The sequence below is a fragment of the Jaculus jaculus genome, chromosome 22 (genome assembly GCF_020740685.1).
Source record: "Jaculus jaculus isolate mJacJac1 chromosome 22, mJacJac1.mat.Y.cur, whole genome shotgun sequence".
NCBI lineage: Eukaryota > Metazoa > Chordata > Mammalia > Rodentia > Dipodidae > Jaculus > Jaculus jaculus.
Genome location: NC_059123.1, coordinates 8,728,058 through 8,789,733, shown reverse-complemented (window position 1 = coordinate 8,789,733; position 61,676 = coordinate 8,728,058). Strand labels below are relative to the sequence as shown.

General features: G+C 43.5%; 1 protein-coding gene across 1 annotated transcript; it reads left to right on the top strand.

Annotated features, from left to right (window-relative positions):
• The first annotated feature begins 1,397 nt into the window (after window positions 1–1,397).
• On the top strand, window positions 1,398–31,022 carry Ints13 (integrator complex subunit 13). The gene is made up of 14 exons (XM_045139488.1): window positions 1,398–1,603; window positions 3,080–3,160; window positions 7,190–7,280; window positions 9,976–10,104; window positions 11,640–11,724; window positions 13,683–13,772; window positions 13,957–14,046; window positions 16,607–16,785; window positions 17,722–17,892; window positions 18,168–18,322; window positions 18,632–18,862; window positions 19,476–19,615; window positions 28,419–28,554; window positions 30,742–31,022. The coding sequence occupies exons 1-14, from the start codon at window positions 1,404–1,406 to the stop codon at window positions 30,779–30,781; spliced, it is 1,818 nt and encodes a 605-aa protein (XP_044995423.1). The 5' UTR covers window positions 1,398–1,403; the 3' UTR covers window positions 30,782–31,022.
• Window positions 31,023–61,676: the final 30,654 nt, after the last annotated feature.

Here is a 61,676-nt window from a genome sequence, read left to right as displayed (position 1 = left end):
CATTTCTCCAGTGCCTTTTGTAGTATTTTTAAATAATGTTAATCCCCCTTTGTTCTTTTTTGAGATTGTTTGGCTATTCTGGATTCCTTGCAGAATCAGCTTTATAGACATACAGAGAAGTCAGCTGAGGGCCAGAGAGATAGCTCAGTGCTTAAGAGTACTTCCTCTGCAAACATGAGGGCCTGAAGAGGCTCGAGGGACTATCTCAGAAGCAGTTTAGAGGAGCAGACATCCAGGAATCTCTGGACCTCATGGAACAAAAAGCAAACTTTGGGATTATTAAGGGGCTCTGGCTCAAATAAAAGCACTTGTTGCAGGGGGAACCACAAGGGGACATACACATGCAGATACCACTTACACACACACACGTGAGTTCAAGACCACCATGAGACTACATAATGAATTCCAAGTCAGCCTGGGCTACAGAGAGACCCTACCTTGAAAAATAAAACAAAAAAAGAAGAAAGAAAGAAAATTTATGGAAGTGTCTTGGATCGGTTTCAGAAGTTCAGTGTTTATGGAGGTTACTGTGTGATTTTTTTGTTTGTTTGTTTTTTATTCTATCAACATAATATCTTTTTTGGGGGGTGGGGTTTCAAGGTAGGGTCTCTCTCTGGTCCAGGCTGACCTGGAATCCACTGTGGAGTCTCAGAGTGGCCTTGAACTCACTGCAACATCCTCCTACCTCTGCCTCCCAAGTGCTGGGACTAAAGGCATGCACCACCACTCCCAGCTATCAAAATATCTTCCATTGATTTTTGGATATTAAACCGTCTTTGCATTCCTGACCTAAGTCTCCATGGTCGTGGCATGTGATTTGTTTTCTGTATCTTGCTGCATTTGCTTTGGAGACAGGGTATTATGTAGCTCAGAGTGGCTTTGAACCTGCTATATAGCTGAGATTGATCTCTTGATCCTCCTGCCTGCGTCCACTTCCTAAGTGCTGGGATGATCGGCAGGCACAACACTCCCAACTTCTGTGATTCTAGGAATGAAACCCAGGGCTTTGTGTATGCTGGGCAAGCACTCCACCAACTGAGCTACATCCCAGCCCATGTTTTTTAATATTTTATTTACTTAATTATTTGAGAGAGAGAAAGAGGCAAACAGAGAATGAGTATGGGCATACCAGGGCTTCCTGCCACTGTAAACGAACTCCAGACCCATGCACCATTTAGCACATCGGGCTTGATGAGGGCACAGGCTGTCAGGCTTTGCAAGCCAGCATCTTTAACCACTGAGCCATCTCTCCAGCCCTCAGCCCACATTTTTAAGAAACCCATCCTTTCTTTTTCCCTCCCTCCCAACCTCCCTTTCAGTTTAAAGCTCTCTTACACGGTTTTGTCTAACTTGTCACCTTTGTATACCAGTCGTCACTGCCGTTGTTGTTCTTGCTTTAGCTGATGGCAGCACTAGCTTCGGTGGGACCTCCGAACCCCAGGGCAGACCCGGAGTGCTGCAGCATCCTACACGGCCTTGTCGCTGCCGTGGAGACGCTCTGCAAAATTACCGAGTACCAGCACGAGGCGCGCACGCTGCTTATGGAAAATGCAGAACGTGTTGGAAATAGAGGGCGCATAATCTGCATTACAAATGCAAAAAGGTGGGCTAATAATCACAGTAATTTTTTCCCTGAGGGAAATTAATTAGCATTATGTTTTTATTTATTTTTGTATGTGTGATGTGTGTGCGCATAGCATAGTGCATGCATTCATATGTGTTGATGCAACACCTCACCATGTGCACTCACTCAGCACCGGAGGACAATATTGGGTGACCTCTGCCATCACTTACCCACCTGCCTGATTACCAAGCTTGACATTAGTTCAGGAATCCCAGTGATTCTCAAGGATCTGCTCCTCGCAGGCCTCGGGTTACACATGTGCACGATCAAGCCCAGGTGTTTAATGGGTGATCTCAGGCCCCTTTAGGCCCTTATGCTTGCACAGATATGCACTTAGCTGCTGAGCTATCTGTCTAGCCTTTTATTTTAAAAAGCAGGAAGAGCATAAGCATTTAAGCATATTGCAAGTGGTCTCTCTGATTTTTATTTTATTTTATTTATTTATTTTTTTGTGGTGCGTGTGTGTCTCTTCAATATAGAGGCTGTGTTTATTCAATTTTAAATAAAGACCTAACTGGCTTGGTGAGCCAAGTGTGATGGCATACATTTGTAATCCCAGTACTTGGAAGGCACAGACAGGAGGATTTCCCTGAGTTCAAGATGAGCCTATGTAGTAAGTTCAAGGCTAATTATGATTACATAGCATAACCCTGTCTGAAAGATTCAAAACAAAAAAACCACCTTGGTAGCAAGGTGTGGTGGCACACGCCTTTAATCCCAGTACTTGGGAGGCAGAGGTAGGAGGATCACTGTGAATTGGAGGCCACATAGTGAATTCCAGGTCAGCCTGGGCTACTGAGACCCTATCTCGAAAAACCAAAAAAAAAAACACCTTGGTGAAAGCTGTTCAGATTTGATGTAAATTGACCTGACTTTTTCCTCACTAGCTTCTCAGCTAGTAGTTTGGGTTTTAAGAAAGCACATTCAAAAATTCTTTGCTAAATTAATTTAAAATGTTGACACCAACAATACATCTGCATAGTATTTCTTCTTCCTTTTTTTTTTTTTTTTTTTCTTATTAAGGTATGGTTCCTGATGTAATCCACACTGACCCACAATTCACTATGTAGTTTCAGTGTGGCCTCAAACTCACAGCGATATTCTTACCTCTGCCTCCCAAGTGATGGGATCAAAGGCATGCAGCACCATGCTCGGCCTTGCATAGTGTTTAAAAAAATTTTTTTTTGATATATTTTATTTATTTATTTGAGAGAACAAAAAGGAGAGAGAAAGAGAGTAAGTAGGTGTGCCAGGGTCTTCAGCCACTGTAAATGAACTCCAGATGCATGCGTCTCCTTGTGCATCTGGCTTACATGGGCCCTGGGGAATCAAACCAGGGTCATTGGCTTTGAAGGCAAATGCCTTAACCATGAAGCCATCTTCTCTAGCCCTAAAGTTACTTTTTTTTTTTTTATGTTTATTTCCTTAAGTTAGCTATGTTTTTTTATATCACAGTGATAGTCATGTACGAATGCTTGAAGACTGTGTCCAAGAAACAATTCATGAACATAACAAGCTTGCTGCAAATTCAGATCAGTAAGTATAATCCAGAGATAAATTTTTGTCTTTAGCTTGTAATATGTATTTCATTATAATTACTTATAGTAATTTTAATGAATTTCTGTAGTAGTACCTCTAATTTTCTACTGATGAAACAAATTAGTCTACATCTGTAAGTTTGTTTTATTTTTCGAGGGAAAGCCTCACTTTAGCTCAGGCTGACCTGGAGTCCACTCTGTAGTCTCAGGATGGCCTCGAACTCACAGGATCTTCCTACCTCTGCCTCCTTAGTGCTGGGATTAAAGGCGTGCACCACCTTGAACAATTAAAACTGTAAGTTATATCAGAAGCGTTTTTCCATTTTCCCTTGTACTTTGGAACTCACAGGAAAGATGATCGGAATGATAAAATAATAGATAAGCCATCAATACATATTTGTATTGATGGCTAATTCTCATAGTCTGTGCTACAAATTTATTTTTGTTTTGTTTTGTTTTTGTTTTTCGAAGTAGGGTCTCACTGTAGCCCAGGCTGACCTGGTATTCACTATGGAGTCTCAGGGTGGCTTCGATCTCAAGGCGATCCTCCTACCTCTGCCTCCCAAGTGCTGGGATTAAAGGCGTGCACCACCACGCCCGGCTTACAAATTTATTAAATGTGCCTATTGAGAGTGGCATTATTCAATATGTACCAGTTCAAAATATATTAGCTCATTGCATCGTGTGACTTTTTTAAGAAGAAAGCCATTGAAAAGGAAAACATTTTCCTTCTCCATACACATTAGTATTTACTGTTTGATTTTTTTTTTTCCAGTGCTGAGGCCTGAACCCAGGGCCTTGAGCTTGCTATGCAAGTGCTCAGCCACTGAGTTAAATCCCTAACCCCAACACATGATTATTTATATACGATCAAATTATGAGTTCCCCTCCCACACACACTGAACCGTCTTCAATGCTGTGGCATCTGAAGTTCCCCTAAGGCTCTAACTTGCTGAAGTTGGTGCAGACCTGCAAACTCAGAGCTCTGTTCCTCAGAACTGCATGCTTCCTTCCCTTCACACATCATCATCTCTCTCTCTCTCTCTCTTTCTTTTTGTGTGTGTGAGAGAATTGGTGCACCAGGGCCTCTAGCCATTTCAGTCAAAACTCCAGATGCATGTGTCACCTTGTGCACATGCATCCCTTTGTGCATCTGGCTTACATGGGCTCTGGGAAGTCAGACCTGGGTCCTTAATGCTTTAACCCATAAGCCATCTCTCCAGCCCCATTTTCTTTTCTTTCCTAAGGTATATTTTATTTATTAGAGAGCGAAAGACAGCACATGAGAATGGGCATGCCAGGGCCTCCAGCCACTGCAAATAAATTCCAGATGTACTTGCCATCTTGTGCATCTTGCTTATGTGGATTCTAGGGAATCGAACCTGGGTCCTTAGGCTTTGCAGGCAGATACCTTAATCTCTAAGCCATCTTTCCAGCCCTACCATTTTCTTTTTTTAACTTTCTTTTTTTTTTTTTTTTTCTGATTTTTCGAGGTAGGCTCTCACTCTAGATCAGGCTGACCTGGAATTCACTGTATTCTCAGGGTGACCTTGAATTTATGGCATTCTTCCTGCCTCAGCCTTCCGAGTACTGGGATTAAAGGTATGAGCCACCACACCCAATCTCATACACTATTTTTTTTTTTTTCCAAGGTAGGTTCTCTGCTCCAGGCTGACCTGGAATTAACTATGGAGTCTCAGGGTAGCCTTGAACTCAAGGCAATCCTCCTACCTCTGCCTCCTGAGTGCTAGAATTAAAAGCATGTACCACCACACCAGGCATCATATACCATTTTCAATCCTAATGATTCCCCAGGTTACTCCTACTATCTGTCCCAATTAGTTAATTTCCAAATGTTCCCACAACCTACTTTTTTTGTTCAAGAGTTTGCTAAGGTGGCTCACAGACTAAGAGGCCACATAAGTCTACTTATATGGCTTATTATGAAGAATGTAGATGAGTAGTCAGATAAAGAGGTGGATAGGGAGGGAGTCCTGAAGGGTCTCAACACAGGAGTTTCTAACCCTCTGGAGTGGAGTGTGCTGTATTCTCAGCATAGGGATGTTTTTATCATCCCAGAAGCTCTCTGAGCCCTTTCCTCTATGACTTTTTTTTTTTTTTTCCTCAGGTAGGGTCTTGCTCTAGCCCAGTCTGACATGGAATTTACTGTGTAGTCTCAGGCTGGCCTTGAACTTGCATCAAACCCCTGCCTCCTGAGTACTGGGATTAAAGGCATGCACCAGCATGAACAGTCCTCTGGAACTTTTCTGGCAGAGAAGGCTCCTGTAAATATGATTGATTGCTATTTTCTGACACCTCTTCCTTCATAGAAAATAAGGATGAGGGCTGGACAGATGGCTTAGTGGGTAAAGGCACTTGCCTGCAAAGCCAAAGGACCCAGGTTTGATTTCTCCAGGACCCACATAAGCCAGATTCACAAGGTGGCACATACATCTGGAGTTCGTTTGCAGTGGCTGGAGGCCCTGGTGTGCCCATTCTCTCTGTCTGTGCCTCTTTCTCTCAAATAAATAAATAAAAGAATAACACCTCTTTAAAAAAAAGATAAGGATGATAGGGTAGGGCTGAATGTAAGAGTTTAGTCACTGTCATGAAAGATCCTGTCACGCAGGAAATTCCAAGGGACAAAAGATACTGTTAGCCGGGCGTGGTGGCACATGCCTTTAATCCCAGCACTCGGGAGGCAGAGGTAGGAGGATTGCCATGAATTCAAGGCCACCCTGAGATGACAGAGTTAATTCCAGGTCAGCCTGGACCAGAGTGAGACCCTACCTTGAAAAAAAAATCTCCTGTTATGTCACAGCCAGTAAGGACATATTTGGGACAAAAGTAATTATACTATAATATAGATTGAGTTATTTTTTCTTAGATAGGTATTATTGCTGTGAGTGTGCTCAAGTATTGAAGAGTGTCTTTTACAACTTGCAAGTGGCTCAGTAAGAAGAAGAGGTATTCAAGCCAGGCATGGTGGCACACACCTTTGATCCCAGCACTCTGAGAGATAGGAGGACCACTGAGGCCACCCTGAGAGTACATACTGAATTCCAGGTCAGCCTGGGATAGAGTGAGACCCTACCTCAAAAACAAACAAACAAAAAAACCAAAAAAACAAAAAAGAGGTATACATCTACTTCAGTGTCTAGAGAAAGCAAATATAGTGAACAGTACATGATGTATGTAAGGCAAAATGTAGGATATAGTTTTCCATGAATATAATACTTTCACATTTTCTATAGTCCAAAAATTTCAGAATAAAAGCTGGAGGAAATGTTTAGCACTTTCAATCTTGTATTCTTAGAAATGATCAGTTACAAGTAATGGTTAGTGTTACTTGCAATTTTCCTTAATAAATAAGGAAAGTCAGTATACATATTCATTCTCTTTGTGACAATTAAAAAATTATACCTATTTATAAATAGAATTTTTCCTTTCCTTTTATTCTTTAAACACATAGAAAATTAGTTTTCATGTTTCATTTAAATTTATTTATTTATAGCTGGGTGTGGTGGCACATGCCTTTAGTCCCAGCACTTCTGGAGGCCAAGGTAGAATTGCTGTGAATTCAAGGTCAGCCTGAAACTACATAGTCAATTCCAGATTAGCCTGAGCTAGAGTAAGAACCTACCTCAAAGAAAAAAATCAAATTAAATTCATGTCATTGTTCATTAAATGTTCAAGTATAGTAATTATACAGTGTAACCAGTTACTATTTAGAGTGTTGGCAGTAAATATTTGATTATAGTCATAAACTATTTTAGTATCGCAGGTTTCAATAGCTTCAATTCTAAGGTAAATGTTTGTTTATTTGTTCTTCAAGGTAGGGTCTCACCCTAGCCTAGGCTGACCTGGAGTTCACTCTGTAGTCTCAGGGTAGCCTTGAACTCACAGTGATCCTCCTACCTCTGCCTCCTAAATGCTGGAATTAAAGGCGTGTGCCACAACACCTGGCTTTATGCTAAATTCTTTACAGTCTGTGTTCTTACATTTTAAGGGAAGAATTTCTTTTAAGTCTCATGCAGATTCAGAACTGTGAGCTAGTTTTGATTCACACCTACCCAGTTGGTGAAGACAGCCTTGTGTCTGATCGTCCTAAAAAAGAAGTAAGTATATTGAAAGAAAAGATCTTTTTGAGTTATAAATTGGTGCTGAGAATGGTTAGCGTTAAAATGATCACATTGCCAATATTTTATGACCCCCCCAAAAAAAAAACACTTTAAGATTTCAAAGCAGTCCTGTGTGTCTAGCATGTAGTGGTCAAACCTATAGACTGCTGTCACTGTAGGTTTCGGAGTGTTTCTGTCCTGCTGCACTGTTGACTTAACGTTGATAAAATGTGTCGCAAACCTGTACAGGTTATGCTCTTCCGCAGCACTTCAGTGTGAGCTTCAGTTATTTTAATAACCTTATGAATTTCCCCCATCTGGGCAGTACACTTTAATAAAAAATATCCTCTAAAGACAAACTAATTTTGTATATCCAGAAAAAAACTTCCTAATCTCTACTCTTTACTTTTTAAACAAATTTAAATACAAAGATGATTCTGTTGATTAATAAGTGGATTCATTTCACATCATTCTGTCAGTAGACTTATATTTAGAAACATATTTATCTGTTTATGTGGTTAGAGTAAATACTTATGATCTAGGTTTCTATTTTGTACTTTTTTTTTTTGGTTTTTCGAGGTGGGGTCTCACTCTGGTCCAGGCTGAACTGGAATTAACTCTGTCATCTCAGGGTGGCCTTGAACACATGGCAGTCCTTCTACCTCTGCCTCCTGAGTGCTGGGATTAAAGGCACACGCCACCACGCCCGGCTTATTTTGTACTTTTAAAATATGACCATATCCACTCTTGTATTATTTTGTGACTTGTTATATTTAAGTGGTATGTTAAGGTTCTCTGCTTTTTAAAATTTATTTGTTTGAGAGAGGAGAGAGAATATGACTACACCAAGGCTTCTTGCCATACTGCAGACTAACTCCAGATACATGCACCACTTTTGTGCATGTGGCTTTACGTAGGTACTAGGAAATTGAACCTGGGCCATCAGGCTTTAAACATCTGTAATGGCTGAGCCATCACTCTACCTCCTTTCCAACATTTATAAAAAATACTTTTATTAATTTATTTGCTAGGAGACAAAGAGAGAAAGAGAGAATGGGCACTCTGGGCCTGTAGCCACTACAAATGAATTCCAGATGCATGTTACCACCTTGTACATCTGTCTTTGCATGGGTACTGGGGAATTGAACCCGGGTGCTTTGGCTTTTCAGGCACGTGCCTTAACTGCTGACCATCCCTCCAGTCCTGCTTTTTGTTTTTTGGTGTTTTTCTAGAGGCAGTGTCTCACTCTAGCCCTAGCTCCCTGTGAAGACCCAAGCTAGCCTCAAACTCACAACAGTCCTATTCAGCCTCAGAATGCTGGGATTAAAGGTGCATACCACCCGGCTTTTTATATTTTAGGGAGTTTTCAAGCCTACTGTTTATTTTCTGACTCTTTATGGTATGAAAACATGTTGTCTTACTTTGTGATAAGTAAGAAATTAGTACCAATATTGCCCTGGAATAGCAAAATCTTATTATTTTATTGTAAATAACTTTTTGCCTCCTTATCACACATATTAGTGATGAAATAAGATGCTTTTGGTAATATCCACAGTCCTTAATTTCTGTTTGCAGGGTTTTAGTCTTTACAAAATAAATTATCTTTTTCTACAGTCTGTGAGAGACTTGAAACCCATTTTGCATATAGATAAACAGAAGTGAAAAAGTATTTAAGAGCTGGAGAGATGGCTTAGTGGCTAATATGTTTGCCCGTGAAGCCTGAGGACCCAGGTTTGATTCCCTAGTACCTACGTAGAGCCAGATGGACAACGTGGCACGTACATTTGGAGTTCTGTTTGCAGTGGCCAGAGGCCCTGGCATGACCACTCCCTCTCTCTCTCTTAAATAAATAGGTAAAAAAATTTTAAATGAGTGTTTAAAAAAATTAAAAAAAAAACACATTATTTCACCCTTAGTGACAGTGACTAGATCTGTTCTGTGTTTTTAGTGCCCAATGGCCACCCAGTTTCTGACCTCTAGTATATTAAACTGATTAGTACATGTTTTGAAAGAATGAATAGGTGAGAATTTATTGCCAAAATAATTATTATGTTTAGTTTCTAGACTCTCTCTACCCAAAAGTTCTTCAAAATAAAGCTACTTAATTCTCATGGGTTTTTTTATGTATATAAATTTTTTTGGGCTGGAGAGATAGATGGCTTAGCGGTTAAGCGCTTGCCTGTGAAGCCTAAGGACCCCGGTTCAAGGCTCGGTTCCCCAGGTCCCACGTTAGCCAGATGCACAAGGGGGCGCACGCGTCTGGAGTTCATTTGCAGAGGCTGGAAGCCCTGGTGCGCCCATTCTCTCTCTCTCCCTCTATCTGTCTTTCTCTCTGTGTCTGTCGCTCTCAAATAAATAAATAAAAAATGAACAAAAAATTAAAAAAAAATTTTTTTTTCTTTTCTTTTTTATTTACTTAGTTTTTAATTTTTATTTATTTATTTGCAATCAGAGAGAGAGAGAATGGGTGCGCCAGGACCTCTAGCCACTACAAACGAACTCCAGATGTATGTGCCCTTTGTGCATTTGGCTTACGTGGGTCCTGGGGACCTGGGTTCTTTGGCTTCGCAGGCAAATGCCTTAACCACTAAGCCATTTCTCCATCCCCCTCATGGGTTAATAGTAAAATATTTGGTGCTAGTTTTTCATGAAGTGATGTTCTGTGGGTTTTTTCATGCATCCTTTTCTGCAGTTGTCTCCAGTTTTAACCAGTGAGGTTCACAGTGTTCGCGCAGGGCGGCACCTGGCTACCAAGCTCAACGTTCTAGTGCAGCAGCATTTTGACCTGGCTTCCACGACCATCACGAACATCCCCATGAAGGTAGGCATTCGCAGACACCGCGGAAAGCTGACTTGCCTTTTGAAGTTTTTGTTTGACATGCATTACTCATTTTAATTCAACCTTTGCTTTTTCTTCCCATGTTATATTTTCTGTTTTGCTAGCCCACACTCAGTGTCTTTGACCAGGTCAGTAAATCCTGAGAATGAACACGAAAAGATCACAGATCACATGCTGTATTATAATTTCTAATAAGAATATGTCATATGAAATTCTCTAAAACCTGTTTTTTGTGTTTTTATCAAAATATAGTATGTATTTTAAATTATTTCTCTGTGATTCTTTTCCTGGGAGCTGTGATATGAGATTTTACTTGCTTTGTGTTGCTTAGTGGATCTTTTATTTTCTACGTTTTTATTCCAGCTGCCCTCTATCAAGAAATATGTAACTTACAGATTGACTGGGGAGATATAGTTCATAGTAGCTTCCAGTGGGTTTGTTATTCTATGAATGAACAAGCCTAGATAGCAACTCTAATTTACCATTACGTTTTCTTAGGAATTGATTGCTTTCTGTTCATTTTCATGTTATCAATAAGGTATCTAGGACCAGAAGAAGTCCTGGCCCATAGTAAGGTTGGGTGGGTTGTCATTGACCAGGATTGAATACATTGTAATGATGATGTCTAAAACATAGGGTAGCCACTGTATATAAAATTAATACTGAGCTTCATATGGTCCATTTTCTACTTTTTTTTGAGATAGGGTCTCACTTTGTTTAAGGCTGACCTGAAAGTTGTAATTCTCTTGCCTCAGCCTCCCAAATGCCATAATTACAGGTTTGAGTCACTGTGCACAGCCTACTTTTCAGTTTTTTCCCCAATTGCATCATGAACACTAAATTGCTTGAGAAGTGTATCTTCTTTGTTAATTTCCTCCTACTTCTGTTGACTGGTTCTTTACTGGGCATTTCAGGCTTGCCCTTTAGACTCTTTTCCCAGCAGAAGCCGTATAAGTGAAGTCATATACTGGGTATAGCATAGTGCATTCAGAGAAATGCCGTGAGAGTGAAAAGATGACTTGTTCATGAAACTGGAAATGCGTGTGCTCTGTGTGAATATCTTTAATCTTTGGGTTTTTTTTGGTAAATGGGTCATGTTGAAAACAAGTCATTAAACTTGTTTATAGTTTTTGCTTGTCTTAAATTATTGGTGTTCACTAATTGATTGCACACATTTAAAGATGCTTTTTTTAAAACAACTATTTCATTTCAACTTATAAATTATTTCAATTACTTTATATATGTTTATGTATAAAAAGTATTGGAAAATCAGTCTATTGGAATGAAAATAAAAACCCAAAATTTCTGAATTAGTCATTCATGTTAATTCTGACATGATATGGGAAATTCATTACACTGTGGCCTCTAATTTAATGGGGTTCATAATGTTGTTGAAAGTGATGCATCTTTAAACAGATTTGACTACTGAACAAACTTAACTAGTTATGGTTGAATGCATTTGGCCTCACTCGAAGCAAAACACAAAATTAAATAATTGATGTCTCACTCTCTTAAAGGAAGAGCAGCATGCTAATACGTCTGCCAATTATGATGTGGAACTGCTTCATCACAAAGATGCCCACGTAGATTTCCTCAAAAGTGGTGAGAGTCCAGTCTTTCTTCAGATACGACAAGTAAAGCATATTTCAGTATATCAGCTTGAAGGCCCTGAACTCTTCTTTCTCCAAACTGTAACCAACAGGATCATAATGTTCTAGAACTCATGCTTTATAGAAGTTACTTTTGAAAGAACTAAGCTTGTGGGCATCACTGGGAAGGGTTACCAAGTCTATCTCAGACTAGTGAGCGTTTTTGAACTTAGAGCAGTCATACTTCCCCTCCTGTCTGCAAATGTAACCTTCCAAAGTAAAACCAGGAGCAGACTTGAAAGAAGGACAGGCTTGCATGTGCCTAGAGAACATCCTTGAGATTTAATTTTTGTTTCCTTTAGAAATTGTTTCAATTAGTAGCATGTTAATTTTCTTATTCAGCATCCCATGGTAGCCTTCTAAATGGTGTGTGCCCACTCCTCCCCCTCTGAAGTGTGAAGTGTTGACACTGACCATGTTCTTCTAAGTGGTGTGTATCCACTCCTCCCCCTCTGAAGTGTGAAGTGTCAGCACTGACCGTGTCCTCCTAAGTGGTGTGTGTCCACTCCTCACCCTCTGAAATGTAGGCACTGACCATGTACCTCAGCTTCGTTCTTGCAGTCCCCGCCTTGCTTGATCCTGTTTCCCCCACATCTCATAGCTCCCACGTTAGCCTTGCACAGCTCATGGTCTTCACTTTCCTTCCTGGGATGACATCTTGACACTTGCTCTTCCACTCATGATCCTAGAACTTTCATGAATCTTCACTTCTCAGCAAAGCTTTCCCTTGTGTCTTGGGATAGGTCGGGTCTCTGCTAGAGGTGCTTATGGCACTGTATGTGTTGTCTTCAGGGTTTTGTCACCTTTGTGCTTTCACACTTGTTCCTTATACTTCACATCTGTGGATGCCACCGCAGGCTCCATCAAGGCAAAGTTGCCTTATTCTGCCATCTTAACTCCTTACAGCTTTACTTCCAGATCTTTTAGTGTGGTGTTGTTCCTCTGAATAAATTTACTAGGATTCAATATAATTTGTGCAATTTAGATTCCTAATTCTTTTTGTTTGTTTGTTTGTTTGTTTATTTTTATTTATTTATTTGAGAGCGACAGGCAGAGAGAGACAGAGAGAGAGAGAGAATGGGCACGCCAGGGCCTCCAGCCACTGCAAATGAACTCCAGATGCATGTGCCCCCTTGCACATCTGGCTAACGTGGGTCCTGGGGAATCGAGTCTTGAACCAGGGTCCTTAGGCTTCACAGGCAAGTGCTTAACCACTAAGCCATCTCTCCAGCCCTCTTTTTTTTTTTTTTTTTTTTGAGTTACTTGTTGATGTGGGCAAGGAGGGGCTACTGTAGATGTTTGAAATTAGAAAAATGCTTATTGGTTATTATGCAGTGATCTAAATCATTAAATTAATTAATAAAAATGTAAAGGGGGTCCTGGAGAGATGGCTTAGCGGTTAAGGTGCTTGTCTGCAAAGGACCCAGGTTTGAGTCCCCAGGACCCACGTAAGCCAGATGCACATATCTGGAGCTCGTTTGCAGTGGCTAGAGGACCAGGAGCACCCATTCTTTCTCTCTCACTCTCCCTGCCTGTTTCTGTATCTCTCTCTCAAATTAATAAATAAAAATAAAAATATTTTTAAAATGCAGAGGGAGGTGGCTGGGAGATGATTCAGCAGTTAAAAGTGCTTGCAGATTCTGCTGGCCCAAGTTCGGTTCCCCAAATACCCTGTAAAGCTAGATAGGCATTTGTTTGTAGAGGCACAAGACACTGGTGTACACACACACACACACACACACACACAGAGCAAATAAATCAAAAGTGAAGGGAAATTATGTATTTTGTTTAACCATAGCTATATCCATATTCTACTTGGTATTTTTTCTACACTTTTATCAAAATGATGTTCTCATAGAGGTCTGTGACAGGGTTTTAGTAATGTCAGTGTTTCTGTAACGTATTTTCAAGGTGATGCCCACTTAGGTGGCAGCAGTAGAGAAGGCCCGTTTAAAGAGACGGTCACACTGAAGTGGTGCACTCCCAGGACCAATCACATTGGTGAGTACCTGACCCTGACAGGCACAGAACCAGTCAACGGCTCCTAGAGTGTTACCTGAGGATCAGTTGGTTTCTCTCTGAGCTTTTGTTTTTCATTATTTTAGGGACTCATTAAGCCAGTTTTTCTCTTCATTGTGGGGATGTTTCTTTATATTCTTTCAGGTCCGTGTTTTCTCTATTTCAGAATTACACTACTGTACTGGAGCTTACCGCATCTCCCCTGTGGATGTGAACAGCAGGCCTTCTTCCTGCCTGACTAACTTCCTTCTCAACGGTAACTACTGTCCTTCCGTGCTCCTAGCTGCGTGCGCGTGAGTGACACCGTGAACTCTGAAAAGCTAACTGTGTCAGTAGTCTTATTTGCCAAAACTGTTAACTTACATTATTTTTTTCTTTAAGTTTAGAGAGACTTTATTAGATCTTTAGCTCTCCCCCCCCCCTTTTATTTATTTTTCAAGGTAGGGTCTCACTCTAGCTCAGGCTGACCTGGAATTCACTATGTAGTCTCAGGCTAGCCTCAAATGCTCAGTGATCCTCCTGCCTCTGCCTCCTGAATTTTGGGATTAATGACATGCACTGCCACACCCAGCTAATTTTTGTTTGTTTTTCAGTTTTTCAAAGTAGGTCTGGCTTTAGCCCAAGCTAACCTGAAATTCACTATGTACTCTTAGGCTGGTCTCAAACTGATGGTGATCCTCCCACCTCTCCTCCCAAGGGTTGGGATTAACAACATGTGCCACCACACCTGACAGATACTAAGTTTTTTGGGGGGGGCTTCAAGGTAGGGTCTCACTCAAGCCCAGGCTGACCTGGAATTCAGTATATAGTGTCAGGGTGGCCTTGTACTCACGGCCATCCTCCTACCTCTGCCTTGCAAGCTGTTTGTTTGTTTGTTTGAGGTAGGGTCTCACTGTAGCTCAGGCTGACCTAGAATTCACTATATAATCTCAGGGTGGCCTTGAATTTACTATGATCCTCCTACCTTATTTGAGAGAGAGAGAGAATGAACATGCCAGAGCCTCCAGCCACTGCAAACTAACTTCATATGCATGTACCACCTTGTGCATCTAGGTTCTGGGGAATTGAACTGAGATCCTTTGCCTTTGCAGGCAAGTGCCTTAACCACTAAGCCATCTCTCCAGCCACCACCCCACCCCCTGCCCTTTTTTTTTTTTTTTTTTGTTCCTGTAATTTTAATTAGGAAAAAATTTTCAGGGCTGAAGAGATGGCTTATCACTTAAGGCACTTGCCTGCAAAGCCAAAGAATCCAGGTTTGATTCCCCAGGATCCATGTAAGCGAGATCCACAAGGTGGTACATGTGTCTGAAGTTGATTTACAGTGACTAGAGGACTTGGTTTGCCCATTCTCTATCTTCCTCTTTCTCCCTTTCCCCCAAATCAATACATTAAAAAGTTTTAAAAGAGAAGATAAGAAAAAGAAAAATTTTCCAGGCATGGTGGTGCATGCCTTTAGTCCCAGCACTCAGGAGGCAGACATAGAAGGATCACTATGAGTTCAAGACCAGCCTGGGCTAGAGTGAGACATACCTCAAAAAAACAAAAACAAACAAAAAAAATTTTTTCAGGTTTTTAAAAAATATGTTATTTATTTATTAGAGAGAGAGAGAAGATGCAGACAGAGAGAATGGCTATGCCAGGGCCTCCAGCCTCTGCTAATGAACTCCAGATGCATGTACCACCTTGTGCTTCTAGCTTACATGGGTCCTGGGGAATCGAACTTGGGTCCTTAGGCTTAGCAGACAAGTACCTTAACTACTAAGTCATCTCTCCAACCCAAAACTTGAGTTTTATTGTCTAACTTCATGTTTCTTTATTGGAAGCCATAGTAATACATGCCTTTATGTTGGCTTTCTGAATTTTGAATTACAGATATGTGCCTAATGACTTGGCTTTTAATACTTCACCTTTATCATGTATAAATATTATATTTTCAATATTACTACATATATTCTTATCTGTGATCTTTTGTATATGTATGTTTTACAAGTTTCAGTTGGTTTTCTCTTCTGAATCTAATTTTTTTGAATTTTACTTATTTATAAAAGAGAGGAGGAAGAGAGATAGTCTCATGGACACTCCAGGGCCTCTAAGCCATTGGAAACAAACTCCAGATGTGTGTGCCACTTTGTGCATCTGACTTTACGTGGGTAATGGGGACTTGATCCCAGGCTGTCAGGCTTTGCAAGCAAGCGCCTTTAATAACTGTTGTGCTATCCTCCATCTCTAAATCTAAGTTCTCAAAGCTTTTTGGTAATCTTTATGGTTGCCTATTTTTTTGAACCATTGATATAAAAAGTGAGTGTGCTTTTATTAAAAAGTTCATTTCACTATTACTTTTACAATTTGATCTGATTGTATAAAAATCCAGATTTAAAAGCATTTGTACATATAAAATAAAAAGTAGTTATAATAACTATATCAGTCCTGACACAGTATTATGAAAAAGAATTGAGATGATGCCTTCTCCATAAATATTTTGTAGTATTAGTAGCTTGAAGATTTTCCAGAAGTTGTCTCACATTTATTTTGAATGTTCAGAACCCAAACTTTGTGGTCTTGAAATTGAATACAGCATGCCAACAAACACCATTGTTGTTGTTTCTGGAAAACTATCCAGGTTACTGTGTAAGCTTGGGAATTTCTCAGAGTAAGAAGAATTCATATGTTTAGGAATTGAAGAATACTAAATTGGCAGTGTTGGTTAACTTACAAAGATCACTAAGTGAAATGACAGAATCTAGGCATAAAGCTTAGTGAGGTGAGTAAGAGCCCACTTGGAGTGCCCTTACTGACAGCTCATCTTACTGTTACAGGTCGTTCTGTTTTACTGGAACAGCCACGGAAGTCAGGTTCCAAAGTCATTAGCCATATGCTCAGCAGCCATGGAGGAGAAATTTTTTTGCATGTCCTTAGCAGTTCTCGGTCCATTCTAGAGGACCCGCCTTCGATTAGTGAAGGATGTGGTGGAAGAGTCACAGACTACAGGATCACAGTAAGACTTCGTTATCAACTAGCAAGTCATTATTGGATTCTTTTTATGTGCTAAGACATGGAAGCGTGGTTTGGAAGAAGTTGACAGTTACTTCAAGTAGGCCTGTCTGTCAGTGTTCCTGTCTGTGTTATATATTGAGCACTTACTGACACGCTCTGGGCTGCACTGAGGCAGTAAAGTTAAACAGTGTGGAAGGACACTGAGCCAGTATTCTGGGTAGAGTTTAATTGTGCTACTTCAGGTGGCAAATAGCCACCTTTGAATGTTTGGGTGGCCTCTCCTTTAACATTTGTATTGACAGGCTCATACACTGAAGTTGGGTGCCTTTTTGAGAAATTCTGTTGTTCTGATTTTAATTTTCCATCATCACCTTTCACGTGTAGTGTTCAAGTGTATGTGGAAATTGGATGTGGTTTATCCATAAACCACAAAGTATGACACAGTTAAGTACCTGTCCCTCGACTAGGCTCATCTTTTCATATAGTCATTTTAATGGCCAAACCAATCAGGATTCATTTTGGCAAAGTGAGAGCATGCCAACATTTTAGAAACGAAATGAAAGCATTAAATGACTGAAATTCCATCATTCAAAGATGAGCACTGTTAACATTTTGATGTTTTATCAAAGTAATTTTAAATAATCGAATTGGATTTCCAATGTGATTAACTTGTGTTTTTATATGATAGGAAATAGTGATTGCAGGAGTGAGATGAAAAGAGTGGTGCTGGGCATTCATTCCGTGGGTGGGGGTGTGTTGGGGCATTTTTCATGGCCATGCATGAAAGCTGATAGGCTTCAAGTTCAAATGAGGGAGGACAGGGGTGGGGGCACTGCCAGGGAACCGCAGGACTGAGACAGCAGGCAGACTGTTACATGTGACCCACACTGAAACATTAGAAATAGTGTCTAACTTTATCTTATTTGGTTATCATTAGGATTTTGGTGAATTTATGAGGGAAAACAGATTAACTCCTTTTCTAGACCCCAGATATAAAATCGATGGAAGCCTTGAGATCCCTTTGGAGCGAGCAAAAGATCAGTTAGAAAAACACACCCGTTATTGGCCTATGATTATTTCACAAACCACCATTTTCAACATGCAAGCGGTAAGTGTGGAATAGCTTCACTTTTCTTCTACATTATTTGAAGATTTGTATATATACTTGTAGAAGAAAATTTAAGTCTTTAAGTTATGTAATTTTTCAAGCAAGGAAATAGGGGTTTACTCCAGGTAAAGAATGAGTAGTTGAGAACTGAAGTAATAGTTGCAGATTCTCCTGACTGTGGTGATCTGTAGTCAGTCAAGTTCTTCCCTAATGCTTTGACATCTTTCAAGACAGATTTTCTTTCTTTCTTTTTTTTTTTTTAAATGACCTAACAGGTAGTTCCATTAGCCAGTGTAATTGTGAAAGAATCTTTGACAGAAGAAGATGTGTTAAACTGTCAAAAAACTATCTACAACTTAGTTGACATGGAAAGAAAAAATGATCCTCTGCCTATTTCCACAGTTGGAACGAGAGGAAAGGGCCCTAAAAGGTAGCGTTTTTTTTCTTGATTCCTTCTACATCACATGTACCTGATACAGATTGCTTAAGATGACTTACCCTGTGTGGAATCCGTGTGAGGGTGTGTACATATACATGTGTACGTATGATGGACAGCAGATAGTGGACATGGATACTTGCAACTTAGAATTCTACCAGTAACTGTCCAGTAAAAGGAAAGAGTTGCATATTAATTTCCTTCTACTTTACAGTAAGGAGTGACACTTGAATACTGTTTATCGCTTAGGTATGCAAACATAGAAGAGCATTTCTGAGAATGCTGTTGTAATCTTTGCTGCAGAGATGAACAGTACCGTATCATGTGGAATGAACTAGAAACCCTTGTCCGAGCCCATATCAACAACTCCGAGAAACATCAGAGAGTTTTGGAGTGTCTGATGGCATGCAGGAGTAAACCACCTGAGGAGGAGGAGCGGAAGAAGCGAGGAAGAAAGAGGGAGGACAAAGAGGACAAGTCAGAGAAAGCAGCAAAGGATTACGAGCAGGACAGACCATGGCAGGATTCAGAGAGGTGACTTTTGGTGCCGTGTCACCAGGGTGCTCTGCATACCATATTCTGCTTATAGCCCTTCATTTAACACGTGCTTATTCATCCTTTTGTTGTTTTTTGGGGGGGAGGGTTGAAGTAGAGTCTTGCTTTAGCCCAGGCTGACCTGGAATTCACTGTGTAGTCTCAAGCTGGCCTCCAACTCATAATGATCCTCTTACCTCTGTCTCCCAAATGCTGGGATTACAGGTGTGCGCCACCATGCCTGCTTTGGACCCTTTTGCTTAGCGGGCAAGTACTGTACAGGCTGAGCGGTCTCCTCAGCCCTTATTAAATGCACTTACTTGGTTTTAGATAGAACTTTATGGTTAGTCTCTAGGTTTGTTTTGTGGTGTCAGATATGTTTTGTAAACAAGGTATGGTGCCATATACCTGTAATCCTAGCACACATTAGGTGAAGGCCAGGTGACCAGAGGTTTAAGGTCATTTTGCCTATAGAGGGAATTTGAAAACAGTTTGCATTATGTGAGATCCTGTCTCAAAAACCAACAAAAAATTGTTGTTCAAAGATAATTTAATAATTGAAGCACTTGAAGACGTGAAAGCTTAACTCATTTTCTCACTGTCCCTCTACAAGATTGAAAGGGATCTTAGAACGTGGAAAGGAAGAGTTGGCTGAAGCCGAGATTATAAAGGATTCTCCTGACTCCCCAGAGCCTCCAAATAAAAAGCCTTTCATGGAAATGGATGAGACTCCACAAGTGGAGAAATCAAAAGGTGAGGAAGGCACAGCCTTGGCAGCTGAGCTCACAGATCCCACTAAGCTCGTCTGCAGGGGTACTGCTCCGTGTCTGTGAGCCAGAGTTTCTACATGTCCTTGCAGTTCCCCTCACAGCCTTCAAAGAGCTAGGACAAGTAAAGCCTCTGCTTGAACTGCAAATCTCCTGGTACTCCATCAAGTGCCGCATTACTGGTGACAGACTTTTACTTTTTTTTTTTTTTTTTTTTTGAGGTAGGGTCTCCTAGCCCAGGCTTACCTGGACTTCTCTATGTAGTCCCAGGCTAGCTTTGAACTCACAGTGATCCTACCACCTCTGCCTCCCAAGTACTGGGATTAAAGGCAGTACTACTGTTTTCAGTTATGAAAATTTCCACGCATATAAATCATTGTGCCTTGCTGATAGTCCTCCCTCACCACCCTCTCCTGTTCTTCCTTCTCTCACATGTTCCTCGTCGTGCTCTTACCTGTCACAAATATATGTGGACACATATGTTTGTGTGTATGTACAACTACTGCTGATTAAGATACAGTATGTGATGTCTTTGTTATTTTTCCCAACTCTTATTTATAGACTGAAAGTTTTAATTTTATCTCAGAGTTCTAGGCATAAAAGATAGGATTTGGGGATGTCATTCTTGGCCTCAGTGTCCTTGAAGGTCATCTGGATTCTGTCTAGGACACATGTGGGAAGTCATCAGATTGATTGGTATTTTTACCCCCCCCCTTTTTGAGTAAAACAAAGAAGATTTATTGAGGGAAAAGGTGGTAAACCCTCAAAGTGTTATTTTGATTAGCACCCAAAGAAGAAAAAGGAAAAAGAGAGAAGTTACACTTTCTGAGATAGAAGATAGAACTCACAAAAGCAGGTAAACTCTAGTGAGGGTCCGGGAGCAACTGCCCTGATGAGTGTCTTGCTGTGGTGCCTTTCCTGAGGCAGCAAGACCCCCATGCTGGCCAGATGGCCCTCACTAGTAGCCCCCCAGGGAGGAGGAAGTGGCTTGCTCCTTACGTATGTGGGTCAGTGTGCATAGCGTGGTACGTTCATGCCACGGGTGCACACTGATGTGCTCTTCAGCCCACTAGTTTCCTTGACATTAGAGATCGGGTCACACTGAGATAGTCTTCCCACTTTTTGCCTATCTGCATTGATCAGAGTATTGAGAATCATCGGATTTAAGTAAATGGCTATTGGTAAATTATTGTTGCCTTTCATATGTGAGGGTACTACTATGGATTAGAAATTGAGGTATGCCTTAAGACAATGTATTAGCACCGGTTGAAAAATAGAAACAAGGGCTGGAGAGATGGCTTAGCGGTTAAGCACTTGCCTGTGAAGCCTAAGGACCCCGGTTCAAGGCTCAGTTCCCCAGGTCCCACGTTAGCCAGATGCACAAGGGGGCGCATGCGTCTGGAGTTCGTTTGCAGAGGCTGGAAGCCCTGGCGCGCCCATTCTCTCTCCCTCCCTCTATCTGTTTTTCTCTCTCAAATAAATAAATAAAAAATGAACAACAACAAAAAAATTTTTCAAAAGAAAAATAGAAACAAAAAGTAGCATTTATATAGGCAAAATTGCAGATACCCTAAGAAACATGTGGTCTATAGAATGGAGTATATTTAGCGCAGGAATAATTATTGTCCCAACTGCCCACTCTTTCTCTTGGAATTCTTATATGCCCCTCAGGTTTCATCTTAAATGACAACTTTTCCAAGAAGAAGATCCCTGACCGCCTACACAGGCTGCGTGCTGCTGGTTCGCACTTCCTCCACGCCCCCGGCCTGCCGTTCTGGCAGCACGGGGCTCGCGGCACTATCGTCTCTCTGCCGCTCTTGATCTCCGCCATGCTAACTGCCTGCACGATCACTACCACCCAGCACAGTCCCTGCTCTACTGCTCTGAGTTCAGTTCTCTTCTGAATGAAGGAGTAAATGAGTAAATATATGTATGAATGTTTAGAGCCGAGCGTGGTAGCCCACGCTTTTAATCCCAGCACTCAGGAGGCAGAGGAGGGAGGATCACCTCGAGGTTGAGGCCACACTGAGGCTACATAGTAAATTCCAGGCCAGCCTGGGCTAGAGTTGAAACCCTAAGTCAAAAAACAAACAAGTTTAGAAAGAGAGCAGGAGAGATGGATGAGTGATTAATATGCCCATCCATGTTTGATTCCCCAGATCTCATATAAGCCAGATACATGTGGTGATGCATACACAAGGTGGTGTACATGTCTGGAGTTCAATTACAGTGGCTGGAGGCCTGGCCTGCCAATTCTTTTTATATATTTATATTTTTTTATATAAATCATTTTTATTTATTTATTTGAGAGTGACAGAGAGAGAGGGAAAGAAACACAAAGAGAGAATGGGCGCGCCAGGGCTTCCAGCCACTGCAAATGAATTCCAGACTCTTGCGCCCCCTTGTGCATCTGGCTAACGTGGGTCCTGGGGAATCGAGCCTCGAACCGGAGTCGTTAGGTTTCACAGTCAAGCACTTAACCGCTAAGCCATCTCTCCAGCTCCTGCCAATTCTTTTTCTGTCTCTCTAAAAAAAAAAAAAAAAAAAAAAAAAAAAAAGTTTAGGTGCTAGAGAGGTGGCTTAGCAGTTAGGTGCTTGCCTGGCAAGCCTAAGGACCCAGTTCAAGGCTCGATTACCCACGACCCACATTAGCCAGATGCACAAGGGGTGCACATGTCTGGAGATCCTTTGCAGTGGCTAGAGGCCCTGGCGTTCCCATTCTGTACCTATCTGCCTCTTTCTCTGTCTGTTGCTCTCAAACAAATAAACAAATAAAAGAAAAAAATATTCCTTTAGCCTGCTTTTGTTGTGGAATGTCCTTGTTTCTCCGTCTATTTGAATGGATAGCTTTGCAGGATAAAGTAACATTGGTTGACAGTTGTTATCTTTCAGAACTTGGAATATGTCACTCCAAGCCCTTCTGTCCTTTAAAGTTTGTGTTGAGTAATCTGTGATCCTGATGGGCTTGCCTTTGTAGATAACTTGGTTTTTCTCTCTAACTGCTTTCACTAATTCTCTGGTTTGTACGTTTGGTAGGTTACTTATAATATGGCGAGAAGTTCTTTCCAGGTTTTGTCTGGTTGGTGTTCTAAAGGATTCCTATGTCTGCATTGGCACCTCTTTCCCAATTTGGGTGAAGTTTTCTTCTATGATTTTGTTTAAAACGCCTACTATGCCTTTGGAGTGAAAGTCTTCTTCTACTATGCCCTAAATTCTTATGTTTGATCTTTTGTAGTGTCCCAAATATCTTGAAATTCCCATACATACTTTCCTATTAGTTTGGCTTTCTCTTTTCTGGACTGTATTAGATCTGCCACCTGGTCTTCTAGCTTAGATATTCTGTCCTCTCTTTCATCCATTCTACTGGTGAGATTTTCTCCAGAGTTTTTATTTCATTAAGTGTGTTCTTCATTGCTAGTACTTCTGACTGATTTTTCTTTATTATTTCTATTTCCTTATTTATGTCTTGTATTGACCTCCTTATTTCATTAAATTGGTGTCCTGTGTCATCTTTGATTCCTTTGATTTCCTCTTTCATTCCTTTGTTTTCCTCTTTGACTTCTTTGAGCATATTTATAATCATTCTTTTGAAATCTTTCTCAAGCATTGCCTCCAATTCATTCTCACTGGAGGTCATTTCTGATGCATTAATACTTTTTGGTGGATTTATATTGTCTTGATTTTTGGTGTTTCTTGTATTATAATGTATATATTTTTGCATCTTGGATTAATTTAATGCTTGGATTTTCTAGTTAGCTGCAGTATTATTAGATGTATTAATCAATCTGATGTTATATATGTTCAGGGTTGGAGCTTAAGGTGCTAGGTTTGGATCTCCATAGTATCTACAAAAGTGACCCTAGGTTTGCCTGCTATGAGAGTATTCAAGTAGGCTGAGTGGAACAAAATACAGGCAGATTCTAAAATTTAAACAATGTACACATTCAATGAAAAACAGCACAGAGTATTTATGCAAGAGTAGGTATTATGACCACCAGATCCTCTAACAAAGTCACTGTCCCTTAGGATGTGTGGTGTCCCACACCCTTAATCCTGTCAACAAGGAGGTTAAGATTTCTGGTCTGTCGAGTGTTCCAAGTCAGCTTGTGACCAAGTGAGACCCTTCCCTAATGTACAACAGAAGAGGAAACAAAGCCACTATAAATCAAGAAGCAACAAATAACTAGCCCAAAATATAGCTTATTGAAGAATGGCAAATCCGACCAACTTAACTGGAAGTCTAATTTCACTTTTATTTAAACAAATCATACACATAGAAACCAGCTGGCACTTGGTGAAATATGAGCTGTTAGTGAATTAAGACACTGACACTTCCCTGAAGACATTGGCATGGTATGAGGATAATCAGTTTGATTATAAACCATTATCTGTCCTTACAGCTTCCTCATATACTTGAAAAATGTTTGCTTTCTTTTCCAGTCTATTTTATAACCTATTATTTCTAAATCTTCATCTCTCTCTCTCTCTCTTTTTGAGGTAGGGTTTCACTCTAGTCCAGGTTGACCTGGAATTCACTATGTTCACTCAGGGTGGCCTTAAACTCAAAGTGATCCTCTCTGGTGGCTTGATTCAGGTGTCCCCCATAAACTTAGGTGTTCTGAATGCTGGGTTGCCAGCCGATGGGAGATTTGGGAATTAACGCCTCCCAGAGGCAGTGTATTGTTAGGGGCAGGCTTAAGGGAACTATAGCCAGTGTCCCCTTGCCAATGTTTAGCACATTCTCCTATTGCTGTTGTCCACCTTATGTTGGCCAAGGGGTGATGTCCACCCTCTGCTCATGCCTTTGTTTTCCCGTGCCATCATGGAGCTTCCCCTTGAGCCTGTAAACCAAAGTAAACTTTTTTTCCCATACATATTGCTGTTGGTCAAGTGTTTCCTGGCAGCAGTGTAAACCTGACTGCAACATCCTCCCACTTCTGCCTCTTGAGTGCTGGGATAAAAGGCATGCACCACCATGCCGGGCTTCATGTCTCTCTCTCTCTCTTTTTTTTTTTTTTTCCGAGGTAGGGTCTCACTTTAGCACAGGCTGACCTGGAATTCACTATGTGGTCTCAGGGTGGCCTTGAACTCACAACAATCCTCCTACCTCTGCCTCCGAGTGCTGGGATTAAAGGCATGCGCCACCACAACTGGTTTTTATGTCTCTTTTTGATCAGCATCTTACCTGAGCTTTTATCAGACTTGAGTTTCATGTGGGTTGGATGTGACCTCCCTGGACTCTCCCCCAGTCCACTTTGCATTTGCTTTCCTGCTGCCTTCAAAGCTGGCTTGTTTTCAGTGTGCCTCTGCATTTGTGGAAATGTGCTTCACTTTCTGGGAACGAAAATGCAGGAACAGAGAAACCAAATAGTCATTTTGTTGACAAGTTGGCATTGAGTAAAAGATAAAAATACTTAGGAGAGTTTTTAGAGCAGTACCATTTTGGGTGATTTTAATTGTTCCTTTATGATTTGGGCTGCTGTTCAATTTTTTATTAATGACAATTTATTAGTTCTATTAAAAGAAACAAAATTTGGGGCCTGGGGAGCAGGCTTAGTGCCCGCAGAAGTGTGAGGACCTGAGTGGACACTCAGCACTCACGTCAGGAACAGATGTGGGGGGCGAGCCCGTGATCCCAGTGCTGGGGGACAGACGAGAGGGTCCGCGGGGCTTTTGGGGATGGTAGTCTAGCTGGATCGGTGAGCTCCAGGTTTAGTGAGAGACCCTGTCTTGAAAACACAAGGTAGGGCCGGCAAGATGGATCTGTGGTTAAAGGCCCTTGTGTACAAAGGCTGACAGCTGGGTTTGCTTCTCAGTACCCATTAAGGAACATGCACACACTGGCACACGCTCTGCAGTCGGTTTGTAGTAAAGAGGCCCTGGCACACACATTTGTTTTCTTTCTCTGCAAATAAGTAAATAAAATCATTCAAAAAATAAATAAATATGTGGCACAGAAAAAAAATCATAAAATTTGAAACTTGTTTATACAGCATTAGTAACTCTTTTTTACTTTTATTTATTTATTTATTTATTTGAGAGAGAGAGGAGACAGAGGGAGAATGGGCATCCAGCCACTGCAAACGAGCTCCAGATGCATGTGCCCCCTTATGCATTTGACTTACGTGGGTCCTGGGGAATTGAACCAAGGTCCTTTGGCTTTGCAAACAAGTGCCTTAGCCTCTAAGCCATCTCTCTAGCCCCTTAGTAACTCTTTCTGATAAACTGTTCTGTGAGTTTAGACACTGCATGAAGTGAATTTACCACCCAGTTATTCCTCTGCTTTGGCCCTCTGTAGTCGCCCTGTACTCAGTCTCAGTGCTCCTGTGGTTCTGCCTTTCTCGAGTGTCTTACCACTGCGGTTAAGTACTAGGCTGTCTTCTGCAGTGAGCCTCTTTCACAGGCAGTGTGCTTGAGAGCCATCTGTGTTTCGTGTGCACTGGTAATTGTTCTTTTTACTCTGCGGCTAACTTGTTTTTTGTAGCCTGTTACTCCAGAGTGGCTGTACAGTTTATATTCTGGTTGATCGGCATCCTTGTTAGTACTTGTGTTAGTAGCCACCCCCCGGGTCTGTGTGGCCTGTGGCTTCCTCTTCCTCCTTGGCTTCCTCTTCCTCCTTGGCTTCCTCTTCCTCCTCACTGGCGCTGCTGTCAGGGTTGTTTTTTCCATTTTCTCAAGGTAAGGTCTCACTTTAGCACAGGCTGACCTGGAATTCACTATGTAGTCTCAGGGTGGCCTTGAACTCACAGCAATCCTCCTACCTCAGCCTCCTGAGTGCTGGGATCAAAGGCATGCGCCAGCACACCCAGCTTCAGGGTTATTCTTGTTGTTTTAGCCATTTTTCTAGGTCTGTGTAGTTGCTTCATGATCTCATCTTTCTCCTCACTGCTGGTGAGCCTTTTTTCATTTGCTCAGTTGTCATTTTCTGTTCGGTTTGTTTTTTTTTCAAGGCAGGGTCTCTAGCTCAGGCTGACCTGGAACTCAGGGATCTTCCTACCTCTGCCTGCCTAATTCTGGGATGACAGGTGTGTGCCACCATGTCCAGCCCAGTTCTCATTTTCTCTTTTAAAAGAATAAATATTTATTTATTTAAGAGTGAGAGAGGGAATGAATGAACATTCCAGGGCTTGTAGCCATTGCAGATGAACTCCAAACGCATGTACCACCTTGAGCATCTGGTTTATGGGGGTACTGGAGAATTGAACATGGGTCCTTAGGCTTCATGGGCATATATGCCTTAACCACTGAGCCACCTCTCCAACCCTCAGTGGTCGCTTTCTGTGTTTTCTTAGCTAAAGAATCCATTCACATATCTTTCCCATTTTCAGATTATTCGTTTTCTTTTTGTTGATGTTTAATGATTTTCTTAGCTGATATGTGAGTTGGAGACACTCTCCTACTGTGTTGCCTTTCCTTCTGTCGATGGTGGAGCTGAAAAGCAGAAGTAGCTAATTTTGGCAAAATCAAATATATCAGTTTTTGCTTTTGTGGTATTGGTAAGAAATGTAACCCAAGGTCTTGTTTCCTTTTAAGGAACTTAAGGCTTTAAGCTATATATATATTTTTTCTGGTGCTGAGGACCAACCAGGGCCTCTGCCACAGGCCTACATGGTAGCCTTCGTTACTTCTGACTCCAGTGCGAAGGCTCCAGGACTCGTCCTTTGTGTGCAGCGGCACTTGTTGAAAAGACAAGTGTTTTCACTGGCTTGTCCTGCGTGTTTCTCTCAAGTCAGTTGACTCTACATGAGTGCTTCTGGCTCCCTTTATTTCTGTTCTGTGTCTCTGTCCTTTCACCAGGGCTGCTGTCACAGGCACTGCGATGACTGTCTGTCCTGGAGTCTGGCAGTGAAGGGTTCTCCGACCCTTTTCTTTCCCAGGGTTGTTTTGGCTCTTTAATTCTTTTGCTTTCTGTTGTGCAGGAAAAGTTAACATGGTGCTCTGGTCATCACAAAGACTGCCCTTTGCTGGTACCTTAGAACTTGGATTTTGAGACTCTTCCTAGATAGTGAAGTCATACTACCTACCTGACATTTGAAATTGTCACCAGCTTTCCTTCTGGAAGTGCGACATGTTGGTTATGAAGTTGCCTATATAGATAGCTCCGATAAAAACTCTTGAGTCTTAGACTCCTAAGTCTGTCTGTGTGTCTTTCTCTCTCTCACACACACCCTTGCATTTTTGCCTCTAGAGGAAGCATGTGCTCTGTGGGACCCTCAACAGAGACAGAGCTGGGGAAGTGGGCGCTTCTGCCATGTTTCCCCTCAGTTGATCTGACCATGTATCTTCACTATGGTGCTGAAGTAATCCTTTTTTTTAAGGTTTTTTTGTTGTTGTTGTTGTTCATTTTTTATTTATTTATTTGAGAGCAACAGAGAAATAGGGAGAGAGAGAATAGGTGTGCCAGGGCCTCCAGCCACTGGAAATGAACACCAGACACGTGCACCCCCTTGTGCATATGGCTAATGTGGGTCCTGGGGAATCGAACCTTGAACCGGGGTCCTTAGGATTCACAGGCAAGTGCTTAAACTCTAAGCCATCACTCCAGCCTGTGCTGAAGTAATTCTTTGTCATGAGTACAACTTTTGTCAGGTGACTCCTCCAGCAAATCACTGAACTGGTCATGAATTTTGGGGATCCTGATAAATATGTACATTGTAGAATCAGGACAGTGTGATGGCCTAAGCTGTATAAAATGAACAGTAGAGCTAAAGGAAGAGTTGTTGAATTTGTAAACTTAGAGGTAATAAACTTTTTTCCACCCTTTTCCCTCTTCTTTCTGATGTACACAGGCCCAGTGTCCTTGTTATCCTTGTGGAGTAACAGAATCAACACTGCCAACTCCAGGAAGCATCAGGAGTTTGCTGGACGTTTGAACTCTGTCAACAACAGAGCTGAGTTATATCAACACCTTAAGGAGGAAAACGGGTCTGTGCTCTTTATTATGGAACCTGGTTGTGTTCGTGTACCTTGAGAACCTGCCTATTTGTGTGGTCAGCAATTTCTTACTACTGTTAGGCACTAATTTAACCTGTGGCCTATCGGAGGGACAATTAACTTGTTTCATTCTTGGTATATTACTGATAATTGCCATGAAAGTATTTACTCCATGTACTATTCTATGTTAGTTTTCAATGCTTTCTAGCATGATAGAGGGAAAAAAAATCAGAGAGCATTGAATCTCCATAGCAAAGGAAATATTTTCCTGCCAGGTAATAACAGTCTTAAGATGTAGGTTATAACATTTTAGGCCTTTTAGAAGAAATCCCAAATGCATTTGCTAAAGGGATAAGAAATGGACCTTCTTTAATATTCTTTTTTTTTTTAATTTATTTTTATTTGAGACAGAGAGAGTGGGTACACCAGGGCTTCTAGCTACCACAAACGAACTCCAGATGCATGTGTCACCTTGTGCATCTAGCTTATGTGGGACCTGGAGGATTAAACCTGGGTTCTTAGGCTTCGCAGGGAAGCGCGTTAACCGCTAAGCCATCTCTCCAGCCCTAAACAAAAAAAACATTAACTTAATTTTACATTCATCATCATGTCTTTATTTAAAAAGGCATCCTTGTTTCACACAATTATTTTTCTGCTAGTCTTGATTTTTAAATGAGGAAAACTTCTGAGATTTCTTTTTGCTAATTTTAAAGCTCATGCAAGACTAAAAATGATCAAGCATGCAGAAGATGTAATTAGAAAAGTAATGTGTACTTTAATGTGTGTGGTGCTGGCAGCCAGTGGATAGTCCTTATATTGCTATGCTTTCTTACTTGTTTTTCATCATTATAATATGGTTACTGGGCTGGAGAGATGGATTAGTGGTTAAGGTGCTTGTCTGCAAAGCCTAAGGACCCCAGGTTTGATTCCCCAGAACCCACATAAACCAGATGCACAAGGTGCACTTGGATCTGGAGTTCATTTGCAATAGCTAGAGGCAGTGGCATGCCCCCCCACCCCGTCTCTGTGTGTGTGTCTCCTAAATGAATAAATAAATAAATTACTATAAAAATAAAAAAACATGGTTACTGATGCAAAGATCCTGGCCTGGGTGCCCTGATGTCATAGTCTCCTATCAAAAGGTGGAAATGCTGCTCTCTAGGAAATGTATCTTTGAATAGATTTTTTTTCTTATTTTTTTTTAAAGCCTAAATTATATACTCAAATCAATACAACTTATTTTTTATTTTTATTTACTTATTTGACAGAGAAAGGGGGGAGGAGAGAGAATATGGGCATGCTAGGCTCTACAGCCACTACAAACAAACTCCAGATGCGTGTGCCCCCTTGTGCATCTGGCTAACATGGGTTCTGGGGAATTGAACCTAGGTCCTTTGGCTTTGCAGGTGAATGCCTTAACTGCTAAGCCATCTCTCCAGCCCTTTTTCTTATTTTTCTTAGAGAAGGAAGAGAGGATAACAAAATAAATCTGTGACCTAAAAATTTTTTTTTAAATATTTTATTTTTGCCAGTCATGGTGGTGTACTCCTTTAATCCCAGCACTTGGAAGGCAGAGGTAGGAGGATCACTGTGAGTTCGAGGCCACCCAGAGACTACATAGTGAATTCCAGCTTGGCTTGGGCCAGAGCAAGACCCTACCTTGAAAAACCAAAAAAAAAAATATATATATAGATAGATAGATAGATAGATAGATAGATAGATATAGATATAGATATAGATATAGATATAGATATAGATATAGATATAGATATAGATATGGGGGTGTAAAGAGAATGGGCATGCCAGGGTCTTTAGCTACTGCAAGCAAACTCCAGATGCATGCACCATCTAGTGTGTCTGGCTTTGTGTGGTTACTGGGGAATCAAACCTGGGTCCTTAGGCTTTGCAGGCTGGCGCCTTAACCACTAAGCCATCTCTCCAGCCCTGAAATAGTCTTAAAGAAGTCCACTCACTCTCCAGGTTCAGTTCTCTTACTTCTGCAGATGAGGAAGTTGGATTAGCTAGAGCCCCCTCCTTAGCTCCCCCCACACACACACACACTCATGTTCTTCTAGGCTGTGAGTATATTAGGGGTTAGCCCTCAGCTGTAAAGTTGATCATAATATGGACAGTTAGTGAATGTCTTAATATGTCAACTCATTTCCCCTTTTTTTCCAGGATGGAGACAACAGAAAATGGAAAAGCCAGCCGCCAGTGAAGAGTGACTTGAAAACCACACTTAGTATATTACAAGAGTATTTTGGGCAGAATTTGATATAAGTACTTTATAGCAAGATTGTATAGCTATGTTGCCTGGACTGGTTTTTACATTTTTAAATATTTCCACAAAATATCTTCTTTTGTATAATAATATTGGCAAAGTCAAAAATACACACTTGAGATTTGTCCTCCCAAATCATACATGTTTATTTTATAATAAAAGGTGTTCCCTCTGGAAATGTTTTTTTTTAATTCTTAGGTTTCTCTTTGCCAAATAAAACTATGAAACTATATGAAATAAAAATATTTGGAGTGTTATTTTAGAACAGAGATATTGTTCATTAAATAACTTATGGCCGTGTTCAATCATTTTAAATATTTGATGAGGACTAGAGAGATGGCTTAGTGGTTAAAGCACTTACCTGCAAAGCCTAAAGACCCAGGTTCAGTTCCTTGGTACCCACTGAAGTCAGTGTGCATATGTCTGGAGTTTGTAGTAGATAGAGAACCTGGCGTACCCATTCTCATTGTCTTTCTCTCTCAAGTTAAATAATTTTTTTAAAAAATCAGCCTGGACAGTACACAGTTTGACTTGGGGACCATCAGCAGCTGTTGAACTCTTCAGTGTTACACCTGTCTTCCTGATTGATAACGAACAAAGGTGTTCTTGTTTCAGATCAAACACTACAGCATTTTGTTTAGATTGATTTATGAGGTGTTCAGTTACTTGCTTTGTTATTTCTGACATGTCAGTTAAATCATCAATATAAATGCAAAGCTGTAGGATACAAAAGCATCTAAATGCTGCTTTCTTAGGGAAGTGTGGGCAAAGTAAGCCAATCTAGAAATTCCCACAAATAAAGATTTGAAGCATTAGACTTAATTTAAGAGCTTGCAGTGTCTGAATTTGCACTTGTAACTCTATGATCTCTCAGTGCCTTACAGGAGCATATTAGATTGAGCCATAGAGAATTACTACTTTATATGCCAAAGATAATTGAATATTGGCAACTTGGTAGGGTTCCAATTTTGCATGTATATTCTGTCTGAATATTCAGTAGGAACTAAATGTTTGTAAACAAGATCCTCCTGGACAGGCTGCTAACTTAATTTGTGTTTGAGGAAAAGTTTTCTTACCTGTAACGTTTAAAATGATCTGTCTGGGTCTAAGGGATGGCTCAGCAGTTAAGGCCCTTGCCTGCAAAACCTAAGGACATGAATTTGATTCCCCAGGACCCATACGAAGCCAGATACACAGGTGGTGCGTGCATCTGGAGTTCGTTTGCAGTGAGTAGAGGCCCTGGCGCATCCACGTTCTCCCTCCCTCCCTCCCTCCCTCTCTCTCTCTCTCCACCCCCGTCATTCTCTCTCAAATAAATAAAATTTTAAAAGTGAATTGTATAGCCGGTCTCAATCATGAGCAAATGAAGAGGTGCAGGGGATAGAAGGTGATGCTAAGTTGCATGCTCCTCTTACTGTTTTTGTTGTGGTTTTGATCAGAGAGGGCTAATAACCATGAGCTGTCTAGATAGAATTCGAGGTGAACACAGCTATTCTGTATCCTTCCTGCTTTTCCTGGTTATTCTATCCGGCACACCCCACCCCCCAGTCCCTGGGGTAGAGCTGCCCACTTTCAGGGTGAATCTTCCCCTTCAGTTAATCCTCTCTGCAAATACTCTGAAAGACACACCCAGGAGGTGAGCCTCCGCAGTCTCCTGCGTGACCCTGAATGCAGTCAAGTTGACAAGGTTAGCCGGCACACCTAGCAGCGCAGCCTGAAAAGCCAGAGGTGGGTGAAGCTGGAGGCAGGCTGCTGTGTTCAGTCAAGGCCCGTCGCCTGCCTTGAGCGAGGCCAGCTCTGCCGGCCTCACTCCACTGCGCCAGCTCTGTGCTGGCGGCATCACGGTGTGGTTTACATGCTTGGGAGCCCTCTTTGGAACATTTCTTAACTTTCTGTCTGGATACCATTTCAAAGAACTGCTGGTAGCTAAACAGAAGTCTCTTATGCCTGAATATTATATACCTATATTGTAACGGAAAATAAGTCTCTCATGCCTGGATACAATGGCGGACCCTGGGTCCAGGTTAGTTAGTATCAGCCAACAATGCTACAGTCTAGTCAGTGAGCTTAGCAAAACAAAACGCCCCAATCCTCTCTTACAGCTGAGAAAGAAACCCTTTTGTACGTGTAAGGGGCCCACGAGTGCTGGGCATCTTCAGCTGTTGAGCAGCGCGTGAGCAGCCAGGCCGTGGCACCAGTGGCACAAAGAGAACCTTGGGAAGCCAATTCCAGGGTAAGCGCTGCTTTGTGAGCCTGACGGCGATCCGCTCGGTGATTGACTTGCAACCACTGCGCTGCCCTCTTTCCGATGGCCACGTGCTTCTGGAGGGACTGGGGGATGAAATCTGCCTATTGCTGTTACCAGCTGGGTTGGATGATGACCTGGCAAGTTGTTGGGTTGCCCTAGAAGGAGGAAGCACACCCTTTATTCTACTGTTCACCATTAGCTTTCGAAGTGGCTTGTTTCCCCCAGGTTCACTTTTTTTTTTTTTTTTTAATTTTGACCTCTCTATGTAGTTCCCTAACCAGCAGACACTGCATGGCGCTGTTGGCCCTCCTGATATCGGATGCCACATATGACTTGGGGAAGTGAAAGGCTGTCTTCTCTCGTGGTTTTCTGCCCTTTAGCTATTTATTAGAAAGAGGGAAAAGGAAAGCGAGAGAGAATGGGCACGCCAGGATCTCTTGCCACTGCAAGGGAACTCCATTTGCATATACCACTTTGTGCATCTGGCATGATTTTAATTAGGGGAGACTTCATCCCTTCAGGGGTTAACTTGACCTCAAGTGCTGTCTGGCCTTCAGCTTTCTCCCTCTTCCAGCTCTGAGATGCCCTTGTAACCTGCGTGGAGGTGGCTAGATTCTAAGTTCTAAACTAGTCCTTCATATCTTTCTATTTATTTATTTTACTGACAACTTCCATAATTGTAGATAATATCCCATGGTAATTCCCTCCCCCACCCCACTTTCCCCTTTGAAACGCCACTCTCCAACATACCCCTTTCCCCTCTCAGTCAGCCTCTCTTTTACTTTGATGTCTTGATCTTTTCTTCCTATTATGGTCTTGTATAGGTAGTGTCAAGCACTGTGAGGTCATGGATATCCAGGCCATTTTGTGTCTTCAGGAACATGTTGTAAGGAAGGAGTCTACCCTTCCTTTGACTCTTACATTCTTTCTGCTGCCTCTTCCTCAATGGACCCTGAGCCTTGGAAGGTATGATAGAGATATTTCAGTGCTGAGCACTCCTCTGTCGCTTCTCAGCACCATGGTGCCTTCTGAGTCATCCCAACGTCACTGCCATCTGAAAAGAGAAGCTTCTCTAACCAAAAGTGAGAGTAGCATTAATATATGACTATGAACATTAAGAGAAGTGTTACTGGGCAGTTTGGTGAGCATAGTATATACATTTAGCCATACAGCAGCAGACATTACACTCCTAGGGCTCATGACTACTCCTCTCGCAGGTTTTCAGTGTCGGGGATGTGTTCCCTCCCATGGAGCGGGCCTCCAGTCCAATTAGAGGGTGGTTGGTTTCCCCCATAACAGACAGGCCACTATTGTACCTGTCAGCTCATTTGGCCTGGCTGGCCAAACTTAAGGCTTGTCCACTGTTGAGTATCTCCACTGGTGATTTCTCTCCCATTGAACTGCATGCAGTGTAACATTTTCCAGCTTTCTGTCAGCTAGTCTACACGGAGGAGGTTTTCAGCTCAGCTCATTAGTAGTGTGCCTAGTCTCCAAGTCTGGACTAGAAGACTTTTGGAGGAAACTTTTTTTTTAGTATCTGTTGGCTTAAAGCTCAACAGGAGGTTAAGGGTGAGTAATAGATAAAGTACTTGCTCTGCAACTCTTGGATCCCCAGACCCTATGTAATAGCTGGAAGCTCTACGGGGCTTCTGTCATCTTAGCCTGCGGTGAGAAGGGCGCTGGAGACAGGAAAATTCCTCAGATGTTCACAGAAGCAGTGAAGAAGGAAAGAGCCTCAAATTGACGTAGAAGTTGACCTCTGACCACTCAGGTGCCTGCACTTATACACAAGCTCACAAACAAAAATAAAATTTAAAAATAAACACCTGAGGGTCAGGGCTGGAGAGATGGCTTAGTGGTTAAGCACTTGCCTGTGAAGACTAAGAATCCTGGTTCGAGGCTCAATTCTCCAGGACCCACGTAAGCCAGATGCACAAGGGGGCGCACGAGTCTGGAGTTGGTTTGCATTGGCTGGAGGGCCCTGATGCGCCCATTCTGTCTATCTCTTTTTGCCTCTTTCTCCCTTTGTCTGTTGCTTATACATAAATAAAAAATTTAAAAAATCTGAAAGGGCACAAATGCACAGCCTGACAGAAACAATAATGAACTGGTGCTCAAATTTCCACCCATATGGTTTTATTAAATTTTTTATTCATTATTTGTCACGCACAGAATGAGAATGGGAACTCCAGGCCTCCAGCAACTGCAAATGAATTCCAGATGCATGTGCCACCTTGTGCATCTGACTTATGAGAGACCTGGGGAATTGAACTGGGGTCCTTAGGCTTCGCAGGCATGCGCCTTAACTGCTAAACCATCTCTGCAGCCCCAGATGCTGAGTGCTTAATCACCATAATGCCATGAGGTAGACAGGGTCAGTTAAAGATAGTCTTAAGGTTAGCAGTAGAAAATACATGTTGGCAAGCATTTGGTGGTCCATGAGCTTACAACAGGTGGGAAGTGTCTTTCTGAGGTACTGCAGCCATGATGGCTTCAAGTTCCAGTTTTGGGAATCTGAGATAGACCTGAATTGTTAATTTAATGTGTGTGGGTCACAAAATGGGTACTGTGTTTTGAGGTATTTTATTTTATTTTTGTTTTTTTCCAAGGTAGGGTCTAACTCTAGCCCAGGCTGACCTGGAATTCACTATGGAGTCTCAGGGTGGCCTTGAACTCACAGTGATCCTCCTACCTCTGCCTCCCAAGTGCTGGGATTAAAGGCGTGCGCCACCATGCCCGGCTTGTGGGATTTTCTTGAATGTAAATTTTTTCTCTCCCATTCACTCATTGTAAGAATAATGGAAAGTACAGAAAAGGATAGTAATGGGAGCAAGTGTTTAAGCTTTCATGATAGTTACACTAGGCATCCTTAATCTTTCAGTTGTTTACACCTTGAATCATTGAAAACTAAAGAACCACTACAAAGTTATTACTGGTAAATATAAAAAATAGTTTCATATTTCATCAATAAGCTTTTGGACAAGGGTGGGTAACTCCCAAGCTTTGTGGTAGAATACAGGCCGCACAGAGTTATATGGGTAACATTGGCGAGTTCTTGAGGATTTTCTGAAAACCAACTAGTTCCGTGCTGAGAACTGGTCCCTAAAAAGACATCTGATACGGGACGCTGTCATCCATTCAGGTAATGTGAATGGATTAAAACTTCGAACAAGTAATTCAGAGAAGTCATGTACCTCAGCCGACGATAAGTCTCTAGAAGGAGCCTGGGTTTTCATGGCGTCCTGCGTCTCTGGGAACGGGGAGTCTCTTGAAGGAGTCTGGGTTTACATGGCCTCGTGCGTCCAGGGAATGGGGAGTCTTTAGAATGAGGTTTGGTCATGGTGTCGTGTGGCTCAGGGAATGGTGAGTTTCATTAGAATGACCTTGGGGTTTCATTGTCGGTTTACACGATACTTTATCTGGAATAGTGCTAAAGGGATGTGAGATGAGTCAGATGCATCGTCTACAGAGAGTATGTGTGTTTGTACCAGCAGTTGAAACTGCAGATGGCTATACAGTAGATCTGTTTAGAAACGTAAGCACTTTCTGATGTGTGATTAAGAAGCTCTTGGTGGCCCTGTGGATATAACCGGCCAGATGAGTGTCGTGGACTGAACTCATAGTTTCATTGGGATGCTGATAGTGTTTCCCTTGGTGTCAGGACACATGACTGCAAAGGTTTCCAGAGGCCTTTCTTCAGAAAAAGTCTGTCATAGAAGGCCAGGCACTGGATACGTGGCTCCATCTGTAACTGCCTCAGATGGGACAGCTTTGCAAAGGAGAGTGCTGGTTAGTGAAAGGAGGGTTTGTGAGTACCATGCCTGACTGACTTGGTGTGCAGCAAGGCCAGGTCAGGGAGGAGGTTCGAGTTTCTTTATGGTTTCCGGTGTGCCTCTGTACAGTACAGCCCGCAGAGCCTGGGTTTCCCCACAACAGTTACTGTCAGTTCTCCCTGAGGCAAGCCAGAAACCTGTGAAAGGAGCAGTTGTTCCCACCGTGGAGGGCCTCAGCACAGCTGGAGGCTAGGACAGGTTTGCTGTCAGGGACATTTGGTGACAGATTGATTCAGTGGCACTCCTATGAGCTGTAATCTTCTGCAGTTAAGGCACTTGGGGTGTTTGAGATAGTCGTGAGCAGGCTTAGGAACGACCTTGCTTAAAGAAGCTGATGCCCTTCGGACTGAGACACTTGTCTTTTGATGTCTGAGTTGGGTAAGGCAACAGAAAGGCTGCCTTAGTTGTGTGGTCCTTTTAGCTCGCTCTGCTGAGGTAGAGGTCACAATTTCCCTTCACTTGCTGGGACATCTTTGAGAATATTGAATCAGTCTCTTGCCTTCCCTCTGATGTCCTAAATTGCCAGCGGGGCATGCAAACTCAGTTTGCCATTGAGCAACCTGCAGTCCTGTAGAGACCTATTCCTAGCTGGTGCCTCCTACATAGCTACCTAGTAAAGTAAATGGCATGTGTGCACGCTTCAGGAAGGTTCCACTGGTGGTGATGAATGGACTCACCGTCAGTAAGAAGGACACAGGTGGTAGTTTGACAGCATGTGCACCAGAAAGACACTCTTCCATACTCAAGAGTTTTGGCAGCTGCTCTAAGTGATTTCATGTACAGAGGCATGACATGCTATGTATGTTGCAGTGGTTTGAATCAAATGTCCCCCATAAACTCGTATGTCCTGAACCCTTGGTCCCTAGCTGGTGGCAGTTTGGGAGGTGGAGCCTTGCTGGGGGAGGGCTTAGAGGTGTTCTAGCCAGTTCCCCCTTGCTAAAGTTTGGTTCACTCTCCTGCCATTGGTTTCCACCCACTGTGGCACAGGTGACGTCCAGCCTCTGCTCGTGTCCTGCTTTCCCCTGCCCTCACGAAGCTTTCCCCTTAAAACTGTAAGCCAATACGGTTAAGGCAGTTGCCTGTAAAGCCAAAGGATCCTGGTTCAATTCTCCAGAACCCACGTAAGCCAGATGCATAAGGGGGCACAGGCATCTGGAGTTCGTTTGCAGTGGCTGGAGCCTCTGGCACGCCCATACACCCATTCTTTCTCTTTCTCCCTCTTTATCTCTCCCAAATAGATAAATTAATTAAATATATTTTTTAATACTGTAAGCCAAAATTTAAAAAAAAAAAACCTTCCTGCCATCAGCTGTTTTTGGTTGGGCGCTCTATCCTAGCAATGAGAAGATACCTACAACATATGTGAAAGTATTTTATATATTTTGAGTTGCTGTGCATGCACAATTGTTTTGATGTTTTAAAAATTAAAGGCAACTTTCTAGACTAAAACTTTCAAATTTTTAGACTGAGAAAGATAGTAAATGTAAGATAGCAAATGACATGGCAGATGGCGTACATATAGACCACATACAGTACACACACAAAGAAAAATGAAAAAGAAAGAAAGAAAGAAAGAGAGAGAGAAAGAAAGAAAGGAGGGACTGGACAGGTGGTTCAGCAATTACAGGCACTTGCTTGCAAAGCCTGATGACCTGGGTGCAATTCCTCAGTATCTATATGAAGCCTGATGCACAAGTGGCACATGCATCTGGAGTTCATTTACAGTAGCAAGAGGCCATGGTGTGCCCATTCTCTCTCTTTCTGCAAATAAATAAGTGAAAATATTTTTTTTTTAAACTTAACCAAGCTAGTCATAGAAATGAAAGAATTGAAAAAAAAAAAAAAAGTTAAGATTCACGGTGACTGACTGTGGCCAATCAAGAGACACAAACCATCCAGCAAATTGAACAGAGAGGGTTCAATATGAAGTATTAAACCAGGACTGGGACTATAAAGGAGGCTAAGAAAGGTATCTTGGGGCGAGAATGCAGCTCAGTGCTAGGGAGCTTTCCCAGCATGCACAGGGCTCTGGGTCTCATCCTCAGCTAATGGAGAATACCCAAGGAAAAAAAGGTTTGAGGAGGGCTCAATACTGGTAGGTGGGACTTACGCTTTGTGCATTTGGCTTTTCATGGATCCTGGGGAACGGAACCTGGGTCCTTTGGCTTTGCTGGCAAGTGTCTTAACCACTAAGCCATCTCTCCAGTCCCAATTACACTTTGTATTAGTTCCTTTTTGTTGCTGGGACCAAGTACCTGACGAAAAGCAACTGAAGTAGAAAGGAGGTATCTTGGTTCACAGTTTGAGAGGACAGAGGCAGCGCCTGCAGGGAAGGCATGGCGGGCGGGCGGAGCACCTCTTGGTTTGTGCATGATCGGGAAGCAGAACCAGGAATGGGAGCCCGGGCCAGCTACCCGGCTCCTGAGATTCCATAAGCTCCCCAGACTGCCACATGCTGGGGACCACGTGTTGATACGCAGGAGCCTGTAGCACCCACGTGGCAGACGTGTCTTCTGAGTGGCCTGAGCCATAGCTGGACATCAAGCTTGAGGGACAAGCCCTGAAGAATCAGTGAGCCACGGCAGATAGGAAACCAAATATCACTGTCAGCATGGAGTCTGGAACATGTCCATATCCAAGCCTTCATGGCAGGATGACCTCTATTTTCTATCCCTCGTTCACTCCCTCTCCTTCCTCTCCCTCCTTCGCCCTCTTCCCTCCTTAGCCGTTCGCTCCCTCCTTTCTTCCTTAGGCTTTCTCTCCCTCCCTCCCTCTCTTTTCCATACCACCATCCTACCCTCTCCTTATCTTCACCCCTCCCAACCTCTCCTTTCTTACACTCCTTCCCCCTCTCCTTCCCTCCCTCTGCTTGTCTTCCTTCCTCCCTCCCTTTCTCTCCCACCTTTATTCCCTCTCTTTTTCTCCTTCCCTCCCTCTGCTTGTCTTCCTTCCTCCCTCCCTTTCTCTCCCACCTTTATTCCCTCTCTTTTTCTCCTTCCCTCCCTCTACCTTCTATCTTTCCTTCCCTCCCTCTCCTTTCTCGCCGCCTCCCTCTCTCTCCTTTCTCTCCCTCCCTCTTCCCTCTCTTTTTTGTCTCCCCCTCCCTCCTTTCTCTCCCTCCCTCCTCTCCTTTCTCTCCTTCCTCCTCCTCCTCCTCTCCCTTTCACTCCCAGCCAGCTTTACTGTGGTATGCATTCATTAGATCTGACTTCTGCACGGGCCTCAGAACAATGGCGCCCAACCAAGGCTGAAGGTGCTGAATCGAAGTAAGCCTTCCCTAGTTTGAGCTGCTTTTTGAAGTATTCTCTTCTGGAATCCTAACTAGACCTCACCCTTCTAATCCTAACTAGACCTCACCCTTCTAACCCTGACTAGACCTCACCTTTCTAACCTGTTCTTTTTTTATTTAATTATTTATTGGCGAGAGAGAAAGAGAAGGAAAGAGATAGTTATATATAGAGGGAATGGGTACATCAGGGCCTCTAGCCACTACAAACCAATTCCAGATGCTTGCGCCACCTTGTGCATCTGGCTTATGTGGATCCTGGAGAATCGAATCTTGGGTCCTTTGGCTTTCCAGGCAAGTGCCCTAAAAGCTAAGCCATTTCTCCAGCCCCCTTCTAACCTGTTTCTTATTTGTCATCACTAGCTGGGAAAGTTTCTGAATTTCTTGGGGATTATCGCCGTTGATATTTCCTTCAGGCATTTGGTGCTACACATGACACACGGAACGAACACTTGCTGGCTTCCAGGCTTGGCTGTAACCCAGGCTCTCTGTCATTGGCCCTGAAGCAGGAGAAGTATACTTTCAGAGAGACTGGGATGAAATCCCTCCTAGTAACTTCACGCTTATAAACAAGTCATGCTGATGTCCCTTGGTGCCGTCTAGGCATGGCTGGAACTTGGTACAGGAGAGCAAGGCATTGCTCTCTCACTGCTGGACAGAGCAGCTGCCCACGCTGATGTCCAGAGAGAACGCAGTTCCTGGCCTCCCCACCCACTGCCCGTCTAGTTGTCCATGGGGACAAACAGGCATTGTTTTCCGAGAACATTTCTGGAAAGTAATTCACTTTGGATGTGCATGTGAACATTCTACTCTTCCTGACAGATGATAAATATACAAGGTTCCCAGAAAAGAGACACAAGGACGTGTGTAAGAGTGAACTCCTGGACCAAGCCAACCACGAGAGGGAACTCCTATCAGATTCTGCTTCCTGTGTCCCACACAGACCCACTCATTTTTTTTCTGTACTCAAAATGCTGTCATCACTGGGCTGGAGAGATGGCTTAGCAGTTAAAAGCCAAAGGACCCTGATGCACAAGGTGGCACATGCATCTGGAGTTCGTTTGCAGCAGCTGGAGGCTCTGACTCGCTCATTCTCCCTCTATCTGACTCTCTCTCTCTCTCCCTTCCTCTTTTTCTCTTTCAGATAAAATAAATAAATGAATGAATTTTTTGTTTGTTTTGAGTAGGGTTTCACTCTAGCCCAGGCTGACCTGGGATTCACTATGTAGTCTCAGAGTGGCCTCGAACTCATGGCGATCCGCCTACCTCTGCTTCCCAAGTGCTGGGATTAAAGGCGTGTGCCACCATGCCAAGCTTAAATAAATAATACATTTTCTAAAAATAAATAAAAAATAAAAATAAATAACAATGGTGTCATCCCTAGCGTGCATGAGGTCCCAATCCCAGCACCACATAAACAATACGAGAACAAGGCACCACTCCTGTGGCTTACTGTAGCCAGCTAACAGATACCCCACCATGCCTGGGAAGGAGCTGAGTGGCTCATCCTTTTAAGGGTGAGTGATGATGGTCAGTGATGAAAGCACCCTTCCTCACAAGTCCCGCTCAAGTGGCCATCTGAATGTTGGGCATACAGAGGCAAGCAAGATTTTAGAAGGCCGGACTAAAAGCTCTCACAAGGGCGGGATCGGTGACTTAGTGGTTAAGGCACATGCCTACAAAGCCAAAGGACCCAGGTTCAATTCGCCAGGACCCATGGAAGCCAGATGCACAAGGAGGCGCATGTGTCTGGAGTTTGTCCCACATGCTCATTGTCTTTCTATCTGCCCCTCTCTCTCCCCAACGAATAAAATAAGTAAAAATTAAAAAAAAAAAGCTCTCACAAGCAGCACCTTAATTAAAAGTTTAAAGGTGTTTACTGGTGGCGCACTATGGTCTAACTGCTGGAGGCAGGGCAGCGGACGAGCCACGCCCCCACGTGCACTGGTCCTCGACTCCTGGAGGAGGAAAGAGGCATTCTCTCAGTGAAGCGCAAGTGAGTCCACGGCACTGAGAGGACTGACGGCTGGTTACCCTTTATAGTTTTAGTCCGAATTGCATCATGCACACGTCGCTGTGAAGCGTGTGCAGCGGTCTTTGTAGCATAAGAAAAGATAGAAGCTGGTATGAGGTCATAACGAATGATTCTGGTGGAAGTGTCCTAAATCATTGACTCCTTTAGACGCTTCAGACAGGTTTCAATTTTTTTTTTTTTTTTTGGTTTTGACTATGTTAACAAGCTGTTTAATAAAGGACACATTGGTACATTGGTATATTTCCTTTTTTTTTTTTTTGAGGTAGGGTCTCACTCTAGCCCAGGCTGACCTGGAATTCACTATGGAGCCCCAGGGTGGCCTTGAACTCACGGCGATCCTCCTACCTCTGCCTCCCAAGTGCTGGGATTAAAGGCGTGTGTCACCACGCTCGGCTCACATTGGTATATTTTATATATATATATATGGAAAAAAAATCCTGGGGAACTCTAGTCAAAGCTACTTATTGGAATATCGCCTGTAGACAGCATGCTGCATGCCTGGGATTGGTCCACTTTGGTAAAGGTGAAGTAGGATCAATCTGGTCTCTATCACTCTGGGCAAAATTGGCACCGTTCATTAAAAGGTAATTTTCTGAGTCACCAGCAGGGGGACCTAGCTGTTTAGAGTTAAATGACCATCTTTGAAGTCTTACCTGTGGGAAGAGCCCCTGACTGGCTTTCTGTATTGACTTGGGGAAGTCTGCTTTTCCCGCAGTTTTTTTCCTCTTGTGTGTGCGTGTATGTATGTGTGTGTGTGTGGGGGGGGTGCATGCGTATGTGCCTGTGACACACTCCCTGGCTCTCCTGCAGCAGGGTGTGTTCACAGGTGTGTGTGTGGGGGGGGGGTCAGAGCTGAACATCAGGGGTGCAGGGGTTGCAGATGTGCACGGCCACGCCCACATGTTTATGTGCTCCTGAGGATTGAGCTCAAGAGGTCTATGAGGCCTCCTCAGCCTTTATGCTTGCTGAGCTGTCCTCCGAGCCATCTCTGGGCTACATGGAACCTTGTTTTGAAAACAATGAGCGTGGTGGAGCAAATTATGAGGTGCAATGACGTGGATTCAATCCCCATGTTCATGTGTGAACATATATGTTATATACTATTTTTATAACATATTTATATATAAATTCAGTCAAAATTTATTTTTGAATTCTTTATTCTTAGATGTATTTTCATGTAAAATTGAGTGATATCAAGACTATGATAGACCAGTTAAAAAGAGTTTTAGGGGCCTAGATAGATAGCTCAGCGATTAAGTCACTTGCCTACAAAGCCTAATGAGCAAAGTTCGATTCCCCAGTACCCATGTAAAGCCAGATTCACAAAGTGGTGCATGCATTTGGAGTTTGTTTATAGTGGCTCAAGTCCCTGACATGCCCATTCCCTCCCTCTCTCTCTCTCTCTCTCTCTCTCTCTCTCTCTCTCTCTCTCTGTTCTCTCTCTTTCTGCTTGCTTTTTATTTCTCTGTTTTTCATTTATAAATAAATAAATAGTTTTAGCATCTGTGACAATCGTAGATTATTCCTCAGCTTACAATGGACCTGAGGCCCCTAGTCTGCCAATGTCTGAAGCAGATATAGGTAAGCTGTTACTGAGTTTTCCCCTGTAGTCCCTTAACTAAATTAGAAAGCCATTCAAGAGTTCCTCTAACCCAACCCTCATACTTTGATCCATTTTTTGGGGTACAGGAATTCTTTTATCAGCTGTCAGCTCCTCCCTCTGGGGTCTTGACTGAAATGACCTCTATTCTCCAGTTTTACCATGTCTTCATTCCTTTTACAGATGCCACCCCCCCCCAAGAACATTGACACTGAAGGCATTTTATAGTTATTAGGAATTATATTAAAATAAACAGATAGTGCGACTGGAGAGGTGCCTAAGCAGTTAAAGTGCTTGCCTGCAAAGCCTAAGGACCCATGTTTGATTCTCCAGATCCTAAGAAAGTACAAAGGTGAGGCAAGCGCAAGGTCGCACATGCCCACTAGGTGGTGTAAGCCTCTGGAGTTAGGATACAATGGCTGAGGCCCTGGAATGCCAATTTTCTCTCCCTCCCTCCCTCTCTCTCTCTCTCTCTCTCTCTCTCTCTCTCTCTCTGTGTGTGTGTGTGTGTGTGTGTGTGTGTGTGTGTGTGTGTGTGTGTGTGTATCTCTGTCTTGCTCTCTCTAAAAATAAAAAAAAAAGAAAGAAAAAATAGAGTAAAAATAAAAACATTGGCAAGTGACTGAATTTAAGAAGAATGAAAGCATCATTTGATTGCTAGTGTTCAGCGGGACTTGTTTCACAGGTGTCAATAGTTGGGCCAAGAAGTGTTATGATTCAAAGGAGACTGGAGACTGCTCCAACTAAGCACCATGGACATATTTGTTACAGAGCTTCTCAGAGCCTTTAATATGTAATATTGACTTTGCAAGAAAGATTTTAGGCTCCCGTGCTCCTAACTTTTCTGACATGTATGCATACACAGATATACACAGCTATAGCGTTTCATATGATTACTATCCCAGGACAGTTGTAAACAGCGCAAGGTCTGATCTGTGGTTGGTTCAGTTTCTTCAACTCATGCTCACTTGTAGTCATTTCATTTTTTTCCATGGTAGGGTTTTGCTCTAACCCAGGCTTATCTGGAACTCACTCTGTAGCCCCAGGCTGGCCTTGAACTCACGGTGATACTCCTACCTCAGCCTCCTGAGTGCTGGGATGAAAGGCGTATGTGTGCCACCATGCCTGGCCTTTAACCTGTAACAGGTATTACTTACTCTCCTCTCCCAAATCCACCCCTCTTCTCTTTTCTTTTTCTTTTAAATTTACTTATTTGCAAGCAGAGAGAGAGAGACAGACTGACTGACAAAGAGAGAGAGAATGAGCATGCCAGAGCCTCCAGCCACTGCAAACAAACTCCAGATGCATGTGCCACTTTGTGCATCTGGCTTTATGTGGGTACAGGGAACTGAACCCAGGTTGTTAGGCTTTGCAGGCAAGTGCCTTAACTGCTGAGCCATCTCTACAGCCCTCCAGCCCATGTTTTGTTCCCTCCTTCCCTTCCTCTCCCTTTTTTCCCTTTCTTCCTTTCCCTCCCGCTCTCTCTCATGCCGAGGGACCACATCCAAACATCTAGTGTCTCTTGCCTACTGGACAAATGCCGTGTCCCCGAGCTACACGCCAAGCTTCTCTCCTCCCTTCCCACATTTTCTGGGGCAGGTTTTTCCTGCTTTCCTAAGAAAGGCTTGGCCTTGGTTCTTTGGGCTGTTAAACCTCCAATGAGTCAAGCAAGAATGTTTTCTCTTCATGACCACTCTCTGGTTTGTGACTTATCCTTGGGTCACAGGGAAGCCGGGAGACTGGAGATGGCCTGAATCACGATGGAGGTGCTGGCTGGCCTGACGTAAAAAGGACTAAGCTCCTGGGCATAGGGAGACCTTATGCAAAGGACCCCAACTTCTACTTCAGACTAAACCAGCCCCAGAGAAAAAAATTTTGTTTCCTATGATCAGAGTCACTGAGGCTTACAAACACAAAGCCACGTGACTCAGTAGCATGTGGGAATTTTCAGATAAAACTAAATTTGGGGCTACGGACACTAGCAAGGTGATGTCAGTAAAAATGATACTGTGAAATGCAAGGGCCAAGTTAAAAGGGACACTTCATTTCATCCTTTTGTTTTGTTTTGTTTTCCCAAGGTAGGGTCTTGCTCTAAACTCAGGCTGACTTGGAATTTACTCTGTAGTCTCAGGTTGGCCTCAAACTCACAGCAATCCTATTTCGGCCTCCCGAGTGCTGGGATTACTGGCGGGCGCCACCACGCCCGGCCTTGAGGTATAATTTTGCTACGGCAAAGCACATGTCTTAAAAGTTCAGTGAGTTTGATAGCTTAATGGCATCAAGTTATCTGTGGATCAAACAAGTCTGCACTGGCAGTGCCAGGATTTAAACCCCTATTGGTCTTGTCTCCAATGTGATTATTAATTTAGGGAGCTAGAGATACAGAGAGGGGAGAGAGAAAGAGAGAATATGGACATGCCAGGCCTTTTTATGGCTGCAAACAAACTCCAGGTACATGTGCTGCTTTGTATGACTGGCTTTATGTGGGTACTGGAGAATCAAACCCGGGCCATCAGGCTTTGCAAGCAAGTGACTTTAATTGCTGAGCCATCTATTAAATCCTGAACTTGGTTTTTTGGTTTTGGTTTTTTGAGGTAGGGTTTCACTCTAGTCCAGGCTGACCTGGAATTCACTATGTAGTCTCGGGGTGGTCTTGAACTCTCAGTGATCCTCCTACTTCTGCCTCCTGAGTGCTGGGATTAAAGGCATGTTGTTCCACCATGTCTGGCCTGAACTTGATTTTTTTTTAAATTTTTTTTGTTTATTTTTATTTATTTATTTGAGAGTGACAGAGAGGGAGAGAGAGAATGGGTGCGTCAGGGCTTCTAGTCACTGCAAACGAACTCCAGACGTGATCGCCCCCTTGTGCATCTGGCTATGTGGGTCCTGGGGAATCGAGCCTCGAACCGGGGTCCTTAGGCTTCACAGGCAAGCGCTTAACCACTAAGCCATCTCTCCAGCCCCTGAACTTGATTTTTAAGAAATATTTTTATTTATTTGTGAGGAGAAAGAGAGAATGAGAATGGGTGCACCAGGGCCTTATACCACTGCAAATGAACCCCAGATGCATGCTCCATTTTGTGCACCTGGCTTTACATGGATACCGGAAAACTAAACCCAGTCAGGCAGGCTTTTGCAAACAAGTACCTTTAACCACTGAGCCATCTCCCCAGCCTCTTGATTTTTATTATTATTATTTTAATTTTGGGAGCCTGGCAGCCTGACCCAGCCCTCACGTAGGCTGGCTGCTCCATCCAACACTGTGGACATCCTGGTGGAGAGAGGCTGATCGAGGCCTTGAGGCACCTGAAGCTTTTCAGAAACAGAGCCCTCTCTGTTCCTGGCAGACTTGGTCATATCTTTCAAGACTGGTAGGAAAAGCAGGTGGAGCAATTTCAGCCATAACAATCGCTAACCCTTAGACAGCATCTAGTCTGCAACCTGTACTGCTCTGAATAGTGGCTTTTCTAAAAAATATATTGATTGATTTGCAAGCATAGAGGGGTAACGGGTCTGCCACAGCTTCCTGCCACTGCGAACAAACTCCAGATGTGCCACTTTGTGCATCTGGCTTTACACGAGTACTGGGAAATTAAACCCAGGCCTTCAGGCTTTGCAAGCAAGTGCCTTAAGCCCTGTGCCATCTCTCCAGCCTTGAACAATGTTTTTATGTTTTCATTTATGTAATCCTCACTGCAACCCTGTGAGGTGTGCTCAGCTCATCGAGAGACACACAGACGACTTCTGAAGAGTTTAAGAGTCACAGTCAGGCAGATTCAAGCAAACCCGCCAGAGACGGGCAAAGGTTCCTACCCCTAGGCAGAAAGGCAGACTGATGAGATGGTATCAGTGATACCTGATGGAACCTACTTCTGGAAAGAGCTGCTCTAAGAATCCTGTGATGACCGAGGGTATGACCCAGGGTGTGACCAGAGGGCCTGGCCAGAGGGTGGGGTGTGGCATGAGCAGAGGGCAAAGTGAGCAGCTGAAGGTCAAAATGTTCCCTCCTTAACCCAGGCCCAGAAAGCCAAGCACCACATGTTCTCCCTCATATGTGGATCCTAGCTACAGATGATTGGGCTTCTGCGGGAGAAGGAAAATACTTAGTAGCAGAGGCCAGTAAGTTAAAAAGGAGATATAAAGGGAAGAGGGGCTGGAGAGATGGCTTAGCGGTTAAGCGCTTGCCTGTGAAGCCTGAGGACCCTGGTTCAAGGCTCGGTTCCCCAGGTCCCACGTTAGCCAGATGCACAAGGGGGCACACGCGTCTGGAGTTCGTTTGCAGAGGCTGGAAGCCCTGGCACGCCCATTCTCTCTCTCTCTCTGTCTTTCTCTCTGTGTCTGTCACTCTCAAATAAATAAATAAATAATTAAAAAATAAATAAATAAAGGAAAGAGGGAGGGTACTTAAGAGGTTGGTATTGTATATATGTAAGTACAATGATTGAGATGGGGAGGTAATATGATGGAGAATGGAATGTCAAAGGGGAAAGTGGGGGGGAGGGTATTACCATGGGATTTTTTTTTTATAATCATGGAAAATGTTAATAAAAATTAAATTAAAAAAAGTGTTCCCTCTTCTCTCCTCGTCCTCTTTCTTCTTGGAGGTTAAGAGTGTCAGGGAGGGTGGTGAGGGCTTCAATGCCAGGCCGTACTAAACTCAGGATGGGACACAAGGGCTGAAGAGTCTATAAAGGAACGGGCGCCGACAGAGCAGGCGCCCACCATGCAGGAAGAGGCCAAGCCAGGATGTGGTGGTTGCTATGGACTCGGCCTCTGAAGTGTCCCTCATGCTTGGAGCACTCTTTTGCAACCAAACCAGCTGCTCTAGGCCTCGAGAACAATGTTTCCTATCAGATGCTGGTTTTTCTATTACAGTATTTATTGAGTGTATTGGTGTGTGTGTGGAGGGGGGGGTATTCATTATTTACCTCAAAGATGCCACACAATCACTTTAATTGTAATTTTTCAGAAATTAGTTATTTCTTATTTAAAAACTATTTTATTAATTTATTATTTGACATAGAAAGAGAGAGAGAAAGAGAATTGGCAAAAGCATGCCAAAGCACTGCAAAGCAACTCCAGACACGTGCACCTGCTTGGGCATCTGTCTAATGTGGGTACTGGGTAATCAAACCTGGGTCCTCTGGATTCGCAGACAAATGCCTTAACCACTAAGCAATCCCTCCAACCCAGAAATTAGTTATCTCAATGTTTTGTTAATACTTAGTATAGCCAACAAGGTGGTACACACCTGTCATTCTGGTACTTGGGATGCGGAGGCATAGGATCAGGAGTTCAGCATATCTTTGGCTGCATAATGAACTTGAGGCCAGGCACAGCCTGGGCTAAATGAGACACTGTCTCAAAAAAGTACTAAGAAATAAATAACTTCATTGCAAGTTGTTTACTATAAGCCATGAATACTCAAAGCCTACTACACACAACTAAAGCTGCTCTGCATGTGGTTGTGACTTACTTCTCCTGAGAACTGCTGTGCAGCTCGAGATGTCCTGCGTGTGGTTGTGACTTTTCTGAAGACCAGCTGTACACAGCTAGAGATGTCCTGCATGTGGTTGTGAGTCCTTCTTAGACCTGTTGTACATGGCTAGAGATGTCCTGCATGTGGTTGTGACTTCTCTGTAGACCTTATGTACACAGGTAGAGACATCCTGCATGTTGTGGTGACTTCTCTGTAGACCTTATATACACAGGTAGAGAGGTCCTGCACGTGGTTTTGATTTCTCCTGAGACCTGCTGTGCACAGCGAGGGATGTCCTGCATGTGGTTGTGACTTCTACTGGTACCTGCTGTACATAGCTACAGACAGCCTGCATGTGGTTGTGACCCTTCCTGTAACCTGCTGAAAACAGTGAGAGATGTCCTCCATGTGGTTGTGACATCTCCTGAGACCTGCTGTAAACAGTGAGAGATGTCCTGCATGTGGTTGTGACTTCTCCTGAGACCTGCAGTACACACCTAGAGATGTCCTGAATGTGGTGTGACATGTCCTGAGACATGTTGTACAAAGCTAGAGATGTCCTGCATGTGGTTGTGACTTCTCCTGATACCTGCTGTGGACCACCAGACATGTCCTAAATGTGGTTGTGACTCCTCCTGGGACTACTTCACACAGCTAGATCTTTTTATGAGACAAGTCTCTCTATGTCATCCAGGCTGGCCTTCTGCCTCAGCCTCCATGTACTGGGATTATAAGTTTGAGAACCTTGCCTAACTTGTCCTTTGAAGGTAGAGTCAAGAAGATTGTCCACATAATGTCTACATAATGAGTTAACTTCCAGGCTAGCCAGGTTCACACGGTGAGACCCTGACTCACAAAAAGACAGAGAAAGGAAAGAAGGTAGCCACCTCTAGTCCTTGTAGGTAGTGTCGGATGGTATTGATTTCTGGATTTTTTATTAGTGTCCTAACCTTCTATAACATCAAGAAAATAAAGGGAAGAATAAAATTATTTTTCACATAATTCTTTTTTTACTTTTGTGATATTCTTTTTTTTTCTTTATGTTTATTCTAGGTAGGATCTTGCTCTAGCCCAGATTCATGTTGTCCTCACTATGTAGTCTCAGGGTAGCCTCAACCTCATGGTGATGCTCATACCTCTGCCTCCAGAGTGCTTGGATTAAAGATGTGCACCACCACATCTGTTCTCTTTTTTTAAAATTAATTCATTTTTATTTTTATTATTTTTAAGGGATTTTTTTTTTAGATAAGAACATATTTAGTATGCAAACAACACATGTCGGCACCATCATTTCCCTCCTCCCTACCCCTTTCTGAAGAGGCTTTTCTCATTGGGGATGCAAGTCAACCTCATGGGGATTGTGGGTCATGCATTATGGGAAAGGGGAGAGGCAATGTCTCTGTGCAAAATGTCTCAACTTGTGGCTCTAACAATCTTTCTGCCTCCTCTTCTGCAAAATTCCCTGAGCCATGCTGCATTTAAAGTCGACTTCAGTGATGGGCCCTTAGGAGCATCTGGATCTCTGGTTTGGTAGGTGTTGAGTGTCCTCAGTGTCTTTCTCCATCACCCTTGTGCTGATATCAGATTCACTTAAGAAAGCAGCACTTTTGCTTATTTCCCAATTCCTCTGTGGTTTCAGCCGGGGCTGGGGTGGAGTGTGCTGGGTCATTTATCTCCTCAGGTCCAGCTATCATCTGAAAAAGAGAAGCAGATTCTCCAACGGAGAGTGAAGTCGGCACTGATTAAATGGGATAACCATTATTAATTCAGAGAGAATTTAAAGGGTATAGACCCTCATAGCCCAAGGTTAGTGGGAGCTAGACAATGGAAAACAGAACCATTATCTGGATATTATTCTGACTTGTTTCCCAGTTCCAGATACGGTTTCCTTTCCACTGAATGGATCTGTTAGCCAATCCAAGAGCGGTTGGTTACCTACCATGGCTGTGTGCCACTATTGCACTTGTGTGAGCATCACATCAAGTTGTTTGCTTCTGAGTCATTTAGACATTGAGTTGGACAGATGTTGGCACTTTCCTCTGGTAGCTCATGTAGAGCCTTCCAGAACTCGATGGGCTAATTGTCTGGGGACTGGCTGTACTCTGGATTCTAACCAGGTGTCTCCATGGTCTGGGCCGACAGTGTATGGTGTCCTCAGAAGTAGGGTTTTACCACTAACCTCTGGTGGGTAATCAAGTGTTCTGACAGATGTCTGTCTTGTTTGTCTTGGGAAATGTAGTAGGTCTCTCTGATCAACAGCTCATTGTGGATGGAACCCACATCCTAGTACAGGGAATTACAGGCCAGTGCCAAGAGAAAAGAAAAAGAGAAGAAAGATAAACAGGAGAAATTTATGTTATAGGAGAAATTAAGTTTCATCTCATCCTCTCTAGGGCCCTTTGATTCAGGTGCTCCATTTAAAGTCCTCTTGAGGGTTCCATTTTAGTCTGACTTCCAGGATACAGTATTCTATGGTACCAGTTCAATTTGGATTCAGTTTTGTGCCCCTTTCACCCCAAGCCCTACCCTCCCTATTGTCCAAGCCTCGAGATGCTGTTCAGTTATGTCAACAACTCCAGGCTGATTCAGGTTAGGAACCACAGATGAGTGAGACCATACAACAGTTGTTTTTCTGTGTTTGCGTGAGTTCACTTAGAATGATCCATTCCAAGTCTGAGCATTTTTCTACAAATTTCAATGTTTCATTTTTTCTTACTGCTGAGTAGAATTCAAAAGTTACACTCTTAGCGGGGCATGGTGGCACATGCCTTTAATCCCAGCACTCGGGAGGCAGAGGTAGGAGGATCACCATGAGTTCGAGGCCACCTGAGACTCCATAGTGAATTCCAGGTTAGCCTGGGCTAGAGTGAGCCCTGCCTCAAAAAACAAAAACAAAACAAAACAAAAGATTATACTGTTGTACCCCCTCTCCCCCGCCCCCTTCCTTTGAGGTTCTCTTCAGTGGGTTATTGGTATTCCTGGTGGAGTCCTGAATGCGACCGTCAGTCTGTGTGTGTCTGTGTGTGTGTGTGTTTGGGTGGGTGGTGGGTGGGGGGTGACTGTGCTTCAGGATAGTCCTGTTCATCCTGATGCTTTTACAATCTTTCTGCCTTTTCTTCTGCAATATTCCCTGAGCCTTGGCAGGGAAGTTAGAGATATGATTTAGTGTTGGATTCTCTGTGGCCTCTAAATTTCTGCTTTGATGAGATTTGAATGACCATGGTGTCTGTCTGTCACCATTGTTCTGGTTTTCAGGTTTAGTAGTTGAGCAATTCTTGTATCACTGCTTCTCCTGCAATGACTCCTGGGCCCCAGAAGATATGGTAGAGGTGACCTGTCGCGTGGTAGGCAGTTGACTGTCGTTGTTTTTTTTTTGTTTTGTTTTGTTTTGTTTTTCAAGTTAGTCTCATTCTGTTCTCAGGATGACCTGGCATTCACTATGTAGTCTCAGGGTGGCCTTGAACTCATGGCAATCCTCCCATCTCTGCCTCCTGAGTGCTGCAATTAAAGGCATGCGCCACCACGCTCGGATGACTATCTTTTCTCATACTGGTATGTCCTGGATGTCCCCAGTATTTGTTGCCATTTGTAAGAGAAAACATTCTCCAACCAAATGTGAGAGCAGCTTGGGTTAAAGGAGAAAAGTTTAGTTATTTGAAAGACTTTTTATAAAGACAGAGGGGGGTGGGAAGAGATTTGGCACGCCAGGCCTCAATCCCTGCAATTAAACTCCAGATGCTTGTGCCACCTAGTGGGCATGTAAGACCTTGCGCTTGCCTCACCTTTGTGCATCTGACTTACATGGGATCTGGAGAGTCAAACATGGGTCTTTAGGCTTTGCAGGCAAGTGCCTTAACTGCTAAGCCATCTCTCCAGCCCTGAGAGACTTAAACATTTTTTTGTATTTAATTAATCAGAGAGAGAGAGAGAGAGAGAGAGAAACAGAGAATGGGCACACGAGGGCCTCCAACCACTGCAAATGGACTCCAGATGCATGTGCCATCTTGTATATCTGGCTTACATGGGTACTGGAGAATCAAACCTGAGTCCTTAGACTTTGTAGGCAAGCATCTTAACCACTAAGCCATCTCTCCAGCCCCTTGAGAGACTTTACTGTCGTGTACACTCACTCTTCTTAGCCAAAGAGCAGTGGACGTTCTCTTGGGGTCTATGAGTTTCGTATCCAGGGGTTCTGACTTGGTTCCCATTACCAGGTATGAGTACTGTGCCACTGAGAAGGTCACATGTTCAATCCAAGAGCAGGTGGTTACGCGCATGGGTCCCCTCTCCAGTCTGGTCTTCCTCTTTGAAGGGACAGCATATGGAGAAAGCATTAGAGTCGTGAACAATTGTTGTGGGACAGACTGACAGCAATGGAAGCACCAGGGAGGCGGTGCCAGGCCCAAGGAAGGAAGTGCCACGTGCCTGGTGGGTGCCCCTGACAGCTGTTGAGTTTTCTTGTCACCAGAGACTCGGTTGCATGGACTCTTTGTGACTTAGGTCGAATCACTTAGAATAGCCAGCAAACACGGGTGATGGATACATTTCCACGGCCCTCCCTCACTCATTATTTTGGGGTGTTTGTGACTCTGCTGGAGGGCAAGACAAGAAGAGCAGGCAGACCCCTGAGCCAGGGAGCCTGGAATAGGCTGCTGGACTGACCGACAGACTTAAGGTGGAGTAATTTCCTGTTTGTCTCCTCGCTACTGTTTGTTCCTTACTGCGGACTCCTTGCCCTGCGAACATTTCCACATGGATTACAAAGCAAGGAAACGGTTTCACTTAAGTGACAATGGACAGAATTCCTGCTGATTAATTTTTTTTCCCTATTGTTTTCATCACAGGCAATAGGTAACTATTTGCTTTAGGGTAATAAATCAATTCTTATCATTTCAAGATTTAAAAAAAAAAAACCTTACATTTCCTTTGTACTTACATAGCAAATGATTTTCTTATGGCCTGTGCCTTCTACAAATCCATTTTAAAATTCTGAATGAAATGAATTAGACATGAAATTTGGGCTCTCATAGCAAACGTTACTTTCTGAAGAAGTCATCAATCCATTCATTTTATTTTACAACTGAGGCTATTTCTCATATGCTCACTTTTATCCCAATCCCCACAATTATTTTGCATATTTTCCTCTCACTTTCACCCTAATTCTTGCTCCCCCTTGTCTGCACTCTCCTCTGCCTTCGTTTGTGGAGGACCCAAGGGCAGACTGTTCTCATCTTCCCGTGAGCCCCGAGCGCATCCCCTGCTGTATGTGAGCACTTCTGTCTCTATCAGGGAAAGAAGTGCCCCTTGGTGGTTAATCTTTATAGTCAACGTGTCAGGATTCATTTCTTTTTCTTTTTCTTTTTCTTTTTCTTTTTTTTTTTTACTTGTGGTTTTTCGCTCTAGCCCAGGCTGACCTGGAATTCACTATATAGTCTGAGAGTAGTCTTGAACTCACAGCGATCCTCCTACCTCTGTCTTCCCAGTGCTGGGATTAAAGGTATGCACCACCATGCCTGGCTTTGTTTTTATATTTTTATAAATTTGAGAGAGAGAGGCAGATACAATGAAAGGGAATGGATGTGCCAGGGCCTTCAGCCACTGCAAACCAACTCTAGACACATGTGCCACCCTGTGCATCTGGTTTATGTGAGTCCTAGGTGCTTTGGCTTTGCAGGCAAGTGCTTTAACTGCTAAGCCATCTCTTCAGCCCTTGACAGGATTTGGAATCACCTAGGAAACATACCTCTGGGAGTGTCTATGAGGGTGTTTCAGAGAGGAACACCCCCCTGAAATGGGTAACAACATCCCCCAGGCTGGGGTCCTGGACTGAGTAAAAGGGGAAAAGGATAAAGCAAGCTGAGTGGTAGCATTCCTCTCTCTCTCTCTCTCTCTCTCTGCTTCATGACTACCAATACCAATACCAATGTGACCAGCTGCCACATGTCCACTGCCACAGAGTCCCCATACCTTCCTCCACCACCGTAGGCTGTAACTTCTCAGGTGGTAAGCCAACACAAATCTTCCGTAAAGAAGCCACTTCTCAGCAGGTATTTGGTTGCAGCAAGGAGAAAAATGACTAATAGATGATTTCTTCCTGCAAACCAGTCCCTTCATTTGTCATCTGGATCCTCTTTTTATTTTTATTTTTTTTATTTTTTTAATTTTTGAGGTAGGGTTTCACTCTAGCCCAGGCTGACCTGGAATTCACTGTCGTCTCAGGGTGGCCTTGGACTCATGGTGATCCTCCTCTCTGTGCCTCCCAAGTGCTGGGATTAAAGGTGTGAGCCACCCCAGCTGGACCCTCTTTTAAAAATTCTTTCTCTTTTCTCCTTTCTCTCTCCCTCCCTCCCTCCCTTCCCTCCCTCCCTCCCTCCCTCCCTCCCTCCCTCCCTCCCTCCCTCCCTCCCTTACCTTCCTAAAGAGGCAGATTGAGAGAATGGGCACACCAGGGCCTCTAGGCATTGCAAATGAACTCCAGACACAAGAGCCACTCTGTGCATCTTGCTTTTCAGAGGTATTAGGGAATCGAACCATGGTCCTTAGGCTTTGCAGGCAAGCACCTTAACCGCTGAACCATCTCTCTAGATTCTCTTATATGTCCAGTGGTCTCAGTTAAGCTGCCCTAGTGAAGCTCATTATGACCTCCAATTTGTCTCATTGAAAGGATGCCTGCAGGCTGTGGTGGTGCACACCTTTAATCCCACCCGAAGTAGGAGGATCAGAGTGAGTTTGAGGCCACCCCGAGACTACATGGTCAATTCCAGAACAGCCTGAGCTAGAGTGACAGACACCCCTCTACCTTGGAAAAAAAAAAGACAGAAAGGATACTTTTCAGGGTTAAAGAATAACTCATCTCTAACACTGCAAAACAAACAGACCCAACCAACAACAACAACAAAAAACCCCAGGGATGTTTTTTGGTTTTTATGTCATTGCTCCGTAGCACTGAAAACAATTGTATATGTATTAATGTAGTCCTTCCTAGTGAATTTCAGTTCTGTATACACCAGTTAACTATCTATATTGTTACCTATATCTGTCAAACATCTGAACCTTAAGTAGAACAAAATTGAACTTTTACCTTCCCAGACCCCAAGCTAATTTCCTTTCTGTTTTCCACATCGCATTTGAAATCCCCACCACTCTCTGCCCCACAGCTGGGGACTTACCCTTGATTCTTTCTTCTGTCCACTCCCCACCAGCAATCAAATCCATGTCTACTTCTTTTCATCTCTACCGTCACCAACTAGACTGTGCACCGACCTAATTTCCCACACGACACTAGTTCCCCTGACCTGAAATTTCTCTTTCCACAGTTTTAGTTTCCTGCCAATGCAAGCCCAATACTATTAAAGGGAAACTTCCACAAACACACAAGTCCTAGGTTGTAAAGGTCACCCCATCTCTCACTCTGTCCTGCCCCAGCATAAATGATCTCTTTGCCCAGTGTTTCCATGGTGTGTATGCTACCCTCCCCTTCATCACTTAGTAGGCTACCACACTGGTTAATGTTCTGCTTAGTCTTATGTCACAGCTTCCTTAGTACTGCATCACTTTATGTCTTATTCACTTCAGTTTAGCTATCACAGGTGTTGTATGAACTCACATCGCAAGAAGAAGGATGAATACAGAGAGAGAACACATTAACTTATTATTTTTTTAGGTAGGGTTTCACTCTAGTCCAGGCTGACCTGGAATTTACTCTGTAGTCTCAGGGTGGCCTCGAACTCACGGTGATCCTCCTACCTCTGCCTCCCGAGTGCTGGGATTAAAGGCGTGCGCCGCCATATATATCCTGCTTCTGCCTCATTCTTTCTAGTTCTCAAATAAATAATTAATAAAATTAAAAAGTCATGTTAAGCCTTCCTCACACAGTGGCTAGAATAATCTCGTGTCCGATGCTGTTTGAGCAAAGAAGGTATGAACTGAACAAGTACAGATGTCTAGGCAATGGAACATGGATTTTGAAATTCAAGTCGAAGGGAAAATTGTGCGTGAAGGTAGCCAATCCCAGGTGTGAGTCCTCAAGCACTTTCTTGTTGCAATGCTGGGGAGGTAAGAAGGAGTCCCGAGGGAAGGCTGAGAGGTAGGTATGGAAGTGCCAGGAGAACCGAGACAGCCAGGTGCCCAGGCAGCCAAGAAGACGTATCCTGGAGAGAGAAGCCCTCCCGTGTGCAAAGTGCTGATGGAAGGAGGAGTGACACAGAGAACGAAGTGCTTATGCGTTTAGGGAGGGACACGGGTGGCCGTCACGAGAGCAGTTTCTGTGGGTTCTCACGGGCACAGCAGAAAGGATGACAGAGACTGAGGAGGAGTCGCGATAGCCGGGCAGCCCACACAGCCCTTTCCAAGCGGCTCTGTGAGGGGCTTCCACGAGAAGTGGGGCTCCCCACAGCAAACCCAAGGCACAGTCAGCCTGGAGGCACCGGCGGGAGCTTGGGAAGCTTAGCTCCCATTGCGCCTGCTCCCCACAATGTAGGGAGCAAGGCAGGATGAGGGCAGGCATTAGAGAGGTGTTGGCATTTGGGGAGGAGAGAGGAGGCATCAGGTGTTCCTCGGCAGGGTGAATAGATGAGTAGATTAGTGGAAAACATCCCAACTGTCACACTCAAGAGACAGCTCAGTAGCTGGGGACAGAGTGGGAGACCTGTCAGTGGAGGTCGACATTTTCCTCCAGTAAGACTAGCTGGGGGGGGGGGGGGGGGGCGCAGAGAGATGGCTTAGTGGTTAAGGCACTTTCCTGCAAAGCCAAAGGACCAAGGTTTGATTCCTCAGGACCCAGGAAGCCAGATGTTATAAGGTGGCGCATGCCTCTGTTGTTCGTTTGCAGCATCTGGAGGCCCTGGCGTGCCCATTCTGTATCTGCTTCTCTCTCTCTCTCTCTCTCGAATAAATAAATAAAAATAATGCCAGGCGTGGTGACACACACCTTTGATCCCAGCACTCGGGAGGCAACAGGTAGGAGGATCACTGTGAGTTCAAGGCCGCCCGGAGACTGCATAGTGAATTCCAGGTCAGCCTGGGCCGGAGTGAGACCCTACCTCGAAAACCCAAAATAAATAAATAAATACATTTAAAAAAATTTAGTCAAGCCTGATGGGGTGGTTCATGCCTTTCATCCCAGCCCTGGGGAGGCAGAGGTAGGAGGATCGCCATGAGTTCGAGGCCACCCTGAGACTCCATAATGAATTCCAGGTCAGCCTGAGCTAAAGAGAGGCACTACCTCAAAAAACCACTGTGTGTGAGTCAGGATTGCAGCTGAGAAGCAGGCTGCACTCTGCATGTCATAGGGTGGAAGTCTCCCAGGTGAATAGTTTAGACACAGAACAAAGGGCGCGGAAGCACCACGTGGGGTGTGGTTGTGGCGATCAGCTCTAATCCCCCCCCCCCCCGAGTAAGAAGGGAGGGAGAGCAGACGTGGGAGGGACAGGCTACCTTGCAACAGGGGCGAGTCCGTGGGACTGTGGGAGTTAAGTTGGTGGCGGAAGAACGGAGAAGGCTTAGAGTCTAGGCAGTGCCATCCTGAAGGCGCCCCATCTCCTCTGCTCTCCGAAGCTAAGCAGGGTCGGGCCTGGCTAGTGCTTGAAGGGGAGGGAGGCACCCAGCGCAAGCTGCTGGACGGTGATGGGTGATGGGAAGGAGTGAGTGCGGGCCCCAAGCAGGCCAGGATGTGAAAAATGCCATTTGCATGCGGACCCTGGAAGTGCCAGCCTGATGGTGAGCCAGGATGTTCATGCACAAGGACATACTGCGCATTCGTGACCCGGAGTCTCCGCGTCGTGGAGCACTTTGCCATGGACTGCATGCTCCGAAGTCAGCAAGCTTTAAAAGCTAGAGTGATTGTCTGAGCCCGTCCTTCAGGTTCTGATCCAGTAACTCTCATGTGGATCTAGTAATGTGCATTTCTCACAAGGTTCCAAGTGGCATTAGTATTGCTCGTAGGGAACACAGTGGCTTCACACACACACATAGCAGTCTGTCAGTGAGTACTTCTCAGTAATAATTTGCTTTTATTTTTTAAAAATATATTTTATTATTTATTTATCTAGCAGAGAAAGAGGGGGAGAGAGAGAGAGAGAGAGAGAGAGAATGGGCACGCCAGGGTTTCCAGCCACTGCAAACGAACTCCAGACACGTGCGCCCCCTTGTGCATCTGGCTTACGTGGGTCCTGGGGAATCGAACCTGGGTTCCTTTGGCCTTGCAGGCAAATGCCTTAACTGCCAAGCCATCCCGCCAGCCCATCATTTCCTTTTAAAAGTTGCTTGGAAAACATTAACATACATCAAACTCTTTAACATTCATTCTTTTCTTTTCCTTTTAGTTTTTCAACGTTGAATCTTCTTGCTCTAGCTGACTTGGAACTCACTGTGTAGCCTCAGGCTGTCCTGGAACTCACAGCGATCTTCTTACCTCTGCCTCCTGAGTGACTGCTGGGATTAAAGGCGTGCAGCGCCATGCCCGGCTTAACGTTAACTCATTATCATTGAAATAAAGATTTAATAAAATTAACCAACAAAGCTGCTTTGCAAATGATTTCTGTTTTCTTTTAAAATTTTTATTTATTTATTTAAACATGTTATGTAGTTATTTATGAGAGTGAGAAGGAACGACTATAGTCACAAGCTCCTCTGGCCACTGCAAATGAACTCCATCTGCTTGTGCCACCTTGTGCATCTGCCTTTATGTGGCGACTGGGGAACGGAACCCAGGACGGTAGGCTTTGCAAGCAAGAGCCATGAACTGCTGACTCATCTCCGAAGCCCTTATGTTCTTTTTATTTTTTTCTTGTTTTCATTTTTTTTTTGACAACCATGTTGTCTATATGAATGTATGAATAGTAGTAAATGCTAAGAAGATACCTAAACATGATTAGAGCATTTTTCTCTGGAAGAATGATTTTTTTTTTCTGAGACATTATTTTCTATTTTCTAATATAGTTTTTGATTTGTTTATAGGTTATAAAAATAGTCACAGTTGGGCTGGAGAGATGGCTTAGCGGTTAAGCGCTTGCCTGTGAAGCCTAAGGACCCCAGTTCGAGGCTCGGTTCCCCAGGTCCCACGTTAGCCAGATGCACAAGGGGGCGCACGCGTCTGGAGTTCGTTTGCAGTAGCTGGTAGCCCTGGCGCGCCCATTCTCTCTCTCTCTCTCTCTCTGCCTCGTTCTCTGTCTGTTGCTCTTAAATAAATGAATAAAAATAAAAAACCAAAAAAAAAATTAAAAAAAAATAGTCACAGTTATTGCAAATGGTATCATAGTAACCCTTCTTTATCCATGGGGGATATGGCCCAAGACTCTTGAAGTTAGGGACACTGCAGGACCTATATCTACTGTGCTGTGTGTTGTTTCCTATAAATGCATGTCCACGATAAAGCTAAGTTTATACATTAGACACAGGAAGAGTGACGATAACCAAGGACAAAGTAATAACACATAACTACAATAAAAGTTATTTAAAACTTAGGGTTTCCCCTTAAGATGTTCAGACCATGGTGAGCCTCCTGTAATTGACAGAGCAGAAAGCAAGATCTCTCATAAGGAATGATTATTGTAATAAGATAGATTGACATATGATCTGATAATAAAAGGAGAGGGTGGGGAGGGTAGAATTTAGGTCCTGATTTGTGCATGAGTCACTCTTTTATTTGGTCTTTATTTGTTTTTTCGTGAAAGTAGAAACGTGATAGACATCTAGGGGTGGAGGTGTTGTCAAGTCTGGAGTATTCCTTTGCAAAATCAATAGGCAAACAAAACAACCGGGCTGTGGAGATGGGTCAGTGGGGAAGAGGGTTTGCTGAAAACATGAGGGCCCAAGACTACCTGTGTTCAATCCCTCAGGAGCCTTGTACACAGCTTGGCATGACTGTGCATGTCTGTAACCCCAGTGCTGCAGGGAGTAGAGATAAGCGTTGCTGGAGCATGTGAAAACTGCAGCTCTGCATTCAGAGAATCACACAAAAATAATAATAATAATGGACATAGACACACCATGCAAAAAAATAAATAAATAAATAAAAAGCCAACCAAATAGAAATAAAAAACCAGGTATGGGGCTGCAGGGATGGCTCAGCAGTTAAGGCGCTTGCCTGCAAGGCCAAAGGACTTGGGTTCGATTTCCCAGGACCCACATTAGCCAGATGCACAAGGGGGCACATGTGTCTGGAGTTCGTTTGCAGTGGCTGGAGGCCCTGGCATGCCCATTCTCTCTCTCTGCTCACAAATAAAAAAAAAAACCAACCAAACAAACAAACAAACCAGGAGCTGGGCGTGGTGGCGCATGTCTTTAATCTCAGCACCTGGGAGGCAGAGGTAAAAGGATTGCCATGAGTTCAAGGCCACCCTGAGACTACAT

What these genes read in the sequence shown, in the direction of transcription:
- Ints13 (XM_045139488.1), top strand. Translation starts at nt 1,404, where the DNA reads ATGGCAGCACTAGCTTCGGTGGGACCTCCGAACCCCAGGGCAGACCCG. An exon ending in TCACGAACATCCCCATGAAG is followed by an intron (nt 10,105 to 11,639) that starts GTAGGCATTCGC and finishes ACTCTCTTAAAG; the next exon opens with GAAGAGCAGCATGCTAATAC. An exon ending in CCATGGCAGGATTCAGAGAG is followed by an intron (nt 18,863 to 19,475) that starts GTGACTTTTGGT and finishes TCCCTCTACAAG; the next exon opens with ATTGAAAGGGATCTTAGAAC.